The sequence below is a fragment of the Zea mays genome, chromosome 1 (assembly GCF_902167145.1).
Source record: "Zea mays cultivar B73 chromosome 1, Zm-B73-REFERENCE-NAM-5.0, whole genome shotgun sequence".
NCBI lineage: Eukaryota > Viridiplantae > Streptophyta > Magnoliopsida > Poales > Poaceae > Zea > Zea mays.
In genome coordinates this window covers 108916495-108988583 of record NC_050096.1, presented here as the reverse complement: position 1 = coordinate 108988583, position 72089 = coordinate 108916495, and the positions used below count along the sequence as shown (strand labels likewise).

The following is a 72089-nucleotide window of genomic DNA, read 5'->3' as shown; positions in this document are numbered from 1 at the left end:
ACACAGTTCTTTTCATTAGTGCACTTGCACCAGCGGGCTTTGGCCTGTGAAATCGAAGTAAAGAGGCATTAAAATCGGTTGGCCATAAGATGCATATAGTGGGGTGCGATAATTCGGATGATGAATCCATAGATGTATATACCGCCGAACTTGTTTGGCTAGCACAGGCTAAACCTTCTGCATGTTCTTTGAAGTCGGTTCAAAAGAATCGGTAAGAAGAAGTTAAATTTACTTTTAATGTTGCCAAGTGCGATAAAATATTTGACGAGCTATTAAAAAATGGCAACATTAAATTAGTGCATACTATTCCTCCTCCTAATGAATTGAAAAGACGTGCTTACTGCAAATGGCATAATTCTTTTTCCCATGCCACCAATGATTGTAATGTTTTCCGTCGACGGATACAATCGGCCATAAATGAGGGCCAGTTGAGTTTTCAGGAGATGCAAATGGACACACAACCATTTCCTATCAATATGATAGAGTTAGCAAGTAAAAAGGTCTTGGTTTGGCCGGAAGCGACCGATAAATGCAAAGAAAAACATCATCATTGGTGATCCTCGCACGTTGAATATATCACAAGGAGGGAGTGCTCGTAAAGCTCTAGACAGAAAGACTAACAAGTCCAGAGGCGCTAGGGGTAGGCTTAATCGAGCAGTCAAGCACAAGTCTGTGCCTCGAGCATTGTGGATTGTTCGGCACCTGCACGCGGATGGTCTGAGGCTCATGCGAACGGTCCGGCCAACCTAGCCGGATACTCCTCCCATGGATAGAGGCACTAGCTTCCACACAAAGCAAAGAAGGGGATACAAGGGGAAAGCACATGTAACGCACATGGTCGGCTATTCAAAGTCGGCCCTGCTTTTGATCAATTATTCTCCAAGTATGCGAGCAAGAAGGTCGTTCTATGTGATCAGCCAACAAAGAAACCCTGGTCACCCGTTAAAACAAGACGTCCGAGTAAAACGGCCCAAAAGATGACGCAACAAGCATTGCCTAATCATCTTGTCATACCAGGATGCTTTCCACCCACATATTCATCGTCGATATATTGTCCTATTCAAATATGGAATGGTACGATGATGAACCCATGGTGCATGCAACTCCCTTTGTCTATTCAGGCTAGGGGGCACCTTCATTCTATTCCTTTTGATCCATTGATCAAATGGTCCCAACCGAGAAAGATGCAATCTGAAACGACCTTTATGCATTGGGACTCTCTTGAATGATCACCATATTGGATTGAAAAAGCCGGTGACTTGCATTAGGCTTAGTTCATATGCTTTTGGTTCGTCAACCTCTACCAAAAGGCAGGGGGCATATGTTGAGTACAGATAGTGACCGTGCGAACGGTTCGACCCTAAGGCCGGACGGAACGCAGTGGTGGTGCGACGGTCCGTGCGTGCGTAGAATCAGTTAGGTTTTCGATTTTCTTGCATGATTTGTTAGCTAAATCTACGGGATTAACTCGGGAAGCGACTTGTAATGGGTCCAGACCTCTCCCTTTATATAGATGAAGGGCTACGGCCGATTGAACCCCCACAATCGACCAAATCAACTCTATTTATCAGTTTTACCTTTCTGTTCTTCCAATTCCTAGGAGTAGGAGTAATTTAGCCTTAGGATTAGATCTAGTTTAGTCTTCCACAACAACCTCTCTTCGACCATTATGCCAATTAGAGGAGCACCGGGTGGCCTGCCGACCCAGAGAAGCACCTTGAAACTCTCCCCCTCGACGGAAACTCTCCTGGGTCGAGTTCTAGGGTTCTTCACGGAGAAGAAGTATGGCGACTCAACCAGATTTATAAGAGATCAAGTATGCAAACCACCTGCCCACATTGATTTTTCTCACACTTGTGCCCATATAAACCCAGGGTCTGGTGAAATCGTGAAGGATCTCAATCTTTTCCTTCGCAACCAAGATCGTAATGAACTGACATTAGCTGCTTCAAGTGTTACAACATTCCACAGAGTTTTCAGCATAAATCGGAGTATGTAGAGTTATTACAATAAAGGTGGCACGCAGGCCCCAAATAACTCCAAGTAGCATTCACCGAAGTGATAAGTTTAGCAGAAGCATTTATTTAACTAGCACCCACAACACTTGTGCGGTTTGAGAAAATACTGTGCCAACATCAGGTATGTCAACTCACCAAAAGCATGAGACGAGAATGGGGAAGCCCTGCCATGGGCTTAGTCATCTCCCATAGCCGGGTATAAGCAGTGCTTGCAGTACCCGTAGTATATCTGACCATCTGCAACAAATTATTGGGAATAGGACCCTAAGTACTGGAATGTACTCAGCTAGACTGACCCATCCAAAACTAGGAAATAAGAATGTGAAAGACTTCAAGGAGTATGCAAGCTATATCTGGAGTTGGCTTTTTTGCTTTTCAAGAGTAACGAGAGTTATGGAAGTTATTAACAACTTAAGGGGAATTACCAATTTAATTACTCCATTTTAGCAGGTCAGAATTAATACCTACTTCGTTGCAGACTATGTTTGCACCTGATTCTCTAAGTATTTAATATCAGACTTGATGTGTGTCCAATTACAACTCTAGTGGAGGATCAAGTTGAGTGAGAATATTCAAAGTTATCACATCAAGATATCCCATCCCCTTGGCATAATTGGGATCAACATCAATTCATATCCTTAACTCATTAACAACAAATCATATAAAGTGCAGTTCTTACTACGATGAGATAGCTCAAGTCAAGTGCTCACTATCCAGGAGCGATGGCGATTCAAATCGATTCCTAACCAGCTGGTGGGTACTCCTAGCACAAATCGTACCCACAGTACTTCGTGAGATACAATCACCACTGCACTCATTCTAGTAGCAGCCTTGCTGCACATCTTGGATTCCACAGGGGCCACCATACCTAGGGACTGCCCGACTACCAGATGATTAGGGCGTACCATCCACCATGGGTCATCTCGTTGTGTCCCCGTCACTGCTCAACCACACCAGTAGGTGCACCGCAAGGTCGAATCCGGCTAGAATGTTGTTCTGGCTTCACGGTCGGAATGAGTTATCCGGGTAGCTTAGTGTATAGGCATAAATTCAACATGACTCGAGGGACCACAACGATACGGTCCTTAATCAACACAGGCGGGATCACTATGGCCTACAAGGCTCCCATAAGAATCTGCCCAGTCTCATCTTAAATCTTTATTTCCATCATGGATATTACCCAATGACTTCTCCCAATCAAGCATAAGAAATCACCTATATCTCGTAGGTGACAGGAAATCATCCGGCCTCTACCGTCTAAGCAGGCCTAAGCATTTAAGCGTACTTACTTTAAATAGGTGGCAAGGATAGGGTAAACAGTAGATCAAGGGTATATGCAGCAATTGGTTTCAACCAACTCCTATACCTAATGCAACAATATAGCTAGGCAGTGAATAAATTAAAGTGTTGCAAATATAGGAAGTTAGATGCTGGGGCTCGCCTTTCTCGAAGGAACTGGGGCGGTGATTAGGACACTCCTGAGCTTTAGCTTCGGGTTCACCCTCTTCCATGAGAATCCCTGGCAGCTCCTCGACAATACCCACTGGTACTTCCTCCTGCGATCCTGTATGATGTATGGATGTAGTATGAGGATACATGATGCTTTATGCAAAAGATGTATGATGTGTATGTGTGCATGTAATGTATACATATGTCTAAATCGATCTATTTCATACGGGTTTCTACAAGATAGTCTACATCGTCCAAGAACATGTAGTCTATCTTTTCTTGGTTGGTCTTGACTATTAAATAGGAGTCTAAATGACTTGATACAAGTTATGGTATAATTCAATTCAAATTACCTTACACCTATAGGTTTAGACTCACTAAGCCATATTCTTCATTTAGCCCCTTTTTCTTTTAGAGGTTAGTTATTTCTTTGCAAAAGGGATTTGTTTAACTCTAATTACCTCAACAGTAAGTAGCCGCTAACTTATTTCGGACTAACTTATTATTGAACTAGAATCTTTCCTAATTATCTAGACTTTTGGTATATCGTTTAGTTGGACTTATATTGAGGCTACCATTTGATTACTTCAAAATCTCTACTACTTATTAAGGCAGTAAGGGGTAGGCTACCATTCCGTGTTCTGCCATTCCCATTCCCTATTCTACCTTTCCGATTCCCCCTCCCCGCACAGTCCATTCTCACCATTCCATGTTCTGCCTTTCCGATTCGGTCACCATTCCCTGTTTCCTTTCTCATTCTCCCCTCCCCTCCCCACAAAGCTCATTTCCATTCCCACATACATCCCACGCCTAGCTAAAATTAAATTAAAAAAACAGGCCCCAAGGGGATTCAAACCCGCGACCCCTAAAGTAAATGTGCTCGTAGCTACCACTACACCACATGTGTATTTATGTCTATATCTATTATAGTAAAAACATATACTACATCTCTCCCGAAGCCCACCTGCTACCCTTGCACAATGTGTAGTAGTAGATAAGTATCACCGAGATTATTAAATTATATTTTTGGATTGAGGGAGTAGTATTTAAAGAAGAGCCTTGCATGCAATTTCTTTTGTTTGAATAATGTTTTCAACTTAAATTCCTTTTTTTTGCATGTGTGACATTTATTCTCCATAATATTTTTCCATGGATCTGACTTATAAGTCATTTTCATAAACCAATGCCAAAGAAGAATCCATGTTTCTTACTTAGAAACTGAAAGGGAAATGTGACCTTGGGCCATTTCTATAATGTTTTGGTGATTAAGTGTCCAACACATAGTGAGTGAGATATTATGTGCCAAACAAGCAAAAGGTGCAAATCATGTAACAAGGTACGTTTCTAGACTTAGTACATTGTTTTGAGTACTAACATATTTTGTCTAAGTACTAGAAACAGAGAAAAGAAAAGAAGAAAAGGATTGCAAGTGACTTGGCTGTGTACATCCGAAGTCAAGCTCAGTCTGGCACACCGGACTGTCCGGTGGTGTACCGGACAGTGTTCGGTGCGCCAGGCTGAACTCCGGTGAACAGGCCACTCTCAGGAAAGTTTGGCGACGTACGGCTATAATTCACCGGACTGTCCGGTGGTGCACCGGACTATCCGGTGAGCCAACGGCCGCCAGCGCAACGGCCGGCCACGCAATCCGCGAGCGACGCGTGGCCCGCGCCAATGGTCGGCAGGGGGCACCGGACAGTGTCCGGTGCACCAACTGCCACGAATCTGCAACGGTCGTCTGCGCTAGAATAGGAAAGAGATCGGCACCGGACCGTCTACAGTGACTGTCCGGTGGCGCACCAGACTGTCCGGTGCGCCACCCGACAGAAGGCAAGGATAGCCTTCCTTGTTGGCCTCCAACGGCTCCTAGCTGCCTTGGGGCTATAAAAGGGACCCCTAGGCACATGGAGGAGTCACCCAAGCATTCACTAAGCATTCTAAGTCTTCCACACTCCGTCTCCGCGCACTTGATCGATTGTGTTAGTGATTTGAGCTCTGTTCTAGTTGTGAACTCTTTGCGCTTCATTTTGAGCCCAAGTCTTGGCTTGTGTGCGTGTGTGTGTCCTGCGGATTTGTGTGTGTTGCTCCCCAACCTTACTCTTGTGCTTTCATTGTGATCTTTGTTGTAAGGGCGAGAGACTCCAACTTGTGGAGATTCCTCGCAAACGGGAAAAGAGATAAGGAAGAAAAGTCGTGGTATTCAAGTTGATCATTGGATCACTTGAAAGGGGTTGAGTGCAACCCTCATCCATTGGGACGCCACAACGTGGAAGTAGGCAAGTGTTACTTGGCCGAACCACGGGATAAAATCGCGTGTCTCTTGTGTGCCTTCTATTTGTTGACGAGGGTCTTGAGCCTGTTGTAGGTTTGGGTTGGCTCCTCCCCCCTGATCATTGCGAACCTTCCTAGTTCGCCTTCCACCAACTCCATCTTGGTGAGCATGGTGACGTTGTTCCCCTCATGTGAGATCTTGAGGGTGTCCCAAATCTGCTTGGCGTTGTCCAAGCCGCTCACCTTATGGTACTCATCCCTGCACAATGAGGCTAACAACACAGTAGTAGCTTGTGCATTTTTATGAATTTGTTCATTGATGAACATAGGACTATCCGTACTATCAAAGTGCATTCCATTTCTACTATGTCCCATATACTTGGATGGAGAGAGAACAAGTGGCTACGCATTTTGTGACTCCAAAATCCGTAGTCCTCTCCATCAAAGTGAGGGGGTTTACCGAGGGGAATGGAAAGCAAATGAGCATTGGAATTTTGCGGAATACGAGAATAATCAAAGGAAAAGTTTGAATTAACCGTCTTCCTTTTCTCGTAGTCGTTGTTGTCGTCGTCCTTTTGGGAAGAAGAAGACTCGTCGCTGTCGTCGTAGTAGACGATCTTTCTGATACGCCTCTTCTTCTTCCCGTCCTTCTTCTTTTAACTTGAGCCCGAGTCAGTGGGCTTGTCGTCTTTCGGCTCATTGATGAAGGACTCCTTCTCCTTGTCGTTGATCACTATTCCCTTTCCCTTAGGATCCATCCCTTCGGGCGATTAGTCCCTTCTTTGAAGAGAACGACTCTGATACCAATTGAGAGCACCTAGAGGGGGGGGTGAATAGGTGATCCTGTAAAAACTTGAAACTTAATGCCACAAAAACTTGATTAGGAGTTAGCACAATAAAGCCAAGTGGCTAGAGAGGAGTTCTTGCAAAACACAATAACCACAAGGAGATCAACACAGAGAGGCACAGTGGTTTATCCCGTGGTTCGGCCAAGTCCAACACTTGCCTACTCCACGTTGTGGCATCCCAACGGACGAGGGTTGCACTCAACCCCTCTCAAGCGGTCCAAAGACCCACTTGAATACCACAGTGTTTTGCTTTGTTTCACTATATCCCGCTTGCGAGGAATCTCCACAACTTGGAGCCTCTCGCCCTTACAATTTGATTATCACAAAGAAGCACAGAAGTAAGGTTGGGATGAGCAACACACACAAGACACAAAATTAGAGCAACAATACGCACACAAGTCACAACACGAGCTCTCAACACAACTCGAAGAGTTCTCTACTCAAATGAAGCTCTAGTTGCTATCACAAAGAATAGAATGCGCGAATATGACGTCTTGGTGCTTAGGAATGCTCAAGGGATGCTTGGTGTTCTCCTCCATGCGCCTAGGGGTCCCTTTTATAGCCCCAAGGCAGCTAGGAGCCGTTGAGAGCAATCCAGGAAGGCAATTCTTGCCTTCTGTCGACTGGCGCACCGGACAGTCCGGTGCACCACCGGACACTGTCCGGTTCGGATTTCTTTCCTATTCTGGCGCAGCCGACCGTTGGAGACTTGGAGCCGTTGGCGCATCGGACACTGTCCGGTGCACACCGGACAGTCAAGTGCCCACATCCGACCGTTGGCTCGGCCACGCGTCACGCGCGGATTGCGCGGCCGACCGTTGGCACTCCCGACCGTTGGCTCACCGGACAGTCCGGTGCCTCACCGGACAGTCCGGTGAATTATAGTCGTACGCTGTTGACTTGGTTCCCGAGAGCGGCGACTTCGCCGCAGCTGACTCACCGGACACTGTCCGGTGCACCACCGGACAGTCCGGTGATTTATAGCCGTACGCCGCCGTTGAGACCCGAGAGCAGCCTTTTCACCAGAGCCAGCCTGGCGCACCGGACACTGTCCGGTGCACCACCGGATATTCCGGTGCACCCAGACCGAGCAGAGTCTACTGAATTTTGTGCGGCTGTGGATAGAGCTACTGAATTTTGTTTCTTTAAAGCCCAAGACACCAGGGATCTCCCCAGAAACTGACAAGTCTCTGATGTACTCTTTCTATCAATCTTACATCCGGCATAATCAGCGTCAAAATACCCGATTAGATCAAAGGTAGATCCTTGGGGTACCATAGCCCAAACTTATGAGTGTAAACTAAATATCATGATTCTTTTCATGACCCTTAGGTGGATTTCCTTAGGGTCGGCCTGGACCCTTGCACACATGCATACTAAAAGCATAATATTCGGTCGTGAAGCACACAAATATAGTAAAGATCCTATCATCGACCAGTATACCTTTTGGTCTACAGACTTACCTCCAGTGTCGAGGTCGAGATGCCCATTTGTTCCCTAGGGGTCTTGATGGGTTTGGCATTCTTCATTCCAAACTTCTTAAGAATATCTTGAATGTACATTGTTTGGAAATTGAAGGTGCCCCCTTGGAGTTGCTATAACGCCCTGAATTTGGGGGTATAAATTTTTGTCTCCGATATTTACCAAATTCAGGTGTTACTCTCTTTTCTCTTCTCATTCCGCTCCTTCTTCCTATTTTCAAAGCAATATAGAGACTGGTGTCTGTATCGCTTGTAAACAAAACCTAAGTTAATATTGTTGTTGCATCATGCCGAGGCATATTTATTTTGCCTGATGTTGTGCCTAATCGCGCGTTCATCTAGTTTTGCTTTTCGATTCACGATTTATTCTAGATTAGAAGCAGGTGAGAGCGAGCAGTGGCTAGTCAGCTTGGCCCGCCAGCCAGTGCGGTCACCAGGCCCAGGCGCGCATGCCCTAGCGCCCCTCCCTAGGCACGCCCCCAAACCCCTCCCCCTCATTCTTTCTTTTCCATGCAACAACCTCCCTCTCTTCCACCACTCTCTACCTCTCCTTGTCCTAGGTTGGATCCCGGTGAGCGGTTGACGCCGATCATCGAGCCTCGAGGTGAGCTTCCCCTCCCCTCTCTTCTCTCCCTCTTCTCCTTCCCTCTCCCCGAGCGCATCCCTCCGCGGTGGCCTGTGGCGCGGCTCGCCCTGGCCCGCGGCAGCTCCCGGCGCGCGCAGCCCTAACCCCGTGCATGCAGCCCTAGCGTGCGTAATTTTTAAATTCAGTTTAAATTCAGTTTAATTAATGTGTTGCGTCACGCGCTTTGTCGCGCGACGATTCATTTTAAATTCAGATTTATTAGTGTGTTGCTTCGCGCGCTTCCTCACGCGACGATCCGCTCTAATTTTAGTTTAGTTTAAGTGTTGTGTCACGCACTTTGTCGCACGATGATTCATTTTAATTTCAGTTTAATCCATGTGTGTTGTCGAGCACTTCATCGCGCGACGGTTTGTTCTAATTTCAGCTTAATTCGTGTGTGCTGTCACGCGCTTCATCGCACAACAACTCGTCTTAATTTCAGTTTAGATCGCGTACGCTGTCGCACTCTTCATCGCGCGACGATTCTTTTTAATTTCAGGTTGAGTCATGTTGCGTCGTGCGCTTCATTATGCGACGATTCATTTTAATTCCGTTTAAATTATGCATTAGAGTGGTTTATAATAATTAAGTGTGTAGCGTAACTTTATTGTATTCATAGCACGATTGTTAAATTAATATGGTTATGTCTAGACAAGTATTTTAATCCATAGCTGTTTAACGTAATTACCTTTTGACTGTAGCTTCGACCACTGTAGTTTCTCTCTTGCATAGTCATAGATGCGAGCCCTGTGCCACACGTCTGTTTAATTGTACCACACGTCTGTTTAATTGTTGTATTTTATTGTGTGGTGTATTGTTTCTTTTTATATTAAGTTTGTGGAATGTATGTTTGAACTCGTATAGATAACGGTTCGTTGGCAGAGTCCAAAGGAGTTGCAGGTGAAGACCCTGAGCAGCAGTTGATTGGTGAAGGCAAGTGTCCTCTGACCTATTTATGTCCCACTCATTTTATAATTCACTCCCCGCATTTACATAATTTATACCTAAGGATTGACTAGCTTTGTTTATCTTGTCCTTGTTCACCTATTTGGGTTGGATAATTTTGATTTAGCTCTATGCTAGTGCTTCACTTTAATCAACGAATATGATGAGATTATTTATGATACGATGATTACCTTTGATTATGATGATGGTATTGTGACATTCAAGGGGACTCGAGCGGTTTATTGAGTTCCTCTCCATAAGAACTGGTTCATTGGATGACCGCCCAGAAAAACGGTACAGCCATGAGGGTGGAATGGAGCGCCCTTAGCTAATTAATTAGAAGAACTGAGGTGTAGTTTGCTTCGCTGTCGTGCCGTCAATGGGGCTCGGTGTATGCGGCTCGCTCTGCCGAGGGTGGCTTGCCCTTTGGGGAGAAGTGTGGTACATTTAGGAAACCCAACGAGCGGCTACAACCTTAGGAAATTTTTGTAAAGGCTTCATAGTGAATCCCTAATCATTCACCTCGGTAGTGAATAAGGGTCTTGTAAGCCCGGGCTAGAGAGGGAATCACGGCTCATGGGTAAAGTATGCAACCTCTGTAGAGTGTTATGAAACTGATATATCAGTCGTGCTCACGGTTATGAGTGGCATTGGGAGCTCCATTGATTAGAGACACATTGATTAGAGACACATTGATCAAAATACTATGTTTACAGATGATGATGAGGATAATTCTGGTTTCGATGATTGTAACACCCTAGGTGTTTATCTCCCGTTCGACAACGATTATGGACTTAAGCACGGGATATTGATGAGAATAAAAATCTCTATATCTATATCCTAATCATCTTCGCCTATCACGATTTCGCTATCGCATCTTTCTTCGTTTAATTGGACTGTCCAAAATGTTTCACGAAGTTCGGAGTTAAATAACCACCAGAAATGTCGAGTCTTGTGTTGGTTTAGAATTTATCAATTAAGCCAAATTGGAAAGGTCAACCAAGTATATCAGTCTTACCTGAACAATTTTTATGAGCTCTCTAGTGAAAGTCGTTAAGGACAGACTGTTTAAAATGGACCAAAACTGAACTAAATGAAACCAGAACAATTGTTAGCTGATTAAGTTTCCTATTTAAAATTCGAGAAAATAATACGTTAATCGATAGCGCTTTATATTAGCCCGTTTACGCCTTGTTTAAATCCAAATCCCAGAACTCAGATTTATCTATATCTTTTTTAAAAAACAAAAGAGAAGAAAAAACTATTTTTCTTTCACCATTTTATATCCCCTAGTTCCTCCCCACTGTCACTCGAGATAGCAATGGATACCCGCGACCCGATACCCAATGGGTATTTACTCCATTAGGGTATGTATGTGGGCTAAATATTCTACTCGTGGGTCTGTTATTGGGTAAAAATCTTCACCCTATGGGTAAACGGGTATTAGAACGTTCAACCTTCACCCATACCCGTTAACCTGTGGTTATAAAATACCCAATATAAACTTAGCCCAAGCATGAACTTGGACTTTAGTCATCCATCTTTTTTGCTATTTAACAACCTTTTAGGCCATAATGTCATAGAAGGCTTAACGACAATTTAATGACCATGTAATGGAACATGTAATGTGTTATGTAGTACTGCCCTAGTGTTACTACTTTATCCAATTATCTTTGGTGTGTTGAATGGATGGTTAAATGATGCTATAAATGTTGTAATGGTATTTAGATGGATATACTTGACATTTGTATAATATAATATTTGATAGATGTTTAATTTTTGTGGGTACGGGTGACCCGATGAGTGACCTATACCCAGATGGGTATGGGTATGGGGGTAAATCCATACCCACCAGTGTATATGGGTGACCCGATAGGGTTATTTTTTATCGTGGGTATGGGTATGGGGTAGTAATACCCGGTGGGTATTTACCCATTGCCATCTCTCACTCCTCTCATCCAATCTCATCCAATGGTAGCGCTCTCTGGATTTTTTTCCCCAGCCAACGCTTTTGGCCTCTGCATTATCCCTTGGCGCCGTTCTAATCCTAGGAGTTCCATCTCCCGTACATCTCCATCTTCAAGCTGCTATCCACAGCGATTCTCCCAGCGCCTACCGCTTTCCAGGACCCACCACCCCTGCCCCTGTTCAATCCTCTTCTTGGACATTGCCTCCCTCCTGTCCCTTGTTGTTCATCTCTCTCACCTCAGCTCACCTTGCCGGCAGTCAGGCTCATTAGCCGAGACCCTCCACCCAGTGCTCGACCAACGACGTCGTTTCCCCGTCGTCCGAGCTCCACCACACCGATGCGTCCGCCCTGCTCCTCCACATTGAGGTCTGCTCGGAGCAGTAGTGGCAACAGTGCTTCTTCCATTTTCTCGTGTCGAGCTTCCTCCCCATCACACTCAGCCGCGACTCCCTGGTGCATACCATCGCGGTTGGCCTCTCCCTCGCCAATGCTGTTGTCCTGCAGCTCCTCCACCGGTCTGTTGGTGCCTAGGCCACGGTCTGTTGGTGTGCCTCCCTGACCACGCGCTCAGCTTCCCGGACCAACGCCCGCTCAGCCTCGATGCTTGTTGTGCCAAGCGCATGCCGACCGACGGTGCTCCCTCAGCTCGTCCATCTCCATGCTCGATCTCTGCCTTTGTATTATCGATGCTGCGCTGAGTCGTCTCTTCGCCCTGCGTCCTCGACATGTCCACGATGCCACAGTCTGCAAGTCATGGTGGTCGTTGTCGTCTTGCCCATGCCATGGCCGCAACTTCCTGTGTTGCTCCCTAGTCCACGTCATCCAGTCCGGATTTTTTGTGTGGAAGAAGGTGGAACTGCAGATGAAGGAGAAAGCGAAATCTAGTGTGTTGCTCACTAGGCGTTCGACAAAAGGCTCAAACCAGATATTGTTGCCGTTTTGTGAATATTGAGCCTGATTTAGTGATGGTGAGTAATTTTGCAATTCAGGTTAATTAATTGGTGGGCATATGTGATGATGAAATGTCAAAATCGCTTGCAATGATGTGTTCGCATGTGCGATTGAAAAGAAGATAGATTGTTGATAACAAAGTACCCTAGTCGAAATATCGGTCTATTATATTTGATGTGATGCTATTTATGTGGTACGATTGTGTTCACGTGTCTGTAGTAGACTCACTGCATATGTGTGACGACATCGATAGATTTCTTTAGCAGTCGTCATATTTTCTGCTAGTGGCCGATCAAGTGTCCTAGTTGGTTATTTTTTTGGTTTTTTCAAGTATTTAGAATCGAGTAGCATCGATAGATCTATTCTAATTAAAACTTGAGATCTACGTATTAAAAGATGTGTTTAAGTACTTTAGATATTTTAATTTTTAAGGTTTTCAATCTCGTAAAGCTCTATGAGGTTTGATTGTACCCTATCTATTATTTAAGCAAGTGAGGTGTTTTATTTAGCTTCAGGAGATATATTGAGAGTACTAAGGATATGTTTAGTATTTAATCGACTAAGGGCCTGTTTGTTTACCCTCAGATTATATAATCTGGATTAAATAATCCTAAGAGGCAAACAAACAGTCTAGCTTATTTGCCCAGATTATATAATCTAACCCCTTGGATTATGATAATACATAAGCAAGTGAGGAGGTGCTTATTTCAGATTATTTTTTCCCACTTCCCCACTACCCTTTCAAGTTTCCTAGAAATTACCCATCATTGCCATTATAATCTACCGAATCGTTTTTGCGCCTATCGGATCAGAGAAGCCGGCGGCCCAACAGAAACACGCCAGATAATCTGGGTAAACAAACAGGACTACTCAGATTATATAATCCAAATTATATAATCCAGATTATATAATCCTCCAAAAATAATCCAGATTATATAATCCATTGGGGTAAACAAACAGGCCCTAAACCAGGGTCCTGTCGCTGTTCTTGCGATTCTAGGTAAATTTAGCCTTGGTAAACTGAATTATTATTGGTTTTAGTTGGATCAATGAATGGTTGGGCCAGATATCTAAGTTGTGTTCATAATCTAAAAATAGGTGTTTCTTGTGTGCATGATAAAGTTTAAATTAAGATGCAGATTAGGCGAGCAGTGCTTTGGTGATACGTAGGTCCAATATAAGTGAATTGGTTCAAGGTTTGCAAGGTGTTGGAGTTCACATTTGTGACATATTTGCGTCATATGAAATATAGGTTTAAGATTCCATTTATGTGAAGAGTGCTTCGGTGGGTATATATGTCGAGTATATTTAACTAGATTCTATGTGCGTGATAAGTGATGATATTAAGTACTTGTGAAATGCTTCGTTCATGTAGTAATGTGATAGAGTCCAATATTTTTAAATCGATGTCTCGTGTCATGTGTCCAATATACTGCTTCCTTGATGCTTGCGCAAAACCTTGTTGGTTATGAATCTAATTAACTTGTTGCCATCCTTATCCTGATTATTTGGTGTCCAAAGTTGGTAAGTCAATATATTATAATTAGTTGGTAGAATATGCAAGTGAGTCTAGAAAAGAAGTTTAGACAATTAATTAAATTGATTCTATCCATCCTATGAATGTTTTGGTGGTAGGCGTTTTCTGTATTGCTCGTGTCAAATGATATTTGTTTGATGAAGTCAATGCTCTGCTTTAGTGATCATTATATTATAACTAGTGATCATTTAGATGTCTTGAATAAGATGGTGATTGTTGTTTCGAGTGTCTAAACATAAGTAGTATAAATAAGCCGGTTACTGAAACTTGGGAACTTTGTAGTGGATAGTGCACGCAAATACTTTAGATATTTAAATTATTGAGTATGTAGTTTTCTGGAACACTTTCCTATTTGATAATATTTTATCAGCTAGATCAAATAGCATGATGCTTTATTTAGTTGGTGTGCTATGCATAGTAGTATGAGAAAATAGTTTAGAAACTTAGTTGAATTGTTCTATTCTTCTTCTGAGTTTTTAATGTCCAAGCCTATTGAACCTAGGTGTTTTGATCTTCTCGTGATGTGCCCTAGCTTAGTAGAGTTTAGAGTGTGCATATAGTTTAGCATTTTCTTGATGTTTTATTCGGTTAGTGTGTTATGCGGGTTAACCCGAAAAAGGAGCTAGTTAGGTTGCTTCTATTTGCATTCTGAATTTAGGTGTCCAAAAGGGCTAAACCTATGTTTCGTTAGTCTGTTGATGACTACCTAGCTTAGGTGTTTATAGGTCGTGTCTATGGTTATTGTTTTCTTGAGGTTTGAGCTAGCTTGGTTAAACCGGACGAACGTGATTATTGTGCTAGTGAGTCATAGGTATATAGGGTTTACTTATGAATTAAAGTTGTGATGCCTTGTGGTTAAATATTTAATCCTCTTTGGTATAGCAATAATTAGTTGTGTGTTATTCCTGTTTATATTCATTCATGTGCATTGTGCATTTCATTAGGTATGCTAGTTGATCACGTGATGTGGAGGACAAGAACCGGATTGCTCTCAAGGTGATGCTGATGGACGAACCTAAAGATGGAGGATCTAATCGAGTGCTAGGATGGGAGATGCTCGCCAAGCGAGTATCATCTAATAACATTGACTTAGTGTTATCCTAGGCAAGCCCCGGTGCATTTGTCACCTCCTTCTGTTTTAAAAACTTTTATCACTTATATGCTGCATTTAGTGATAGGAGTTGTGTGAATAAACAATTGATGCATCACCATTCCTTGGAATTTGATTATCCTCCTTGCTACCTGTTTTATAAAGAGAACTAATGAGGCTTAGCCCTGCTTAGAAAACTAAAAGTTGTTTCTTTCAAAAAGAATGATGTGTCACATTGGGTATGTGTTCTATGAAAAAGGAACTTGCAATAATGAAGGCATTACTCGTGATGACGAATTCATTATTCAAGTATTGTACCTCTGTTTGGTACATGATTTTGGGAGGTAAATAATAAGATGAGACCAGACGTTGAGCAGGATAGGTCGCCCTTCTGTGTCGTTTAAGGACCGCAACGATTGTTGGCCTACTGATCTAGGACCCTTTAATTGGCCACATGTCTCGTCATGGGTAAGCTTAGCCTCGGCTGGACCAATACCGGAAAGGTCGGCCCATAATGGGAGTGGAGAGATGGCGAGAGTATCGTGTATCCACCTAGCAAGAGGCTGGATGGTGGCGTACTGAGCTCTCGGTTGACGGGGACCTGTTCTGGTCTTGAGAAACCAGGGTGCGAGTTGACATATGCAAGGGTTAAGTGCTATATATGTCGTGTGGTTGGAGATCCCCAACTGGGTATTAATCGATTCGGATCGCCGTTACTTCTCAGATATGAAGACTAGATCACTGTCCTGCATCGTAGATAATAAGTGTAACATAAAAATGATTAGAAGCAAGCAAGATTAGGCCAAGTGTATGATCTAGATTAGGCCAATCTAGATTTAGGAGAAGTACTTAATTGTGAAGTAAAAGTTTGGCATAAGGATCCACTATTAGTAAGCTTTTCTGCAAAACTGAGTCTTTGAAATTTGATTAGCTTTACCTTGATTCCCAACAAACCAGCATACCCTTGAGAGTCTTTTTCCTTACAAAAGTACACTTCGTACTTAGGGTTTTCGAACCCATGTTGTTGCACGTACTAGATTTGTGCTGTTGTTGATGGTGCTAAGTGCCGGTGGGCTCGGCCTTCTTATATAAGTACATCCCTTCTATAGTTTCTTTATTGAGGATTGTTACTTAGGCTAGCATGTATTTTAAAACTTATAAATGTTTTATACATTTTCAAGTGTAATTTGTTTGAATCACTTTCTTTTGTAATCACTCCGATAATTGTATAATGTAAATTTATTGTAACATGTGACCATTTTGCAATAAAGAATTTATTTCCTCTGCAAATGTTGGTGTGTGATTTGTGTTTACTTAATCATGCAATCTTGGTGGTAAGTGGTTTATCCGGGGTCCCTGGGACACTCGAACAGATCCTGTTAAGTTGTTTGGTGCACATGCATAGCCGTTCGAGGTCTTTGAGACAAGGACATGTGCATGTGGACCCAATAACTTGGGAGGTTCTACCACAATGATGATGGTTATGGTTTCTGGTATTCTTTCCGTTTGGAAGGAGTACTTTTGGGCTAACAACTTTGGTTTAATGCTAAAACCTGACTCTCTACTAGTAATAATTACCTGACCAACTAAAAGCAACTGCTTGATCTTAACCCCACATAAAGCTAGTCCACTACAGCCAAATGGGACAATTGCTGAGTATGTTGATGTGTACTCACCCTTGCTTTACACACCAAACCCCCCAGGTTGTCCACATTGCAACTAGTGCTCAGGAGAAGATGAAGTCATGGTGGAGGATTTCTAGGAGTTCTAATACGATGAGTTCTAGGCGTGGGTTAGCGGCAAACCCCTAGACGGCTACCTATGAAGGTCGTGTTTAGCTACGTTTCATTTTCGCACTTTGATATATGTTAATGACTATGTGGATGTCTCAAGCATCATGATGTAATCAACTATTACCTCTTTTATATTATTATTTGAGCACTGTGTGATGATGTCCGGTTATGTAACTGATGTGTACGTGAATTGCTGATCCTGGCACGTACATGGTTCGCATTCAGTTTACCTTCTAAAACTAGGTGTGACAGTTGCTTGATTTGAAATCCAAGGAAATACTTCAAATCGCCCATCATGGACATCTCAATTTTCTGTATCATAATTCTACTAAACTCTTTGTCAATTGTTAGTAGACCCAAAGATAATATCATCAACATAAATTTGGCATATGATCAAGTCTTTGTCAATTGTTTTAGTGAAGAGAGTAGGGTCAGCTTTTCTGACTTTAAAAACATTAGTGATAAGAAAGTCTCTTAGGCATTCATACCATGCTCTTAGGGCTTGTTTGAGCCCATAAGCGCATTTGAGAGCTTATAAACATGTGTAGGATACTCACTATCTTCAAAGTTGGGAGGTTGCTCAACATACGCCTCTTCCTTGATAGGACTATTGAGGAAGGCACTTTTCACATCCATTTGATATAACTTAAAGCCATGGTAAGTATCATAGGCAAGTAATATTCGAATTGACTCGAGCCTAGCTACGGGAGCATAGGTTTCATCGAAATCCAAACCTTCGACTTGTGAATATCCTTTTGCAACAAGTTGGGCTTTGTTCCTAGTCACCACACCATGCTCATCTTTTTTTGTTGCGGAATACACACTTGGTATCTACAATATTTTGGTTAGGACGTGGAACTAAATGCCATACCTCATTCCTTGTGAAGTTGTTGAGCTCCTCTTGCATTGCCACCACCTAGTCTGGATCTCTAAGTGCATCCTCTATCTGTATGGCTCAATAGAAGATATAAAAGAGTAATGTTCACAAAAATGAGCAACTGGAGATCAAGTGGTTACCCTCTTTTGAATGTCACCAAGTATGGAGTTGATAGGGTGATCTCTTTGAATTGCTTGGTGGACTCTTAGGTGAGGTGGTCTTTGATCTTGAATCTCTTGTTCATCCTCCTTTTCTTGATCAACTTCATCCCCCCTTGATCGATGTCTTTTTCTTGAGGTGGCTCATTATCTTGAACTTGAGCTTCTTCTTCTTGATCTAGTTCCTCATCTTGAGTTGGTGGAGATGCTTGTATGGAGGATGATTGTTGATCTTGTGCTTGTGAAGGCTCTTCGGGTTCTTGTGGACACACATCTCCAATGGACATGTTCCTTAGCGCGATGCATAGAGCCTCTTCATCATCTAACTCATCAAGATCAACTTGCTCTACTTGAGAGCCATTAGTCTCATCAAACACAATGTCAGAATAAACTTCAAGTAATCTAGTGGACTTGTTGAAGACTCTATATGCCCTTGTGTTTGAGTCATAACCAAGTAAAAAGCCTTCTACTCCTTTAGGAGCAAATTTTGAATTTCTACCTCTCTTGACAAGAATAAAGCACTTGCTCCCAAAAACTCTAAAATAAGAAACATTGGTCTTTTTACCGGTGAGGAGTTCATATGATGTTTTCTTGAGGATTCGGTGAAGGTAGAGTCGGTTGATGGAGTAGCAAGCGGTGTTAATCGCCTCCGCCAAAAACCGATCTGATGTCTTGTATTCTTCAAGCATGGTCCTTGCCATATCCAAAAGATTTCTATTCTTTCTCTCTACGACACCGTTTCGTTGAGGTGTGTAGGGAGAAGAGAACTCATGCTTGATGCCCTCCTCCTCAAGAAATCATTCAATTTGAGAGTTCTTGAATTACGTCCCATTGTCGCTTCTAATCTTCTTGATTCTCAATCCAAACTCATTTTGAGCCCGTCTCAAGAATTTCTTTAAGGTTTCTTGGGTTTGTGATTTTTCCTGCAAAAAGAACACCCAAGTGAAGTGAGAATAATCATCCACAATTACAAGACAATACTTACTCTCGTCGATGCGTATGTAAGCAATTAGGCCGAATAGATCCAAGTGGAGTAGCTCAAGCGGCCTCTCGGTCGTCATGAAGTTTTTGTGTGGATGATGAGTTCCAACCTGCTTCTCTGCTTGACATGCACTACAAATCCTGTCTTTCTCAAAATGAACATTAGTTAGTCCTAAAATGTGTTCCCCCATTGGAAGCTTGTGAAGATTCTTCATCCCAACATGAGCAAGTCGGCGATGCCAGAGCTAGTCCATGTTAGTCTTAGCAATTAGGCAAGTGTCTAGTTCAGCATTGGTATTAGTGAAATCAACTAAGTATAGCTGACCATCTAAGGCTAGCTCCAACAACGCACTGTAAAGCGTTCTGTACTCTAAATTTAGAGTTCAGAAGCCTCCTCTAGGCGCCCAGCAAGGTCCTCTAAATGACACTCTAAATTATAGAGGACGCCGCACGCACCCTAGATGTGGAGACTTGGAGACGTGCGCTATCCGGGCGAGTCGTCGGGCTCGCGCGGGGGTGAAAAATCCGAGCGCGCTGTACTCCCGTCGCTGGCGACTTCGATTCATCTCGGCGAGGGGGCCTCGCGGTGCGGCTCGTCGGCGGAGCCGGGCAAGCTGGGCTCGAAGCGCCCGTGCTCAAGCGGGTCCGGCGGCGGACCGCTCTCGGTGGTTGGAGGCAAGGAGGTGGCCCGCGAGGAGAGAGAGATCCAAGGGTCCGGTGCAACCGTCGGTGTTCGTCGCCGTCGAACCGCCATCGCGAAGAAGCTCAGAAGATCCACAGCGCCGACGAAGGAAGGTGCGCAGAAACGCAAGCGCATCTCGTCGCCGCCATCTTCATCGTCTTCCACTAGCTCCGGTGCTCCACATCCGAAGAGAAAAAGGTACCCATTGCAGATCCATTGTCGTTTCTATGATTGAAGTAGTTGATTTTGTAGAACTCGTCCAGATCTAGGGTTTATGGTTAGGCCAACACACATTCCATGCTTGTAGGCTTCATTGACCAGTTGGTATAGTTTTGATTATTGCTATTGACAGTGAGATAAATTGAATGTGCTACAAATACTTGTTGTTGTGCGAATCGATGTGTATTCACAAATACTTGGCGACAGGTTTTGACACACTAAATCATCATCACTAGGTTTAGGGTTTGGACACACAGAATGATCACCACTAGGTTTTGTCTTCATTATTGATTTTGACAGTCACAACATTTGAATGCGGTGTGTATTGACAAAAACATATCGACTGCTATTCACAATCCATTTGTATACACTCTCTACCATTATAAATTATGAACTAGGCCACGGTATACATACAATTTTGACCTACAGATATTAACACAACCATATGGTTTATGTAGACCATGGATTCGGAGAACGCAAAGCTCCGAAGAGCACTCGCTCATTTAATCAGACTAGTGGAGGAGCGTTGTGCCGACATCGTCGATGTCGTCCACGGTGCCTTCCAACCAGTTAGCGGACCAGTCTTGAATGAAATGAATCGTGCATTAGTTCAGATCGAGGACCTCGCCAACGACCTTGATCAGCTTGCACTGGAAAAAGACTGGGAGATGGAGCACATGACCCCTACACCAATTGCTGAATCATCACAAACAGAGGATGAGCTTCTGATTGATTATGATTCAGAGTTAAACAATGACGATATCGTCGGCTACGACGACGGCCGTGACTACTCCACCGACGACACCTATCCCTACTAGATTAGGTGTATGTGCTAGGTTTATGTATGTCGTACTAGTCTTTTGTATGTGAACACAACTGATGTGTGCCACAAGAACCTGCTTTAGTTCATATGCTGGTTATGTTTGTCCATACCTATCTTTGGTAATGCTTAATGTTATGAACTTTGCAATATATGTAGTCCTCGCCACTTCTGACTTTGTTGTGCATGAGACTGATAACAGTGTCATGGTTTGTATTCATTTCATATGGTTGCCTGAAATGTACTACACTTATTTAGTTAAATATGTTCTATTTTTGTGCGAGTGCCTTCATTGTACAGCATGGGTACCGACTGGAACCAAGTTATGGCACAATATGGAAGTTACCTATCCGAGGATGATGGCACTCAGTTTCAGAACACTGCATTTGCTCCTTCGCCTGAGATACCAGCCCAGGGATCACCAGCACCACCTCCTGTGAAGAAGGCTCCTCAACGCACAAAGCTAGCAAATTTCACGTCTGAAGAGGATATGAGGGTTTGTCAAGCTTGGTTGGCTGTGAGTTGTGATCCCATTGTGAACACTGGTCAGAAGCGTCAAGGATTTTGGAATCGGATTACAGAGGCATACAACTCTCGCAGAGGATCAATGCCAGAGAGGTCTACAAAATCTCTCATGAGCAGGTGGGACAGTATCAAAACTCAATGTTCTACATTTGCTGGATACATGATGGCTGTGCTTCGACAAAACCCAAGTGGCATGACTGATGCAGATAAGGTAAGTGTATGTTGTATTATGCATATGTTCTTCATCAATGTACTTTAGTACATCCCAGCGGTTGAGTAAATGCATTATATGTTTTGCAGACATCTCTTGCGGCTACTCGGTTTGCTGCTGTTGAAAAGAAGCCCTTCCATTTCTTACATTGTTGGTCCATATTGAAGGATCAACCAAAATGGATGGACCAGCACATGGGTAACCATAATCCTCCACCGAACCCTATTGGTACCCAATCAAATACTATTGACTTAGATGGTGGTGAAGACTCAGCTCCATCAAGTTTTACTTCGAAGAGACCGCTTGGTCGTGATTCAGCCAAGGAAAAGGCAAAGAAGCAAAGATCAGAGAACACATCATCCACTGATTCGGAGTACCTAACACGGATGGGTGAGCTTTCTTTGGAACGGTTATCTGTGTACAAATCAGTAGCTTCAACTGAGGAGAAGAAGTTGGAGTTCATGAAGAAACAGGAGAGGCAGAAACTCATATTGGAGAGGAAGAAGCTTAATCTAGAGAAGATGAAGATGGAACGACAAAAGGTGAAGGAGGAGACGGAACAGGAGGTTCTGATATTGAGCATGGATTTGACAAAATGTAACCCCCTCCTTCGACAGTACTATGAGGCGAAACAACAGGAGATTCTGGCAAGGGTGACTGGAAGCTCGTCGTCAAGCAAGTGAATGTTCATGAAGTCATTGCAGTGGTTGAGGAAGTATTGTTAGTTGTTTTCGAAAACAAGTTTATTTTCAGCACTTGTGCACTTGACATTTTCTTGTTGTGTCATGGTTTCGAGAACAAGTTTATGTTTCTGCACTTGTCATTTTTCTGAGAATGAAGAACAAGTTTATGTTTCTGCACTTGCGCATTGTACTGGTTGTACAATAATGTTGTTGCATAATAATAGTAGACTTGCTTCATGATATTGCAGTAGTTGCATTCCACCATTACACATAATAGCTTGGGACAAACATAACCTAGGACATTACTGCATACTAGCTTCAGACAAACAGAACATACGACATTACACATGACACTACGACATTTTATTGATGGTACTAACATAAACTACATACTTAAGTAGCTCCCGATCCAAGCCGCGCCCAGTGGTGGTGGATTAGATCAACCTGCAACTGATTATATTTAACTGGATCATGTAGTTGGTCGTACCTATTGTTTATGAACTCATTGCGCTCGGACATCGAACCATGAGAAGTGTCGGCCAAAACTCCGATGTTGTCGAAGCTTGTGTTCAAAGACGAAGGACCTTCATCTTCTACGATCATGTTGTGCAAGATGATGCAAGTTTTCATGATATCTCCAATGTGTTGTGGAGACCAACCATATGCAGGACCACGAACTATGGCCCATCGCTTCTGTAGTACTCCAAATGTTCTTTCAATGTCTTTTCTAGCGGACTCTTGAATAGTGGCAAAGTGTTGTGTCCTGACATCATACAGATGACGGATTGTCTTGACAAACGCTGGCCAGTCCGGATAAATACCATCTGCTAGGTAATATCCCATGTTGTACGTGTGTCCATTGACAGAGAAAGTGACTGGTGGACTATCACCGGTAAGATGCGAATCAAACAGGTTAGAACGTTGAAGAACATTGATGTCGTTACAGCTACCGGGCATGCCGAAGTATGCATGCCAAATCCATAGGTCATATGAGGCAACAGCTTCGAGGATCATTGTAGGGTGTTTACCCCGACCAGTAAACATCCCCTTCCATGCAGTTGGGCAGTTACGCCACTCCCAATGCATGCAATCGACACTACCTAGCATACCGGGGAAGCCGCGTGCCTCTCCAACTTGGAGAAGCCTAGCGATATCAGCACGAGTTGGTTTCCTGAGATAGTACCCCCCAAAAGCGGTTTGGATGGCAGTGCAAAAGTGTTTCAAAGCCTCATGTGCCGTAGATTCACCAATGCGTACGTATTCGTCAACGGCATCCGCAGGAACACCATATGCAAGTATACATACGGCAGCAACAACTTTCTGAAGGGCAGATAGACCAAGCTCACCGGCACAGTTTGGACGTTGAACGAAGTAGGGATCCACTTGTTGCACCGCAAGAACGAGCCGCTCGAACACATGACGACGCATGCGAAACCTATATTGGATAAACCTATATTTCAGTACAAGTGTGAAGTACGTACTATGGACGTGAATAGATGTGCGTAACAAAAAACATACCTCCTCCGAAATTGTGCATCCGTGTACACCGGTTGCGCGCAAAAGTAGTCGGCTCGGATTCTTGCATCACCGCTGATATGGTCACGATGGATGCGAACACGCCCGGGAATGGAACCAGCATACCGACGCTCGTTAAGTGCACGACGCCTACGATGTTGGTACGTCGCAACCTCGAGGTCATGGTCTTCATCTTCCATGTCTTGCGCCATGCGAACAAAAATATTGGAATCTATGAACGGGTTCATTGTTGTGGAGCAGTGTATGCGAAGTGTGAGTGATGTGTTGACGTTGTCAGTATTTATAGAAGGGATACGCTTCGGAGAGAAGCCATACTCTTGTCGTGCAGCCGAAGCTAGTCGATGGCTTCTTGAATAAGTTTCGTGGCTTACGGTGGAAGCATGACATTTTATAAACAATTATGCGTACAATTTAAATACCGTGACACGTTTTTGAACAACAATTACACAAATCAAAAAATGGAATGTTATTTTTTGTTACAATTCGAAAGTATGAATGAACCATTTTTTATATTATTATTTGTAAAAATATTGAATACATTATTTTTATCATCCTTACAATTTGATGAAATGGGTACAAATCAAAGAAAACAAAAAAAGAAATGGAAAAAGGAATTCTGTTAACACTGTAGCTTTAGGGGACCGAATTTAGGGGACGTTGCTGGAGACACAGAATATATAGGGGACAGAATCTTTTAGAGTGTTCTGTAAAGTACAGGGAATATTCCTTTAGGGGACGAAATTTAGGGGACGTTGCTGGAGACAGCCTAACACTCTCTTAAAGGCTAGTGAATCATCATTTCTTCTAAAGACGGTAACATCAATATCAGTAAATAAACAATTGTAGCCCATTTTTGCATAATTGAGAAACAGAAAGCAAGTTGTAACCTAGAGATTCTACAAGAAATACATTAGAAATGGAATGTTCAGGAGATATAGCAATTTTACCCAATCCTTTGACCAAACCTTGATTTCTATCCCCGAATGTGATTGTTCTTTGGGGATCATCATTTTCTCATATGAGGGGAACATTCTTTTCTCCTCTGTCATGTGGTTTGTGCACCCGCTGTCGATTATCCAACTTGTTCCGCTGGATGCATAAACCTACAACACAAATTTAGGTCTTATTCTTAGGTACCCAAACGGTCTTGGGTCCTTTCACATTAGAAACAATCACCTTAGTACCCAAACACAAGTCTTTGGACTCTTGTGTTTGCCCCCAACATATTTGGCAACTACTTTGCTGGATTTGGTAGTAAGAACAAACGATGCATCAAAGGTCTTAAATGAAATGCTATGTTCATTTGATGCATCAACAATCTTTTTCTTATGCATCTTAATATGAGTTGTATGCCTAGAACTAGAAGCCTCATTACTGTAAATATAAGCATGATGAGCAATAGAATGAGATTTCTTAGCATGAATTCTTCTAATCTTATGCTCAGGATAGTTTCCAGGATATAAAATGTAACCTTCTTTATCTTAAACCATGGGAGCCTTGCCCTTAACAAAGTTAGAAATCTTTTTCTTATGAGCATTAAGTTTGATGTTGTTTTGGCCCCCAGGTTGGAAGCCAACCCCATCCTTAATGTCAGGGCTTCTCCCATTGTAAAGCATGCTACGAGCAAATTTGAATTTTTCATTTTCAAGCTCATGCTCAGCAATTTTGGCATTCAACTTAGCTATGTGATCATTTTGTTCTTTAATCATAGCAAGGTGATCATTCATAGCACTAACATCAATATCTCTACATCTAGTGCAAATAGTCATGCTCAATGGTAGATGTAGGTACTTTGCCAGCATTCAATTCTTCAATCTTAGCAATTAAACTAATATTTTCAGTTTCAAGACAAGAAATTGAATCATTGCATGTATTTAGCTCTTTAGTCAAGTTTTTGCATTTTTCCATTTCAAGAGCAAAAGCATCTTTTAGCTTAACAAATTTTTTGTTCTCCTTAACAAGCAAGTCTTCTTGGCATTCCAAGATTTCATCCTTCTTGTTAATGGTTTTTATCATTCATTAATTTTCTCCTTTTGTTCTATGGTAAGGTTTGCAAAAAGGGAAGACAAAACATCATTATTTTCACTAGAGCTACTCTCATCATAGAAAGTAGTATATTTGGGGGTATCTCTAGGGTGTACCTTCTTTTTGCTCTCCTTGGCCATGAGATACTTGTGGTCGACGTTGGGGAAGAGAAGACCTTTGTTGATGGCAATGTTGCCGGCGTCCTCGTCGGAGGAGTCGGTGGAGCTCTTGTCAGAGTCTCACTCCTTTCCTATGTGCGCCTCACCACCCTTCTTCTTGTTGTAGTATTTTTTTCTTCTTCATCTTCTTCTTCCCTTTCTTGTCATCGTCCCTATCACTTTCACTTGCATATGGACATTTTGCAATATAATGACCGGACTTACCACATCGGTAGCAAACCCTCTTGGAGCAGGGTTTGTATTCCTTCCCCTTTCTTTGCTTGAGGATTTGCCAGAAGCTCTTAATGATAAGAGCCATCTCCTCGTTGTCAAGCTTGGAGGCATCAATTGGGAGCCTATTGGTTGGTGTAGGCTCCTCCTTCTTTTCTTCCATTACCTTGAATGCAACGGGTTGCACCTCGGGTGTGGAGGTAACACCTTGCTCCAAGTTGACAATGTGTTTGGAGTCTTTGACCATAAGTTCAAAGCTCACAAACTTGCCAATCACCTCCTTGGACATTTGCTTATACCTAGGATTCTCACAAATTAATTGCACTTAAGTGTGGTTACAAAAGACAAGAGATCTTAGAATAACCTTGACCATTTCATGGTCATCCCACTTGGTGCTCCCGAGGTTGCGGACTTGGTTCACCATTTTCTTGAGCCGGTTGTACATGGCTTGCAGCTCTTCTCCTTTGTTGAGGACGAACCGACCGAGTTCTCCCACGATCGTTTCTCGCTTGGTGATCTTTGTCACTTCATCCCTTCATGCACCGTCTTGAGGATGTCCCAAATTTCTTTGGCACTTTTCAACCCTTGCACCTTGTTGTACTCCTCTCTACATAAGGAAGCAAGGAGTATGGAGGTGGCTTGAGAGTTGAAGTGCCTTACTTGTGCGACCTCATCGGAGTCATAGTCCTCATTGCCCACTTGTGGTGCCTGCGCTCCAAACTCAACAATATCTCAAGTGCTTTCTTGGAGTGAGGTTAGATGGTGCCTCATTTTATCACTCCACATACAATAAACTTCACCATCAAAATATTGTGGTTTTCCTAAGGGAACGGAAAGTAAATGAGCATGTTTAGAAATGCAAGATAGAGAAGAGGGATCTTACTATACTTCTTACACTCCTGGCGCTTCGAAGATGTTGACTCGGCGCCGGAGGTTGAGGGCGTGGAAGAGTCGGTCTCATAGTAGACCACCTTCTTCATCTTCTTTTTCTTCTTGTCACCCTTCTTATGTGATTTAATGAAGTCAGCGGATTCATCCTTGTCCTCCTTGAGCTTATGGACGACCTCTTTTGATGGAGTCTTTTCTTCATTCTTCTTTCCCGAAGTTCTAGGCTTTTCCCCGGTGATCAACTCCTTTTTGGTGTGTTCTCCCGACATCACTTCGAGTTGTTAGACTCTAATGAAGTATCAGGCTCTAATACCAATTGGAAGTCGCCTAGAGGGGGTGAATAGGTGAAGCCTATAAATTATAAACTTTGAAAATGAACTTCACTCGGGGTTAGGATTAGAAACAAATGATAATGAATACGGAGTGCGGAAGAGAGTTCTTGCTATGAGTTGCTCAATCAATATGGATAACTTTGGGAGCCAACTCAAAAGATTGTGAGCAAGAGAACTTAGAGAGAGAGGAGAGGAAGAATCAAATCGTAAGGTGAAGATCAACACAAATGGACACAATGATTTGTTTCCCAAGGTTCGGTTCAATGAACCTACTCCCAGTTGAGGAGGCCACGAAGGTTCGGTCTTTTTCAACCCTTTCCCTGTCTCAATCAATCACAGACTGGTTGAGTGCTTCTTCTTTATCTCAAGGATCACTAAGACCCCGCAAGGACCACCACACACTTAGGTGTCTCTTGCTAGCTTTAACCAAGCAACAAGAGCAACAAATGAAACACAAATCACACTCTCTCTCAAGTCACTAATCACTATTGATCACTTGTCTCAATTGTGGCACTTGGAGAGGATTGGAAGCTTTGAATGTGTCTTGGAATGAATTCCTTGCTCTTGTATTGAATGTGTATGAGTGGAGTGCTTAGGTGTTGTGAATGGAGGTGGTTGGGGTTGTATTTATAGCCACCAACCACTTCCTAGCTATTGCTTTCTCCCTGGTGACCGCAGACGGTCCGCGCCCCTGGTACGGACGGTCCGCCCCTATGCATCAATGGTTGAAATCACAACGGTTAGCAGTAACGGCTATATCAATGACTGCAAGTGCATTAAATGCGTCATCATATGTCAGACAAAGCAGTCGCGGATGGTCCGACCGTGCACCCCGGACAGTCCGCGAGGATGCTAAAAATGCATTTTACCAAACCCGTCACCTTCGGGTTTTTCTAGTTTTTCAACGACCGGACGGTCCACGCTTGGTCTCAGACGGTGCTCGCTTCTCCTTCGGACAGTCCGCAGTGTAAACGCCGTTTTTGCAATGTTTCTGTCCGAGGCTCACCCTAGTGTCGCGGACGGTCCACCGCAAGAGCCCGGATGGTCCGCGCATAGGTGATTTTCCAAAAAGATTCTCCTGTCCGGAATAATCTACGGTATTCCGAACACTCGACTAAGAATTGATATAGATCAACTTATGCACCTGAGACACAAACAACTTAGGCAAATTAGTTAGTATATAAGATTTGTGATGATCATCAAGCACCAAAATTGATTATGGAAAATGGTTAAGGCCATTTCCCTTTCATAATTAGTTACGCATTAGTAGATTAGTAGATGGTGATAGTAATTAGTTACGCATTAGTTGCTAGTGTTAGTCAGGTAACATCTTTAATGGTTATTGAGTTATGAATCCGATTTGCAATAGATGGACACCCTAGTGACACTATACCATGGAGGAAGCGTGGAGGAAGATGGTTATGGGAATGTTAGTTTTGATGGAATGAAGAAGGTGACGGTGATGTTCGAAGAAAGGCCCTCTTTTGGCCAGATTTTTGCTAGGGCTTGTGAGGTGATTCGTTGTAATTTAAACGACCCTAGCATATCGATTGAGGGTTTATTGTCCCATGTTGGATCTAGGACAGTATTCCGAAGGTTGATCTCCATTGGCTCTGAAGATGACTGGGTGAAATATGTCAAAATTGTGATGACGATTGTTCCTCCATGTTTGGATGTGGTCGTTAGAAGTTATCCTTTATTCATTGTGAAGCTCCAGTCGGGTTATCTCCACAAATGCCAAATGCATCTCCTTGTGAAGCTCCTTTGCCTGACCATCTGGAAGAAGTGGTTATTGTGGCAAATGCTCAATCGGCCCCGAACGAGGTTGATATTTCTCGTCCGGTTCGTGGAGTTTGTGGGGCCTTGAATCACGTGGTAGCCCCCTAGGAGATCCCTTTGACCTAGGATCATCCTAGTAAGTGTCTTTATCACGGTATTCATATGCATCGTTAATTCATTTCATGAAACTTTAATGTAGTATTCGCTCCTTCGACGCGATGTGGGAGGTACACAACTAGATAATGGTGCTTATCTTCCTATGCCTCTATCATCCAATATGGACCACATATGCAGGGTCTCAAATAGTGTTGATGTTCAGATTAAGGATGGGGAGGAGCCATATGAGGCTGCATGGGGCTTAGATTCCGATGATGACCGTCCGGTTCAAGAATTGACCGAGCAAGAAATAGAACTCATCAGACGTTTGTCTCCGGAACGTGACCCTATAGTACATGAATTTAGTAGTCTAAGTCATTCCAATGGTGCATAAGCAGAAGGACGAGATGATGAACTACTAGAGGCTCCGGATAAAGCTGACATCATTGAGATTAAGGAAGGCTTAATTTTTAAGGACTTGCCTACATTGAGACGATGGATACAGGAATATTATGTGAACCGTAAGAGACCGTTCAAGGTGAGACACTCATATGCACAACGACGTTACATAGTTGTATGAAAGGTGTCAAATTGTAATTAGAGGGTATGTGCCCGCAAGCAGAAGGAAACTGGAAAGTTTAAGATCACAAAAATTATAGGTCCACACACTTGTGCCCAGACAGAGCTGAGCTCTAAGCATAGATAGCTGACATCTACCCTAATTGTGAAAAGGCTATTGGTGAGATTGAAGGGTCAGCCAAACTTGAAGGTGAAGTCAATTATGAGAATGAATTGGGAGTTGTTTGGTTATAGGATCAAGTATGGGAAAGCATGGAGGGCAAAGCAACGAGCATGGAAGATGATATACGGGGATTGGGAGGAGGGTTACGAGAAGTTGTCAGCATTGTTCAATGCAATGAAAGCAAAAAAACTAGGCATGCATTACGAGTACATCCCTAAACACAAATAATGGAGGAATGGCAGAGAGATATTCTTTCATGCTTTCTGGTGTTTCTCGCAGTGCGTAGAGGCCTTCAGGCATTGTTGTCCCATGCTCTCTATTGATGGTACTTTTCTGCTTGGGAAGTATAAGGGTGCATTGTTGGTTGCCATTTCATGTGACGCGGACAATGCATTGGTTCCTTTGGCATTTGCTTTGGTGGAGAGGGAGAACAAAGGTAGTTAGTCTTGGTTCTTGCGAATTGTTCGAATCTATGTCATGGGCCCTGGTCAGGAGGTTGGTGTAATATCTAATAGACATCAGGGTATTTTTAATGTAGTGCAAGAGCATATTCTTCGCTACGCGCCCATGCACCACGGATGGTGCACTCGACACCTAGCAGAAAATCTTCATTGAAATGATTGTACCAAGGATAATTTCCCCCTTTTTGAGGAGGTCTATCAACAGTTGGAGGTTTCGTTCTTCGAGGACAAGTTGAAGGAACTAAAAGATGCAACAAATGCTAAAGGTAAAAATTAGATTGCTGGATTGCTGAGGGAACCCCAGAAGTGGACAAGGGCCTACGTCGAAGGTGTTGGCCTTCCTCTACAGGCAACTCTACGAAGCCTGTCGTCGATCGTCGAGGTCCGCGAGCTTAGGCGGTTGTGTGTACCTACTCCAGTTGTGGATGTGGTCACACATACCTGTCAGTCGGTCGAGAGAGTTGGCTCCTCGTGATTGGTTCGTCGTAGCCGGGTGGCCCACGGCTGCCTACCGCTGGGACTAGGTCCCGGAGCCTTTTGCACGACACCAGTGTGCCTACGTGGAGTACTCCAATGAGCTGGACGCACTTACACCTTCGATAGTGAGTTGTGTACTTGAACGTTAGTTTAACTTGCTTTTTAAGCCATTGGTACCATTATTATAAACTTATATGGGAATTGTAATCTTTTTTTTGGTGACCTGGCAACCAATATCATGATCTAGCTTTCGCCCACATCTAGTTGAGCACCATGTGCATGCTAGACGAGGACATTTACCTAATGGGGTGTCCCCTCATTTGCTTCTATGCCGTTGAGTACCACTTACCCCACAGAGTGGCTCGATAGTTCGGATTGCGACATGAATTTCCGGTGGAGACCTTATCCACTTCAATAGAACTCCACAAGTTAGTGTCTTTGTCCTCTTGTTAGTCTAAATATTATTTCAAATATGCAATAAATTCCTAAAAGAGGTATCTACCATTTGCAGGTTCGTCAGACAGAGGCAGAAGAAGGTCACCGACTTTGAGACCCACCACCGAGATTACATTGATGAATGGGATCAGGAGAGCGACCTAAATTACGACAACGATTAGACGCACGTGAACTAGGTGCCATTTTGGCGCTGTGTTAGCCCTCAGCGCCAAGATCTGTGATGCCTAGCTCGACGCCAAGATCTGTGGCGCCGACCTAGGTGCCATGTCAGCGCCGCATCAGCCCTCGGCACTAGCGGGGCAGGTTGCTCGGTGCCATATTTTGTGGTTAATCCAAGGAGCTAAGGACCATGATCCTTATGACAAAGTTGTAACCCTTCTATTAGTGAACAAGTTTCTTACAGGGGGTTGGACCTAGTGCTATTCAGAAACTGGAGTAAAATGCCCCCAAAGTCGGGCTATCAGGCAAATCAATGAAGTATTCAGACGAGAATAGTAAACTAAAGAAGATCCCATCGCAGCCGGTGTGCCTTGCGCCGTGATCCGTGCACGCCGTGATTCACGTACGGCTAAGGACCACGTATACCCAGTGAGTGAAAAGATCAGCGGAGGGGTGAAAAGATCCCAGGGGGTTGAATTGAGCTCTGCATTGTCGTGCCCACTTGTTGGTGATGTGGTCGAGCGGCCGTCACCCTGGTGGCTATCATTGTCCTTGGTTGCACCACGCCATGATCATTTCACCATGTATCTATGACTATGGCAAGCCAGGATTTAATGTCTCGGAGCCATTACACTGTTGTGCGCCACGGTGAACGAGTGCAAGTATCCCAATGCCGCCATGGACATGCTCATCCAAATTGGCTCAAGTCCTTAGCAATCCCTATAAATTGAGTTGTTCACTCGCTCCGCCTCTCTATTACGCATCCAACCCACCCTCAACCATCCCTTCTCATCCACCATAGCCCGAATTCTTCGGAATTCCCCAAAACTAGTCACCATCGCCGCCGTGAGAAGCCTCGCCGTGGCTAGGCCCTTTCCGGTTAGCTCCCACCTCCCTAGTCCCCATTCTGACTTCCTTTAGTCCTTTAATTGCTCACGGTGTCGGTCGATTGGACGCTAGGGCAGCAGAGCATCAAGAATGTCGTGTCGCCGTCGCAGAGCGCCGCCGAGGACACCCTCCACGTCGACCGACTTTCTCGTGCTTTCTCTATCTGAATTCGCACGCGTGCCGCACCCCTGTGAGTCAGTGACACTTGCCCTACCCCCATTTTAAAAGCTATCGTGTTCTATTGCCTAGAACAGGCTCACCGGAGCTCTGGCTCCGCCATCGTCGTGGGCAGATGTGAATTAAGGTGGAACCAGTCAAATTGACTTAAGGAAAGTGCTCGGGTAGCTTCAGGGATGGATCCTGTGTACTCAGTGGCGGAGCTCTATAAAATTAAAGCCCCGGGCCACTATAAAATTTGAAGGTTACTTTAAAGAGCCCCTAATATAATATACGGCTAAATACCGCTAAAACAAAATATACCACAAACATAGACTAAGATAGTATTTACTTCAATTTAGCATCTAAAAATACAATAAACTTGATAAAAATATAAAAGTACCTAATTAGAGACGATTTGGTCTTTCCCCGCCTCTAATAACTTCATCAACATTAGCACGTGAATTTGAACCTACACATTGCATGTTAAATATTTATATAAAATGAGAGATACAACATAACAATATAACTAATTAATGCAAAAATATATGAGTGAGCACAAAATATACCACTTGAACCTTATGGAGGTAGCTTTTTCTTAGATCTAGACAAGAAATGCATTTCAATAATTGAGTAGATCTTTCAATGAAACGAATTTTTAATTCCACAATAACTTGATCATACACAACAATAAAGATCTCATTTTTGAAATGATGATAGTAAGTCACTAACTGACCTCCATGTCCCCTTGAGCGACCTCGAACAGTAATTGATCATTCATCTTTGGTACAATAATTTTATGTTGATTATAAAAGGTCTTTACCTTCTCAAACAATTCCTCTCATCCATTATGTCAATCTACCATCACAGAAACATTTAACAATCTAGTATCTAGCTCGTTGTTCACTAGTAACAAAAGAAAAAAGAAGCTAAGAAAATGAGAAGATGCTTACAGTTAGTAGGACTGTTGGAGATTCGAAGGCTTGGAGCAGTGGATGGAAATCAAACGTAACGGAGAATTGGAAATTGGAGGGAGCCAGGGAGGTCGACTGCCACTGGCCCACTGCCACTGTCAGATTGGGACTTGCTGGCCGAATGGGCACTGGACGTGGCTGAGCCGTCGAGGGGCGAGCGGCGCCCGACGCTGCCCCTGGCCGGTTGGCTAGCTGGCCCGCCTGGCCGGACCTCGGGACCTGCACGCTGGACCGGACGTGCGGACGACCGGATGGGTCACAGCCTCATGGGCATTCGGCGAAGGCGGACCGCGGAGGCGCCGGGCGCGGACGACGCACGACAGCACGGACGCTGGAGGGTGAACGGCGGACGGGACGGACGGACAACGAACGGACGCCGGAGGGCGGACGACGGACACCGGAGGTCGCAGCCAGAGCCAAGCCTCGGAGGCGGCGCCGTCAGCCGCGCGGATGCACAGCGCATCGGCTGGGAAGCATGCCTTGTGTTAGGCCCATTTAGATTTCTTTTGGGCCAAAACTCTATACATATATAAAATTGTTTCTGGGCTACGACCCGGGCCACGGCCCAGGTGGCCCGGGCCCAATATCCGCCCCTGTGTGTACTTGCTACCGCTTTGGAGAGTCACCGACGACAAGTTCACGTGGTCGAAGTTAGGTGTTCGACCGAAGCACTATCGGGGACCCAAGCTTGTAAAGAAATAGAAATGAGGGCTTAAGTGAAATTGTCAGTGACTTTGTAAAATAGTGCCACAGGCTCTTAACTGGTTAATTGAATGGCCAGGGGCTTTTGCGCAAAGTTGCTAGCGTGGGCGCGGGCGCGAGCGATTTCTCCTATTCGTGCGTCGGCTCGGGCTGGTTTGAGCCTAGTCCTATTCACGTTTTATTCTTTTCTTTTTGCTAATAACTTGCAAAATCCACTACAAACTGCAGAAAAATAGGAAAATATGAGACCAATTTTATTAGACTCCTAAAATCATATAGTATTTAATAAAAATAGTTTTGGGATTTTATTTGCAAATAATAAGTTATCTAGCCTTTAAAAAGTGGTTATGAAAGGACCATTAGAATTTTAGAAGATATATTGAAAATCCCAAAAATCATGAAAACTTGAGGGTAAACTTAATATGTTTATATTAGCCCTTGGATAAAGTTTGAGCTTGTTTGGCCATTGTTTGACCAGGGAACCAGTTATAGTCCAAAGAAATAAACCTTTTAATACATAGTAAGTTTAGGAGTTAGTTTTACAAGTGAAATTGGAAATAGTAAACTTGCTATAACTTGTTAGCCTAAGAAGATTAGTTAAGTTAATCTTAGAAGATTATTTAGCTAGGAAACTCTTATGGCTAATAAACTCCGTGAAGGAAAGTTGTATTCAAAAGAGTGTTTTCTAATTCTTGTTTAGAAACTTGCATGTTCATGGCATAACATAAGCATCCATATATATATTATTGCGTGTAAAACATGAAGAAGATTATATAGTAGAAGAAGAAGTTATCCCTCCGACAAAGAACCCTCCTGTGGAGAACAATTTCTACTTTGACATTTGTGGTGCACAAGCAGCTACTCCTACAACACAAGGCAAGCCCGGTGCATTTACCCTTTTCCTTTAATTTTAAAGCTTTATCACCTTAAATGATGCATTAGGTAATAGGAGTTGTGTGATAAACTATTGATGCATTTCCTTCTTTGAGAAATTGGATATCATTCCGTGTACCTGATTTACTCAACAAGTTTATTGATGCTTAGCCTTGCTTAGGAAACAAAAATGTTTTGTTTTAAAAAGGTGATGCTTCACACTGGAATTGGAATGTTTACAACGGAAAACTTATGATGGTGGATCCATCATGGTCGTGATGGATTCGACATCGAACAAGAGTACCTCTAACAGGTAAAGTTTTGGGTTATAAATTATAAGATGAGATTGGGCGAGTGACTTGCACGAGAAGAGTCTCGGTATAGTGTTCTGTCTGAGTCGTTTAAGGACCGAGCCGATGTAGGCTTGATGATCGAGTACCTTTTAACTGGACACATGGCTTGTCATGGGTAAGCTTTCCCTCGGTCGGACCAATACTAAAACAGCTCGCCCACACTAGGCATGGGAGATGGTGAGAGTAGCGTGTACCCTCCGTGGCAAAAGGCTGTATGGTGGAGTAACTGTGCTCTCGGGTAGTGGGAACCTGTTCTGGTCTTGAGAAACCTGGGTGCAAGTTGACATATGCAAGGGTTAATTGCTACATATGTCGTGTGGCCATAGATCCCCAGCTGGGTATTAATCGATTTGGATCGCCGTTACTTCTCGGATATGAAGACTTGGTCACTGACCTACACTGTAGTGACAAGTAAACTCAGGGTCTGATAAAAGATGGCTAGTGTAGGCCAAGTGCTTGATCTAGATTAGGAAAGATCTAGATTCAGGAAACTACTTAACTTGATAAGTAAAAAGAATTCGTAAGGACCAACTTTAGTAAGCTTTGTGCAAACTGAGTCATTGGTTCTTGCTAAACCTTACCTTGACTAAAGGCCAGCATATCTTTGAGAGTCTTTTCTTTGGTCGGGTAAGACTTGCGAAAGTACACTTCGTACTTAGGGTTTTCGAACCCATGTTGTTGTAGGTGAAGAGCCTACAGAATTTGTTGCTTCTGTTCCCATACCAATTATAATAAGATATCACAATTATAATAAATTCTATTGTGCAATCAAATGACATATTAATTCATTAAGTTAATCATACAAGAGTTCTGAGTCGCTCTTGACCATAAACACAGCTAATATATCAGTTTTACACTCTACAAAGATTGCACATCTTTACCCACAAGCTGTGATACCCATCTGCCACGTGGCCATGATTCACATACACCTCTACCGAGAAAGCGAGACAGAGTAGCACTACGAGGCCTTTCCAAAGTTCCACTAGAGAAGAGAACCCGCTGGCGATATAGGAATCCCTCGTCCGAAAAGCTAAAAAGACAATCCGACCCGAGGACCTCCCTACACCTGTACTCCTCCACCTTGCTTGTCCCGATTAACTCACACTAGTTTTTCTAATTACTTAGCCAAGTGCTACCACAAAGGTGGAATGCACATCATCATTTATCTACGAAGTGCTAATCTACGCCATTGTATATCATAGAATTTTTATAGTCTAGAGGACCCATCATGATCAATTCGCCTGAGGGCCTACCGAGGCTGAGGGAATGCAGCATCCAAAGCCGCCCTAAAGGGAATTAAATCCTCTCTTATTCAAATTTAAATAAAAAAATATTTAATCTCTTTAATCCATCTCAATCCACGTCAAACCCAACAAAGCCTAAGCAGGCTGCTAGTGCTTAGGACGAGGGCAGTCGACAGAGCCAAGGGAGAGCGTGGGCCATGGAGCGCCTTTTGGGCTTGTTCGGTTAGGCCAATCCAGAGAGAGATTGGAAGGGTTTAAATCCCCTCTAGTCATCATTGGAGGGGTTTAAATCTCCTCTTAGTCAAAATGACTAGAAGGGGATTTAAATCCTCCCCTCTGGATTGGTGTAACCGAACACACCCTTAGGGGATCTGACAAAAGTCGGAGTGTGATGGTAATGGTGCTGTTGACTGAGCAGGCAGCTGATTGGTAGTGTTCCCATACGATGATCCAACCTTTTTATCAATGCACGGTACCGTTGACTAAGCAGCCACCTGATCCAATGCCCATACGAGTACAATTACAACGCGATTGAGGAAGCCTCCGTTAGGCTTAGGCACAACACAAGCAGGGAATAGTCACGGGTGCTGCTTCCTCTCCCATTTCCCTTCTCTCCTGCCCGTGCCGGCAGCAGTGCCATCCCGCTCCCTCCTCTCCGCAACCTGCCTAGAGGAGGATGACCTGCTGCCTCGCGGCCCATGCGGCCTCACGCCGTCCAGTTCAGGATCTCCGTTGCTGCTAGCGTCCTCGGCCCAAGCGCTGTCCTCGTCGGCAGCGCGCTCGCGAGGCTGCAGAATCGTTGGAAGGTTGGCCCCCGAGAACGTCCTTGACCCGGCGAGCATGACGGTAGGGCCCGGCCCGGCCGGTGCGGGCGCCTGGGCAGAGCCCCCCTCCTGGCCTCGGCTGCTCGAAGACCTCAGGCTCCCCGCCTCCTGCTGTGCTCTGCCTCCACCATCCCTTTCGCGGTACCTCTCCCTGGAGCGGCTGCAGAACGAGCAAGTAAACGCAGCGTGTGAATAGAGCACGGCCAAAGTAATACATACGGTCTCTAACCATACTACACAGACTACACCTGTTGGGATTGGCAGAGAACTCACGCCTTGATGACCGCCCCAACTCGACTTGCTCCAGTTCGCGTTGAAGCTCTCTCTAAAGATGGAAACAGTCACAAAACAATGATACTTTGAGTCACTGAGGACATGGACATACTATGCACGCACAGGTTCCACAAATCATAGCACAAGCAAGAGAATCTGTGCATAATAATAATAATAACAATAACAACAATAAACACATACGTCATAAATAAGAAAGTGACTCAAACTTCCAATGCTGTTTCACAGGAAAAGACACTTGAAATAGCTTTCTAACTAGCGCTACCACTATGTTTCTTTTAGTAATGGATGTACGGAGGATTTATTGCAAAACGGTATATGTTCCAAAACTAACAGATTATGACAATTTGAAAGAATAAATTGCCTTGTACCTGAGTTTGTTTCTCTTTTTCCAAATCAATGTTGAATTGCAGTTCCCTAGACTTTGCACGCTCAATATCCAGTTGACGCTGCCTTTCTACTTCACGTTCCATCTCGAGAGCTCTTTCCCTACAAAGACATACAAACAAAAGAAATAGGGATAAACAACTCTATTGTCTCTCTTTTTTTTCTCGAATACGCTGTGTATCATTATATTAAGAAGGAGAAACCTGTCGAGCTCTTGCATAAGCTCCGTTTCCCTGGAGCGTGTCTCTTCTAGGTACTTTTCACGGGCATGTCTTAGAAGCAGCTTCTTTTGTCTGCGCGCTGTAATTTCCTCTTTCAGCCTAGACCTTTCCCTGTCAAATTACAACATACCAAATGAATATTAACAGTTCAATATGCTTCTAAAATCTAAAGTAAACTGTTTTGATAACATGGATATCTTGGATCGACATAGCAGTCAATACAACAGCAAACTTGCTACTGTAAGAATTTCGTAAAAAAATGAACAACGGTAAATTTGAAGGACCGTGCAATAGGTAAACTTACAGGGACCGAATATTTTCCCGGATTTGCTGGAGCCGTTTATTAACCTCACTACCATCACGGTCATCTGTAAACAAAATTGCATAAGACATGTAAATAGCAATATGTAGCATTAACGAGAACCCTGCATGTAATTGAGCTTACATGATGGCATGGCAAGCACCATCGTATCATTGGTATGCTCAACAAAGTTAGGAACTGACTTCTCTTTTTCAATAAGCTCCAATTCAATCTCAGCTTCTTCAAGTTCCTTGGTGACAAATTTAATCAAGTGTTAGGACTCTGAATAAGATATCCAAAACATGATGCCAGAAAGGAAAGGCTGTTGCACTGCTCACCTCATGTTCTTGTGCAGATCTGGCTGCGAAGAACTCAAAGTATGCTTCAATAGAACTCAAAGAGGACATCACCTATCAAGATGAGTATAGCAAATTTATATAGATCAGTACTAATTAAAGCATAAAATTAGCACCATATGACTTCAGTAACTTTCTTTTTTTCCTGGAACGATACAGGAGAGCTGCATTGCCATTTCATTAAGCATACAAGAAAAAATATCAATTTGAACAAAGATACAAGCATGTCAGTGTTTCCTTATGCTAGAAAGAATTTTCTTTAAAGAAAGATGAACAAAAAGTTCCAAACACTAACAATTGTGGGGGCACACTTAGTCTAAGTGCAGTTATTACAAAGATTGAAACTGTCAGCAAAATATAAAATGAGTCTTATATGCAGGCACGATCAACAATGAGAATATAAATCAAGTAATGAACTGAAACAGATAACCGTGCAATAAAGTAGAAATAGAAGCGACAATACAGATGGAGAAGACCAAAAATAATAATAATCATTCAAAACACTGACCTGAAGGATTGATTCACGGATGCTCTTGAAATCAGGGCTGACTGGTTGACTATTACATCCAGAAAGAACTTTTGCAACCTAATGGAAGAGATTTGAAGTCGGTACTTGGTAAACATGTTACAGTACATAAGTACCGGAGAGGGGGTGGGAAGGGGCAGTACAGTTGTAGCATCTGATTCACTTTTTAGTTGGCACAGAGCTAGGCAGAGATCTTTCTCCATATATCCAAAACCTCCTAGTACATAACAAGAAAAAAAATAGCTTGAACAAGCAGGACATCGTATAGGTAATACAATGAAATTTATATATGCTGCCTCAGAAATCTGAATATTCAATTATCACAGATTTTACCAGTTGATGTTTGCATGTTTTCCAACTTCTGCCAAACACATTCAGGTATCAAAGCGATATCTTCAGGATTAGAATAAAGACATGCCTTAGAAAACAACAGCAAAGACATTCGTGTAAAATAGCCCTCTTCAATTACACCAGAAAGTTGTCCCAAACCAGTCAGGATACCGTTACTGGATGAAAGGAAGGACTGCAGGTGCTTCCTATCAACAAAAGGCACATATTCAGTAAGCAATGCCATTGCATGATTCCTTAATAGCATAGAAGAGTCATGGAGAGCCAATGCTGCTACTCTGTCCCATGTATGAGTTACCAAAAGGGATGTTACTGTCGAAACAGATATGAGGAAATTTTGGTCATAGTTTGGATATTTCAAATCAGCTTCAGTAGAACTTGTTGAGTTAATAATCCTCCCAAGCTGTTGTACAGCAACAAAACGCTGCTCTGGTTCAGAATGATTCAACATTGTACAGAAAAGATCAATCAAACAGATCTCACTGTTTTTGAAGCCCTCAATTCCACCTGAAACTAATAATGACAACCACTTATCTGTCTGCAGCCTCCAAGATAGCCTAGGTGCATGGGAGCAGAAGTGCTTGACCGCAGAGCATGTAGTATTAAGAACATTACCCCAAGCAAGGACGTTTGGTATCCCCATTATATAATCAAGCATAGCTGATGCCACCTGCCAGAACTGTGTTTCCTGATTTATCAAAATGGTATCTCCTAGACCTTCAAGAGCACTTTGCCAATGCTTTTGTGCAAGCTCACAGGAAATTTTCACAGCGACATCTTGCTCACTGCTACTAGATATTGTGTCTTCTTGCGCTATGGACTTCAAAAATTTTGCAAACAACAAACACTTTGCCATAGACAAAGAGATCCTAGAGGCCAACTGATGGTGCCATTTCCAACTATCCTCAATATATGAAGTAAGGTGCAAAATAAACTTCTCCAGGGTGCCACAAAACTCTATGATACTATTAGGATGCAGATTACGAAGACCCTTATGATTTCCATCGTTCTCACAGTATGTTACGGATTTCATTAGTGTTTGTTCTTCATTATCTTGTGCCTTCTTCTCTAGTAGCATAGTGCCATCAATGCCCAAGGAATCAGAAGATTCTATAGACGAGTTTGTCGCAGAAAGGATGCCGACACCAAGTAGTTCAATATTTTGAATTAGCACAGCTTCAAAACCATCTAGAAGTGTCTGGAAACCTTGAAGATAGTTGCATAATAACGATGGTGGATCGGAACTGATGCAATCAATCCATACTAACAAGGAGCCTAACATTTCAATCCTTCTCTCAAATGAGAAATCAAGAAACATAGATCCCAGAATGAAGATGACCAACGGTGCCTGAATATTATCTTCAGTTGTATCCACCGAATCTTTACCACAGCGAACAATTTCAAACAATTCTTCAAAACAAAGCAACTCAAAATTGCTGCCCTCCTTTATATGGCCCAGTACTTTTGTTTCATTAGTTCCCTTCCTTAAGAAGTAGGAGATGAGTGGCTTGATTAGACATAGCACAGATTTTAGGAAGGCCACATCAGTATAAGAAGCTCTACAGAGAGACACAAGAATGTGCACTATCCTGGGCATTTCAGGAATAACAGCCTCCAAGTGCTCAGTAACAATAGACTCAAGTAGGTAGAAGACAACTGATTTTGCATTAGCAGCAATACTTCCTCTTATATAACTAACTCCGTTTGCAACTACAAGATGCTCCTTAATGTGTTCGAGATAAGGCCATAAGCACAACTCAGAAAACCAACAAAGGACGTCTGGTATTGCACTATTGGGCAGACATTTTAACTGTAGCCCAACAGCCTCCAAGATGCTCTCCCCAAATGCATTAAACAATTTACCCATGCTTGGAAAGAAGAAATGTAGCTCCGGAAGTAAGATTTTAAACTGTTCGGTCATGCTTGGTTGGTCTGACAGAGTAGTTTCCTTTTTAAGAAACAAGTCCGTACAACTAAATTGTTCACCTTTTGCAGACCTGACTTTCGGGATTGCAACTCCATCCATCAAACAAAGTTCATCCATGTAAATTGATAGCAAAGATGTAAGCTGTGAGAAATCAGAAGCAAGAAACAGCTTCTCATTTAAATATTCCTTGGCATAGCAAGACACTGCCATCCATCCGAAAAATCGAGGGAGTGGGCTAGAAAACATGGAGAAATCAGATATCTTTTGTATCCATGTTGATGGAGGGACTAAACTTCTAAAATGGAAACCATCTCTTTTATTTCTGGCAAGTTCTCTAGTACTATCACTGCCTGATGAAGCCAGAACCAGTTTCTGGAGAAGCATCCAACGTCTTCTTAGACCATGTATTTTTATCCTATCCAATTTCTTATTCCCTGCACTAAAAAAACTGTAAAGACATGTAAGCTGATCATTGAGGCTTTCAGCAGACTTCAAAATTATATCAACTACATTCTCTGGTGGACAAAATAGATCAGTTGCTGAGTGCAACAGGAACAACAAGCTCTGGAGAAGAATTTCACTACCCAAGTGTCCTTTCCTTTGGAATTGCTTCATAATAAAGTGGCACAGCATAGCCTGGTTCTTTCGGACCAAAGTTACAGCATCAGCAAACTGAAGAGCTTCAGGTGAGATTTCTACAGATCGCTTGCCATCTTCAGCAATATTTGGATATAGTTCCCCTTCAGGTATCTTTCCATGATATTCAAAGTCAAATCTGGCGGCTTGTAGGAGTAAATCTATAACAGATCTATCACGCTTGTTCTCCAAATTGTAGATTGTTTTTTTGTTGAAATCTTTCAAGTGCAAATTTTTTGATACAGAGGAAGCATTCCCTTGCATCAACTCTGAATGAATACGTTCAATCTTGTCCAGAGGCTCTAAATTAGACTGGAATCCCAATAGAAAAAATGGATTAACATAACATTCTGCGGCTAATAGCAAAGCATCAATTCCAGCATTATGCCCTTCTAATGTTGGTTCTTGTTGCATGCATAGGTTGAGTGCTATGCGATGAAATTCTTGAGCTCTTAACTCACAGTCCTGGTAGTTTTCCAGCTGTTGATAATCAGCCTGTGAATCAAAATAATCAGCTGCAACAACATTATCTAGCAGGAAAGGGTCAGATGATAGTTTCTCTTTACTTCTGCCTTCAGGAATGTCATGGTTCAGACTTGTTTGAGTTATTACATCATGGCCTTTTCCTTTCAAGGTATAAAGACTAGTCAACTCAGATTGGTTTAATTCTTCAGGAGCAAACAGAAAGCTGCACTGTTCAAAATTTTCAGGACGAATAGTTGTTTCAGATGCATCTCGCCCAGCAATATTTTCTGGGTTGCATGGCTGTGGTGCATGATTATCCAAAACAGCCAAAGGCACTTTATCAATCTCATGCACTGAACTTTTGCAGAGGTCTATGTCAGGAGGAAGAGGCATGTGCGGATCCAAGATAGAGAGAATTACACTGCAACCAAAAGCTAGGCATGTAACACCAGCAAGCATGATAGCGCTAAGCTACAGAAATGATCCATCTACTATCACATAGATGCATGCACGCATTAAAGTCAAATGATTCAGAAATTGCATCAGCCTTGAAATGTAAAGTAAATTCATCACTATTGAGTGCAGCATATGCATATAGATTGACGCCCACACCTGGGTGGCCATACCAGACAGGTTGATCCGACCCCAGCCGGTCACAATCAAACATCTGGTGTCGCTACTTGGGTGAGGCATGTTTCCCAGGGCGAGAGTTAAACAAGCCCATGGTATGTCTTTGTCCATGTGACCCACCTAACTGAATTAGTCCATGATGCCCATAACTCTCCTTTATAAACCAGATTACTATTGGGATAAAGCATACAGTCATAAATATTGTCTCCCCATCTAAATTTCTTATGATTACATGGATACCAATTACCAAACCTAGGCAGTCTACATCATAAAGCAACTCAATCCAATGGTGCAGATCGGAATGACCTTTATTAGAAATTAGGAGCTAGGATAGCAAAAAGATTATTCAGGAGAGAAAACATCAATTGCATGTCTTAAGCCATAAAGTGTAAATCACTCATCAAATACTAGAGAAGCCAGCTGCTTGTAGACACACAAAAGGTTCCCAGTCCTGAGTAACAATAACTTCACTCCTATGAATCAAGAATCTTTTCGTGCTTCGACTTAAGGACATAGAGATGAAACTTACAATCTTTTTTACTGCTAACTAAAGATGAGTATACGAAATTATTTTGTGGAAAATCTAATCCTACTGTTTTCACCTGACCAATTAAAACATTTGAAAGATACTCCCTTTGTTCTTTTTTATTTATCGTGTTTTAGTTCAAAAATGAACTAGCAGGCGACAAATATTCGAGAACGGAGGTAGTACATGTTTGTGCACAAATTGGTACCTCAAACTTCCACTTATAGCTCAGATTGGCCTCCCAACAGGACGTGCGTGTGGGTGGCTTATGAAGACATACAGTTCTCCAGTATGTTCAAGAATAGAAATGGCTCCTCGAAATTTAAAAAGGAAAGTTGGTTCCTGTATCTTTGGAAATGGTTCAGTTGAGGCTACAAGCTGAGTTGGTAAGACATGTAAGCACTAAGTGGACATTTCATTTCTGATGCAATGGTTTTCTGCTTATGTTTCCTGTCAACTCAGTCAATGACCTAAATTAAACCATGTCTGAAAGTTCAGAGGGCGATCTGGATCTTCTGAAAGTAAAAGGGAGCACAGTAGGATTTGTATGCAAGTGGCAGACAAATTTACACATTAGTTGGGTCAGTAGTTCTCTGTACGGTAAGTTCTTTTTTCCCTCTTCATAAAATCTCTCTACAGTGGGGGGCTCTCCTGCTGTATCTAATGTTCAAAAAATTCCATCAGTCTATGGCAACATTACACTGTGAGCAGAGTAGTAGTTAATGATGGTTGGTTTGCATAATCATGACAATCAGACTATTGCAATATCAAGCTTCTGTCAAGGTTGCAAATACATATTGCTTACCAACCTTGGGGCAATGGCTCCTCGTCGCCATTCAAGTTCTAAAGAAGGGAGAACAGCAGCTCTCTTTACTGCTGTATGGATAATATTTAAGGCAATATCATATACACTTGATTGCTTTTCCAAATATATAGCAGAGATACCATCAAATATTACTGTGTCTTCCATGGCACTTGTAGATGGATCAATAAAAGGATCTAGCATCTCCAGAACGAAAAGTAACTTATGCATGGCTTCCTGAAAGTAGGAAAGTTAAGAAAGCAGTACAGAAGTCACTAAAAGAACCACTTTGAAAAAATGAAAACATGTACTTTATATTCTGTGAGCACATCATCCATATGCCCAGAAATTGCCAATACAACATACTTCAGTGCTGCACGTGAACGAGCAAGAGATTGGCCAGCTTCCTAACCAACACGATAAACAACAAAGTTAATTGGTTAATTGGTTCGCAATATAAATATGGAGTGGAAATAATCTTAAAAGTTACTTAAAAAGTAAACACATCGTCGATGTTGATTTAGGATATCACAAAGGAAGAAATTGCAGTTTTCGTCAGGTGGTACTATTGCAATAAGATATATTTTGCAAAGTTGTGAATAACTTATCATTTCATCCCAAATACAGGTTAATCCCTTCAACAGAATTAACACAAAAATGGTAAATAAATTAGAGCATAACTTCATTTGGCATAGTAGCAAAAGTTCAAGACCTATAGAAGTATGGTAGGATACAAATACAGCATCTTACAGGCATCAAAAGTTAATTTTAATTTTCCCAGCATTGCTAAGTTAACAGTGAGCACATACCTGGATGATACCTAGTAGATCCTCTAGAAGTTCAACTGCGAGATCTACCTGTTTTGAGAGTATATGAAGAGTTAAGAGATTAAAGTCACAAAAAGGAATGTGTAACAGAAAATCATTCATAACAAATTATAAAAGAGACCTTTGCTGTTATCATTGGTATCCATGATAACAATGCCCCCCGACACAAGTCAAGCAAAACACAAGCCGTTTTTACCTAATAAGTCAAAAAAAGAAAGCATGAATAACTTTCTGTGGGATAGTTCTTTTTTAAGCAGGGTGAATAGCAAACAGGTGGCAACAATATAAATAATTTCCTGAAAAGTGAAGAGAAAAAGATTGCAGCAGAGATATACGAACATGTGATGGAAGGTAGGATGAAAGATAACCAGCACAAGCTCTGAGAAGAGGATGAAAAACTGATGACGATACTGACATTGTAACAATCTGCAGCCATAGTAATCTTCAGGAATGGTATAACAAATCATATCAATCAAACCCATTGAGGTACCTGGGAGAGAGCATTCTGAATGTTTGGATGGTTCCATTGGCTAAAAGAATCATCAATATGTTCAATAGGACCAGAACTGATTGGAGGACGAAGTGCTACAGACACACAAGAGCAACTACTCAGCAAATGCATGCTTGTTTCAAAAACGAGGTTCACTTCATTATCATAATCATCTTTGTGGATCGGCAACTAAGACACCACGAGAACATATCAGACCAAAATAAATCAGCTGCGACATTTTCTTTAGCCAAACTAAAGGAGTAACCATTAGCCACAAAAGACACAAGAGTCATGACAATTAGTTAGCCACATAGGCCTGCCATCAGTTAGTACAAGATACTCCAACCAGTAAAATATGCTATGAATCTATGCAGAGCAATTATTTTTGTTTTTCTCAAATGATGCTGGAGAGCTGCATGTCACTTCATTAAGGATAAGATACAATTATACAAACAAGCGAGACTAGAGCCAAACCCACACACATCTACATATCAGTCCAATTATTTTAACTATGAACTTGCTTTACAATTTGGTCACATGAAAAATAGTATATTTTACAAATTGACTCAGAAAATATTTACATAATGGCATAGCTTTATTATATTTAAAATTTGTACGGCAAAAGAAAAGAATGATCAAAAGTGTGCTTAGACATCATGTATCTCCATGTTCTAACCTTCTCTTATCCAATTAGATGTCATCCTGATACTGTGGAATTGGCTGTCCAGGCTTTAGGCTGTGCCTCCCATAATTTTCCTATTTATCTTGGGCTTCCTCTGAGTACCAAAAGACTTACAACGGGGTGTCTTAAGCCGTGGATTGAGAAAATCGCACATAAGCTCCCAGGATGGAAAGCTGGTCTCTTGAACCTAGCCGGGAGATGTACGCTGGTTAAGTCTGTCCTCTCTGCTATTCCGGTCTATTTACTCATAGCACTCAATGTCCCTAAATGGTGCATCAAAGCTATTGACAAAATAAGGAGGAGCTTTTTATGGAAAGGCAAAAGGGAGACTAGAGGGGGTAACTGTCTTATAAGTTATAACTTGGGATAAAATTGTTATACCCATTGATCTTGGAGGTCTTGGCGTTCCTGACCTCCTCACTATGAGCTGGGCTCTGCAGTTGAGATGGTTGTGGCTAGGGGTGGTAATGGATCACGATCCGAATGATTCTAATCCGATCCTTAAATTTTATTTAGAGCCAATTGTCACCCCTAGTTGTGGCTCCAGAAGACGGAGCCTTCTAAACCTTGGGCTAGCTTAAACCTCAATATTTCCACAAAAGCTAGAGCCCGCTTTCAGGCTACAGTGACTACCACTATTGGCAATGGAGCTACAACTTTGTTCTAGGAGGACAAGTGGATTCATGGAAGCTCTATTGTTGAGCTCGCCCCTTTGATTGCTGCTGTGGTGTCAAAAAGGATAAAAAAAGTACAGAACTGTTCAGCAGGCCCTCCTTTCGCCTGGGCGCACGATATCAAAGGGATCTTTCGTTGGCTGGCATTCTGGAATTTTTACAGCTGTGGGAGATTCTAGAAGATTTCCATCTGCAAGATAGAGCTGATAAGCATGTTTGGAGGTTCACCAGTTCTGGGTTGTTCAAGTCTGCTTACAGAGCTTTCTTCATCGGTGCTGTAGTTTTTGAGCCTTGGAAGAGGATATGGAAGAGCTGGGCGGCCCCTAAATGCAAGTTTTTCATCTGGCTTGGTATTAATAACAAATGCTGGACTGCAGACATGCTGAAAAGAAGAGGGCTTGACTTCCCGGAGTGTTGTGTTCTTTGTGATCAAGAAGAGGAAACCGTGCAACATCTCATCTCCAGCTGTGTTTTTGCAAGGCAATTTTGGCGCTGTGTTCTTTCACCTATTGGTTTTTCGGCTGTAGTCCTCAAGAGAAGTAATACTTGTTTTGTTGAGTGGTGGAGGGGAGCTCTCTCATTAATTCCCAAAGGCAAGAAAAAGGGCTTCAACAGTGTTGCCATCCTGGGAGCGTGGAGCCTCTGGAAACATAGAAATAAATGTGTCTTCGATGGAGCTAGTCCTTGCCTTGCTAATCTGGTTGAGGGATTCAGGGAAGAGCAGCAGAACTGGTCTCTTGCAGGTGCCAAGAACCTGAAGACCCTTTTTGATCCAGGTTTTTTTTCTCGAACGCGCAGGAGAGCTGCGCATCATTATATTAAGAGAGGAAAGGTCCAAAGTGGACCGAAATACAACACCCAGAGGGCAGAAAAGAAAAAAGAAAAAAACAGACCAAGACCAAACCCTCAAGCATCCTCTCCATCACCCCAACAAGGTGAAACCAAAACGGAGGGGGGGGCCTACTAGACCCTATTTAAAGTGACAATAATCCCCAAACTGTCTAAATGCTTCGCTCCCGCCTTGATCCAGGTTGAAAAGAGGGGGGAGTTTCCTCTGAATTGTATTAAGGGTGTTTTCAGGAGGGTTTGAGTGGCCTGGTGTTGTGTGTTAAGGCCCATATACCTATCTATATATACGAGAGTCATCAGGGGAAAGATCCCTTCTATTCTCAATCTCTGGTACGTAACATGGTATCGGAGAGCCAATTAGATCCGTTTTTTAGCGCCTTCCGTTTTTTTGGCCGCCGTCGCGGTCCACCCAGGCAGCCGTCGCGGCTCCTCGTCGGGCGTCGTCATGCCTCCCCCTTGGGCCGCCGTCGTGGCTCGCCTTTCTCCTCGGACGCCGTCGCGGCTTCACATTCGGGCGCGGTGTGCGGCTTCATTGGCGGCCGGACCTTCTCCGCCCGGCGTGTGCGTCTTCACCGGCGGACGAATCTTCTCCGCCAGGACGTCCGTCCCGCCCCGGCGGCCGGACCTTCTCCGTCCAGACCTTCTCTGCCCTTGGTGGTTCCCGGCGCCATCACGTCGTCCACTCGCCCAAGCCCGCAGGTTCTGCTAGCTAAGCCCGGATCTTGGCGGTTCCCGGAGGCCTTCTTCATCCTCGATCAAGACCCTCCGACGGCCCCTATCTACATTAAGTCTGCTCAGTTTGGATATTGTTGGGACTCCTTTACAATCTTGATTGAAACAGCCTTCAGTGCTAGTATACCATGTCGCAACCTACTGCTATCCTATCAACATCACCTTGGATGGTCAAAATTACCGTGAATGGTCCTTTTGTGTAGAAACTACTTTGCGAGGTCATGGTTTTGCCTTTCATTTGCTTGATTATCCACCTGAGCCCACTGTAAATCCAAGTAATGCTTCTGAAATCAAGATTTGGAAATTAATGATGGAAAAGTGATGGCTGCTATTGTTAACAGTGTCAAGCCATCCATGATTATGAGTCTTTCTTCATTCAAGACTGCAAAAGTTGTGATCTTATTTACAGAAGCGTTATGTTCAAGATAGTGATGCTCTTCTTCATACTCTTATGCAGAAAATACATTTAATAGAGCAGCATGATATGTCCATTGATGAGTATTGTTCAGCCTTTGATCGCCTGATGGGTCCTTTGATGTCTATGGTTCCTTCATGCACTTCTGATGAGTGTACTGCACATAAGTTCATTGAAAAATTCTTCACATACAGATTTGTTATGGGTCTCAGGACATATTTTGAGGCTATTCGTACCAGATTGCTTCATGGGTCTGCCAGTCTGACTATGACAAAGGCTTTATCTGATTTGCTTGCTAAGGAAACTCACCTCTCCTCTATGTCTGTCTCTCATATTCATGTGTCCCATAATGTGTTGGCAGCTTCTCACAAGTCTGGTGGGAAAGGTGGTTACTTTGAGCCTTGCAAGCATTGCAACAAAACTACACATCGGTCTGATCAATGTTTTCTTAAGTATCCAGAGAAGTTAGCTGAGTTTCGCTCTCGCCGTACTGCCCAAGGGCGTGGGCCATCTAAGGGTTCAGTGTCAGTTGCTGCAGCCTCTAGTAGTGCTTCTCAGTCCACATGGGTTCTTAATTCTGGTGCCTCATTTCATGTAACTTCAGATCAGTATAAGTTGGATACATGTGCACCAGTCACTAATGGGTCTTCTGTTCAAACAGTTGATGGTACTTCCTGCTCTGTAACTCACAAGGGCTCCCTCTATACCTCCCAGTTTTCTATATCTGATATTTCTTTTATACCTAAGCTCTCCATGAATTTACTTTCCGTCGGCCAGATTACAGACCACAAGTGTTTTGTTGGTTTTGACAGCTCATCTTGTTTTGTTCAGGATCGTCGAAGCAGGACTATGATTGGGACTGGCCATCGTCATAGAGACTCTTCCAGACTCTATACTTTGGACTCTTTGTATCTACCTACTTTCTACACTGCTAGTGTTTCATCCGTTGCGTCCACTTCATCTTTTGCTCTTTGGCATCATCATCTTGGTCACTTATGTGGGTCTAGATTATCTACTCTAGTTCATAAAGGATGTTTAGGTCATACCGACATTGAGTCAAATTTTCATTGTAAGGGTTGTAAGCTTAGCAAACAAATACAACTTCCATATTTATCTAGTGCTTCTTACTCAGCTCGACCTTTTGATCTTATTCATTCTGATGTATGGGGTCCAGCTCCTTTTCCCACAAAAGGAGGTCATAAGTACTATATTATTTTTATAGATGATCATTCTAGATATACTTGGGACTTTTCATGAAACATCGTTCTGAGCTATATTCTATTTATGTCTTTCACACGGAAGATACATACTCAGTTCTCTAGCCCAATTAAAAAAATTCGCTCGGGCTCTGGTGGCGAATACTTGTCTAATAGGTTTCGTCAGTTGTTGACATCCGATGGTACCCTTGCCCAACTCTCCTGTCCTAGAGCTCATGCTCAGAATGGTGTGGCGGAACAAAAGCATCGCCATATTATAGAAACAGCTTGCACCCTTCTTATTGCTTCCTTTGTTCCATCTCACTTATGGGGTGAAGTTGTGTCTACTGTTGTTTATCTAATCAACAGACAACCATCAACTAAATTAGCCAACAAATGCCCGGGCGAGGTACTCTTTGGTACTCCTAGCTATGATCATCTGCGAGTTTTTGGTTGCACCTGTTATGTTCTGCTAGCACCCCGCGAGCGCACCAAATTAACCGCTCAATCTGTCGAATGTGTCTTTTTAGGATATAGTTCTGAGCATAAGGGCTATAGATGTTATGATTCTTCAGCTCGTCGCATGCGTATCTCACGTGATGTGGCATTTGTTGAAAATCGTCCTTTCTTTTATAATTCTTCTACTTCCTCTTCGTATTCTCCTTTAGAGACCATATCTTTTTTGTCTTCTCCTAGTAATGACATTGTTTTATCCCCACACTTGTCTGATCCCATTTTGCCTATATCTCCACCAGAGACATCTTCACCATCAGTTTCGTCAGATCGTCTACCTATTACTCGTGTCTATACTCGTCGTTCCAATGTACCTCCCCTGTCTCGTCACCTTTGGCCAGTCCTGATACTCCTGTTTTTTATGATACTAACAATTCTGATGAGCTGCAGATTGCCCAGGGATATAATTTACGTGACCGTACTACCATAGCAGCTCTAGATCGTTATGGTTATCCACGTGCTGCTGCAGTAATTGTTGAACCAACCACTTATCAAGAAGCTGCTGGTATTCATGAGTGGCAACTTGCTATGATAGAGGAGCTTGCTGCACTTGACAGCACCAGTACTTAGGATATTGTTCCTTTACCGTCACATGTTGTACCTATAACATGCAAATGGGTGTTCAAAGTAAAGACCAAATCAGATGGTTCTGCTGAGCGATACAAGGCTCGTCTTGTTGCTAGAGGTTTCAGCAAAGTCAGGGTCGAGATTATGATGAGACTTTTGCTCCAGTTGCTCACATGACTACAGTTCGTACTATGATTGCAGTAGCCGCTACACGTTCTTGGAAAATTCAACAGATGGATGTCAAGAATGCTTTTCTCCATTGTGATTTAAATGAAGACGTTTATATGAAACCACCTCCCGGTGTTGAGATTCCCTCTGGCTAGTTTGTCACCTTCGGCGTGCCTTATATGGTCTAAGCTCCCCGTGTTTGGTTTGAGCGTTTTGCCTCTTTTATTATGGTTGTTGGTTTCTCACCTAGTAATCATGATCCTGCTCTTTTTGTTCATCAATCCTCACAAGGCCGTACTTTACTTCTACTCTATGTCGATGATATGTTGATTACTGGTGACAATGAGGAACACATTTCCTCTGTGAAGAAGCAACTTGGAAAATTGTTCATAATGACTGATTTGGGCTCTCTAAGCTATTTTCTTGGCATTGAAGTGGTGCACTCCACCAAAGGTTACTACCTCTCACAACACAAATACATTCAAGATCTTCTTGCACGGTCTGGTATTACTGGTACTCGAACAGCTACCACCCCTATGGATCTTCACTTACAACTTCGTCCATCTGATGGCACACCTCTTGCTGACCCTTCTCGTTACTGCCATATTGTGGGGAGTCTAGTCTATCTTACTGTGACGAGACCTGACATAGCTCATGCAGTACATATCTTGAGTCAGTTTGTGAGTACTCCAACTTCGGTGCATCATTATGGACATTGCTTCGAGTCCTACGCTACTTACGAGGAACATCCACTAGGTGTCTTTTTTATGCTCAAAACAGTCCACTTCAGCTTTATGTTTATTCTGATGCAACATGGGCAAGTGATGTGAATGATCGCTGCTTTGTCACGGGCTATTGCATTTTTCTTGGCTCCTCTCCTATTGCCTGGAAATCTAAGAAACAAGTTGATGTTTCTCGCTCCAGTACTGAAGCAGAACTCCGTGCACTTGCCACCACTACTGCAGAAATTGTCTGGCTTCGTTGATTACTGCTGATTTTGGCATCGTGTGTGATGGTCCCACACATCTTCTGTGTGATAATACTGGTGCTATACAGATTGCTAATTGTTAGCAGTCTTGACTGCGCCATGCAGGCAGTCCCTACAGGCTGGCGCCATCTCTGTCCCTATCAGCCACATAAGGACAGCCATCTGCTGATTGGTTCTGATTAGGACAGCTAGAGATATGTAGAGATATGAGGGGATCCTGATTGGTTATGTTTCTATAGCTAGAGACCCTGATTGGTTATGTTTCTATAGCTAGAGATGTGAGGAGATCATGATTGGTTCTGTTTCCATAAACCACACAGATCTCCTCCCTATATATATGTAACCTTTAACCCTCATATCATCAATCAATATTCAGCAGTTCATCTGCTTTCATGGTATCACGAGTCTAGGTTCATTTCTACTCACCTTCCGCTGTCTAGCGCGCTCACCCGACGCTGCTACGGCTGCTGCTCCTGCGCGCCGTCCATGGCTAGCCACCAGCCCCCTTCTCCCAGAGTCGACGACGCTGCTGCGGCAGAGGCTGCTCTGCGCGCGCAGCAGGAGAGGGCTGCTCGTCTTCAAACTCGCGAGCTCGCCCTTGCGCGTGCCCGCGATGCTGAACGCGAGGCGGCTGAGGCCACCAAGGAGCGCGACGCGGCCGCCGCCCGCATCCGCGACGCTCTCGCCCGGGCCGCCCAGGCCCGCGCCGCTGCTGATCCTTTGGACGAGGAGGTCAACGACGACGACGCCTCCACCATTCGTGACGACGCTCCTGACGCTCGCACGCGTGAAGCTCTTCTCCTTCATGAAGCCGCTGCGCTCATCAATCTGCACGCTCAGGCGGTTGCAGTTCAGAACATCAGGGCTATCATTCCCGTCCTCCTCGACGTGTCGTCCACCCTCTACACCCGGTGGCGCGACGCCTTCCTGCTCGCCGTCGGCAAGTACTCCCTGGAAGGCCACGTTCTCACCGACGACTACGCACCCTTCTCTCCAGATTGGGTGCGGATGGATTGCGTCGTCAAGTCTTGGATCGTCGGCACCATCACCACCGAGCTAGCCGACGCCGTTCTCATTCGCGACGTCTCCGCCCGCGCCGCGTGGCTCGCCATAGAATCCCAGTTCCTCGGGAACCGGGAGACTCGAGCTCTCTTCCTCGACGCGGAGTTTCGCAACTTCCGCCAAGGCGATCTCTCCATCACCGACTACTGTCGCAAGTTCAAAGGGATGGCCGATGCCCTCGGTGATCTTGGTGAGCCCGTTCCCGACCGCACTCTCGTCCTCAACGTCATCCGCGGCCTCAACGAACGTTTCAGCAGCATCGGTCTTCATCTTCGACGCGGGCGGCCTCTTCCTACCTTCTTGGAGGTACGAAACGATCTTCTCCTCGAGGAACTTACCTTGGCACATCACTCCTCGACATCGGCCACCGCTCTGCTCGCCTCCGGACCACCTAAGGCGTCGCCGAACAACTCCAAGCCGAAGCAGCAGCCGCACCAGCAGTCACGGGGCAAACGTGCTGGGAAGAAGGGCGGGCGTTCGCAGCCAAACGGCGCAGCTCCCGGTGGCTTCTTCTCCGGCCCCTCTGTTGGTGGACAGTGGCTGTCCCCTGTCCGTGGACAGTGGCCGTCCCCCCACAATCCGTGGTCCGGGTCCATCCACATGTGGCCCGGCCCGCGGGCTCCAGGCGCTCCTTCGACTCCTCGCCACGATGCTCAGCAGCAGCCACCCCCGCTGCCCCAGTCCCTACTCGCCGGTGCCCAGGGGCAGTGGTCTGGGATCCAGCAGCCACTTCCACCATGGCCTGGGAGCCAGCAACCGCCGCCATTGACTACCCAGCAGCAGTGGCAAGCTCCACCGCCTGGCTTCTACAGCTCGGGCGCTCCTCTCCCTTCCTGGGATCAGCAGGCGCTCCTCTCCGACTTCAGCACCATGACACTGCAGCCCCCTCAGCAGCGTGAGTGGTACTTCGACTCGGGCGCCACCACTCACATGTCCTCTGATGCTGGTACTCTCTCCCAGTCCACTCCTACGCAGCTTCCTTGCTCTATTATTGTCGGCAATGGTCATTCCATTCCTGTTATTTCTGCTGGTCATGCTGCTCTTTCCAATTCCCTTCGTCTTAACAATGTTCTTGTTGCACCTAATCTCATTAAGAATCTTATTTCTGTGCGCCAGTTCACTTCTGACAATAATTGCTCAGTTGAATTTGACCCTTTTGGCTGCTCTGTGAAGGATCTTCTCTCTCGGAAAGAGATCGTCCGCTGTGACAGCTCCGGTCCTCTCTACCCGCTGCGGCTTTCAGCATCCACCTTTCATGCTGCTGTTTCACCATCGCTCTGGCATCAACGTCTTGGGCATCCAGGTCGCGAAGTCATGTCCAAACTAGCACACATTTCGGGGATTTCTTGTAATAAGAATGCTACTACTGATACTTTGTGTCATGCATGTCAGTTAGGTCGTCATACTTGTCTTCCTTTTAGTGTGTCATCATCCCGTGCCACTAAAATTTTCCAGTTAATTCACTGTGACCTATGGACTTCTCCTGTGTTGAGTATTTCTGGTTTCAAATATTATCTGGTTATACTTGATGATTACTCACATTACCTATAAACTTTCCCCCTACGCCTTAAGTCTGACACATTTGCCACTCTTACTCATTTCTTCTCCTATGTGCATACTCAGTTTGGCGTCCCCATTCAAGGTGTTCAGTGCGATAACAGTCGTGAGTTTGACAACTCTAGTACCCGCGCTTTCTTCCTCACCAATGGTGTCCATCTCCGGATGTCATGCCCCTATACTTCGCCTCAAAACGGCAAAGCCGAACGCATCATTCGCACCATTAATGACGTTGTTCGCTCCCTTCTTTTTCAGGCCAGCATTCCCCCGTCTTACTGGGCTGAGGCACTCAACACCACTACTCGTCTTCTCAACATTTTGCCAACCAAGACACTTCGTTTTTCCACCCCTCACCAAGCCCTCTTCGGTACAGCTCCAGTCTATAATCATCTTCGTGTCTTTGGTTGCAAATGCTATCCTAACTTGTTAGCCACTTCCCCCCACAAACTTGCTCCTCGTTCTGTTTTGTGTGTCTTCCTTGGTTATTCTGATCATCACAAAGGATATCGATGCCTCGATATTCACTCCAACAAGATCATCATATCTCGGCACGTAGTCTTTGATGAGACTTCTTTTCCCTTTGCCGAACAGTCATCCACACCCACTGCCGAGGATTTCGAGTTTCTCTTAGATTCTCACCCTGCCGTGCCTGCTCCTATTGGATCAGCACGTTTCTGTCTCCTTCCTGCAGGTATAACAGACGCTCCCGCACAGCCACGTGCGGCCCCTGTAGCAGCAGTCAGCAGTCCGTGCTCCAACGACCAACTGCTGCCCCTGCCTACCGCCGCACCTACACCTGATCCTGGCTCCGCCCGGACAAACGACGCTGCACCTGCAGTCGTTGCCGACCGCGCCCCGGATACCCAGCCGGGTCCCGGCCCTCGACGCTTCGACGGATTCGTCTACACTCGTCGTTCTGCGCCAGCTCCGACTGCTGATGCTACTCCTTCACCGCAGGCGCCCGCTGCAACAACGCCCGTTGCTGCACCCGCTGCACCGACGCCTGTTGCTGCTTCTTCGCCTTCAGCAGCCGCATCTCAGCTCCCACCCGGCGCTGTTCCTGTTCCCCCGGTCGTCAACCATCACCGCATGACTACTCGAGCAAAACTGGGGTTTCGACAGCCAGCTCTATTTCACGCAGCACAACTCTCACCTGTGCCACGGACCTATCGAGCTGCTCTTGCTGATCCTCACTGGCGCCAGGCCATGGAAGAGGAGTTCTCGGCTCTCTTAGGGAACAACACTTGGGATCTTGTTCCTCGTCCTCCGGCTGCCAATATTGTCTCCGGCAAGTGGGTTTTCAAGCACAAGTTCCATGCTGATGGTTCTCTTGAGAGGTACAAGGCTCGTTGGGTTCTTCGAGGTTTCTCACAGCGTCCTGGCATTGATTTTGACGAGACCTTCAGTCCGGTTGTGAAGCCTGCTACAGTGCGCACTGTGTTGACTCTTGCACTGTCTCGCAACTGGCCTGTTCATCAGCTCGACGTCAAGAATGCATTTCTTCATGGCACTCTGTCAGAAACAGTATATTGCTCCCAGCCTTGTGGTTTTACAGATTCAGCTCACCCCGACTTCGTCTGCCGGTTGAATCGTTCTTTATATGGTCTCAAACAGGCGCCCCGCGCCTGGTACAGCCGGTTTGCCTCGTTTCTGCTCTCACTTGGTTTTGTGGAGGCTAAATCTGACACATCTCTGTTTGTCTACTGTCGCGGCACTGACTTGGTGTATCTCCTGCTCTATGTTGATGACATTGTGCTCACAGCCTCATCCACAGCCCTCCTACGGCGCATCATTGGAACTCTTCAGCAGGAGTTTTCCATGAAGGATCTCGGCGAGCTTCATCACTTTTTGGGGATGCAGGTTCAGCGCACTCCGAGTGGCCTGTTCCTCTCTCAGCGGCAGTACATGGTTGACATTCTGACTCGCGCTGGCATGGCCGAATGCAAGCCTTGCTCCACTCCTGTCGATGTAAATCCCAAGCTCTCAGGCACAGATGGTACTCCAGTCACTGATCCTACGGATTTTCGCAGTTTGGCAGGGGCTCTCCAGTACCTGACTTTCACTCGACCAGATATTGCTTATGCTGTTCAGCAGGTCTGCCTTCATATGCATGATCCCCGCGAGCCCCACCTCGCTGCTCTGAAACGGATTCTTCGTTATGTTCGTGGCACTCTCCACCTCGGATTGTTACTTCGCCCCTCTGCGCAAACTGAGTTGGTGGTCTACTCTGATGCTGATTGGGCTGGTTGTCCAGATACACGCAGGTCTACCTCGGGCTACGCTGTGTTCCTAGGAGACAGTCTTATCTCCTGGTCTTCCAAGCGACAGAACACTGTCTCCCGCTCCAGTGCCGAGGCTGAATATCGTGCTGTCGCTAACGCTGTTGCCGAAGCTACCTGGTTGCGCCAGCTTCTTCTAGAGCTGCATGCTCCTCTGCAGCGCGCTGCATTGGTTTACTGTGACAACATCAGCACTGTCTACATGTCCTCTAATCCGGTTCAGCATCAGCGCACGAAGCACATTGAGATTGATCTTCACTTTGTCCGCGAGCGGGTTGCTCTTGGTACTATTCGTGTTCTTCACGTCCCTACCACTTCCCAGTACGCCGACATCTTCACCAAAGGCCTGCCATCTTCATTGTTCACTGAGTTCCGGTCCAGTCTGAACGTCCAGGCTTTCGACGCTCCGACTGCGGGGGGGTGTTAGCAGTCTTGACTGCGCCATGCAGGCAGTCCCTACAGGCTGGCGCCATCTCTGTCCCTATCAGCCACATAAGGACAGCCATCTGCTGATTGGTTCTGATTAGGACAGCTAGAGATATGTAGAGATATGAGGGGATCCTGATTGGTTATGTTTCTATAGCTAGAGACCCTGATTGGTTATGTTTCTATAGCTAGAGATGTGAGGAGATCATGATTGGTTCTGTTTCCATAAACCACACAGATCTCCTCCCTATATATATGTAACCTTTAACCCTCATATCATCAATCAATATTCAGCAGTTCATCTGCTTTCACTAATGATCCAGTAAAGCATGATCTTCAAAAGCACATTGGTGTAGATGCCTTCTTTACTCGATCACGTTGTCATCAGAAGACAATTAATCTACAATATGTACCTTCAGATTTGCAACTGGCAGATTTCTTCACTAAAGCTCAAACTAAGGAGCATCATCGACTACATTTACTCAAACTCAATGTCTCTGATCCACCTTGAGTTTGAGGGGGGTGTTAAGGCCCATATTGGCCCATATACCTATCTATATATACGAGAGTCATCAGGGGGAAAATCCATTCTATTCTCAATCTCTGGTACGTAACACTGTGTTGGTGTGTGATTCTATTGCCTGTTCTGAGTGGGCTTTTGCCCCTAACCTATTTTCTTCTTATAAAACAATGATATGCAGCTCTCCTGCGTATTCGGAAAAAACTATGATTAGCGCAAGTGACATGTGAGTGCGCATGCATTAAGGTACAGATCTACCCATAGTGAACATTCTAATCATTCAAATTATTGTATATTTCAATGACGAGTAGTAAAGAAAACATGTATACAGCACAGTCATTACCTGGAAGTAGAGCTTGGACAAGTGGTAAGACAGACCAAATGTCTGAAGTAGTTTCAGCAAGCTTGCGACATAGCATAGGCTATAGTTATAAACCAAGAAAACATTAGTATCTTCAAACAGAATGGTACGTATATGGTGGACGATATGAAGATGGAACGATAAGATAGATAACCTGTGATGCAGCCGCATATAGTACATGAAGAATGCCTTCTTCCACAGCAGCAATATCCAAAATATTCAGTAATGAACCATCAAACTGATTCTCTGACAGGCTAAATTCCTCTCCAAACATACTGGAGTAGTCTGTAGAATGTACTAGGCTGAGAGCATCGCTTTTAGGAATTTCATCAGAGACTTGGTTTGGTAGCATGACATCAGTATACATCGATTTGTCTAAAAATGGCTCAGGCTCCAACAGTTTTTGCAATACCTTCGATGCCTAAGTTAAAATAAACAATTGGATGTCAATCCTCCATAAGGAAAGAGCATATAAGAAAAAAAGAAAAATGTAAGTGTCAAAGAACATACTCGAACACAAACAACTCCAAGGGTTTTGTCTTTATGTGCTTTCCTTAAGAGGAGCATAGTTGTTTCAGATCGAAATGCCAGCAAATATGAAGCAGGCTGAACAGATGGACTCCGTGATCTCCTTGGTTGTGCCTAGAAGAAAGAGTTTAGAACATTACATCGGTGGACAAACTGAACAGAGTGCCTCTATGTTCCCCAAGAGAATAACAGACACCTAAAATATCTGTATTTGATGTCCTAAATGACAACCCCCTCAACTTCTCTAATTGGCTTATGCGGCACTTTTCATTCAAGGAACAAAGGGGCATTTTGCATGGGACATTTTGGGGCTATTCGGTTGCCTTGCTGAATTTCCTCGCCTCACCTCTACTAGCAAGGTTAGCCTTGCCAGCATGGGCAAACCAAATTGGCTCTCTCAAGCCAGCAAGGAAACGACACAAGCAAGCAAGCAAATAAACCAAAAACATTGTATGTTCCAGTTTTTGCCTGGAGGGGTGAGGCAAGCTCGAGCAAGAGATCCAGATACATTTTTTTCAGCCTACATACTTGTATGATGGCCATGCTTTTTCTAAAATAAAAGAAACGAATTGTAGTAGGTTTACTCAGAGAGTGGAACATAAAAGGATGTCCGTACTATGATTTTTGCAGCGCAATAGGTTTTTTACAATGGCAACCTTTCATTGGATTGAAAGGACTGGTGAAAGAAAATTGGTGCTTGCAAGGAACTAAAAGAAACGATTTGTAGTAGGTCCACTCAGAGAGTGGAACATAAAAGGATGTCCGACTCCATACTATGATTTTTGCAGAGTAATAGGTTTGTTACGATGGCAATCTTTCATTGAATTGAAAGGATTGGTGAAATAAAATTGGTGCTTGCATGGAACTATGGAGATAACAGGGCCAAGGTCAAAATCCTTATGTGAATGATAGGTTGATGGCAATATCATTTTGAACCCAAAAAAAAGTTTGAGACAGTCATTTAATGCATTAGGTTTCACACTTCAAGAAAACACCAAGAAAAAGTTACACGCTTAACCATTTAGTCCTCATTTCTAAACATTTACGGCCAAATTTCAAATAGCAAACTAAGCTAGTTAGCTAGAAGTTTCATCAGAAAGCAGGACTGGCCCAGCTGTGAAAACTATTTACTGTTCTGAAAAATGTGACCTTGAATGGGATGGTCAGACAAAAGACACACCAACCATTTGTCATGAATGCTTGGAAGAAATTAACAACGTGATCAGAAAAATAGTATTTTTGGTATTTAAATGCCCCACACAGCCCAATTGAAACTTTTAACGTGTAATGGTGAAGGGTAACACTGTAACAGGAATATCCCCGGTAACATCAACCTAAGCACAGTGACAGATCTTCAGCAGCCATTCTGTAGTAACAAATTTGATTTGAGCTATTCAAGTTGCCTACAGAGTATATTTTTGCATCCCATGCTGCAACTTTTAGCAGTCACCCATTAATCAAGGCAAGCTGTAATGTGGGCTGAATTTACATTAGTATTTTTGAACTTCACAAAGGAGCTCAGCGTATATACTGTCAATCGGCACTAACATTATCCAAAGTTCGCTCAGGAAGGGAAAAAGGACATAATCTGAAGTTACATGCCTCAAAGTTTGAAGAAACTGTTGGAGTAGAAGCTGGACTAGTTCTGAGGGCATCTGAATCAGCAGAACCAAACAAAGATTTGGTAGGATCTCTGCAAATTTAGGACATTTCAGTTACCATTGCCCACATACAGGCAGGCAAGTGCAAACACGTATTCACAACAACTCAAGCGCAATATATGATGGAAGGCAACATAGCATGTATCACAAATCGAACTGATACACGATTACAAGTTGAACAAGGAAGCCACACCTTTCATTTATAAGGTGAAGGATAGGATAAAATGGACCAGCAAGTAGAGCCAAGAACCGCACGCTGCTTTCTGGGGTGTCCACGACACTATTAAGGTCAGCCTGAACTAAACAGACAGCAGCCTGTTAAAAGACAATGCACACGATGCATCTATAAATGGCAATTTAGCTAGGAGCCAGAAAGAGTGATTTCACCTCAATTTGGGGAAGAAATGGAGGTAGCCTGGTGGAGATATCTTTAAGCAACTAGAATGGATAGAGCAGAAATGCATCAGGAACTCATGAAATGGTGAACCCCGAAGCAGAAGGGTCGAATATGAAAGAAGAAACGAAGTAGTAAGAGAAGAGAACCTGGAGGTGCATGTTGTGAGAAAGGGGTTGTTTGGAGGATGTGATTTGCGGGAGTAAATAGCTGAGCAGTGGCTGGAGCTCAGGTTCGAGGCCAGGCACGGGGATGCCAAAGAGTTGGATGAAGAAGATGGCGATGGGGTTGCCGCGCAGGCAGGAAATGCGAAGGTAGCGGCAAGGGGTGTGGTTGGCGGGGTAGACGACGTCGCGCTTGGGGGCCTCGCAGCGGGGGCGCAACTTGACGAATGCATCGGGCTTGTATCGCAGTCCGGCAGTGAGCTCCCACTCGAGGACGGATTTGTTGTAGATGCGGATGTGGGAGAGGAGGCACGGTTCCTGCAAGCAGCTGGGGAGTGACTACTCAATTCGAATTCGATCCCCAACTACAATGGGAGAAGAGGGAGAAGAATAAGCTCTAGAAGCATATGGAAACGGGAACCTGGAGCTCAAGGAGGATCCATTCCTTGGTGTTGGTGGCGGTGGCCCAGTGGGAGCGCAGGTCGGCCTCCAGCACGTTCCCCGCCTTCTGTGACGGCGACTCGCGAGAGGATGCCTTCACCCGGAAACCTAGCGGTACCACGCCATCTCCCCAGTCCGCTGACGTATCCCTCTCCGGCGGCAGCGCCGCCGCTGCCTCCATCAGCTCCGATTGGTCTCCCTCCCGTCCCCGGACTGCACTCCCTCACCTTTTGTCGAGTGAAGACCGAACGACTAGAGTAGAGCAAGACGACTCTCTGTTCGCCCAACAACTGGGCTGGGCCAGGCTTCTCAGGTTTGGAGTTATAGATATTGGACCGAACCTATTTCACTTAAAAGTAGGGTAGAGCGTAGTAAAAGAATAGTAAATAGAAACCTCTCAAATTTGTTTTGAAATGGCTAGATGGTAGTTTAGTCCTTTTTCTATAAAAGAAGCCCAATAAATATTAGTGAAATTCCTCCAACAACTGGGCTGGGCCAGGCTTCCCAGGTTTGGAGTTATCGATATTGGGTCGAACCTATTCCACTTAAAAGTAGAGTAAAGCGTTGTAAAAGAATAGTGAATAGAAATCTCTTAGATTTGTTTTGAAATGGCTAGGTGGTAGTTTAGTCCTTTTTTCTATAAAAGAAGCCCAATAAATATTAGTGAAAGTCGTCTAGACGGGTGAATTAATAGACAAAACATAAAATTTAGCATTTAAAACAAAAACTTTAATCCCCAGTTAGCCACTAGAACGAGAAGAAATATAATCAGAGTAACAGAGAGTAGTTCTTGCACATGTTGCTCTTATGAGTGCAAAATTTACTTTTGGAGCAACACAAAATGATTCGGATGAAGATCAAGCAAGAGAACTAGAGAGAGAAAGAAAAAACAAATCGCAAGCAAAACAACACAAATGGACGCGGTGATTTATTTACCAGAGTTTGGTTTCCAAATGAAACATATGTCTTTGTTGAGGTGTCCCAAGGGACCCGGTCTCTTCCAACCCTCTCAAGTGATTCCACATATCGCGCTTGAGACCTCTCTTTACTCGGATGAGAGACCGGAGTCTCCGCGAGGCTCTCCACAACACTCGGAGGCTCTCGCTAGCTTTACAATCAATGGGAGTCAAAACTCCAAGCTCAAGAGCACAAGAACACAGTGAAAGTTCCCTTTGCCTAGGAAACAGGATCTGGATGCCACCTAGAGGTGTGTGAATAGGCGAATAAAAATAATCACACAAAACTTAGAAATTCTTGCTGTACTCGAAGTCTGATCGTAGCGAAATGAAGATCACGTCGAGTAGGTTGCAGCTCAATCGAAGTCTCTGTCTCAAAGTAGCCTCTTTTTAAAAAATAACTTATATCAAAGATAAGTAAAGAAGTGCAAAGTGTAAAGTAATCAAAACAAGGAGACAGAGAACATCATAGAGCAAAGCACACAGCAGACACAAGGATTTATCTCGTGGTTCAGCCAATCCTCAAATGATTGCCTACATCCACTTTGGAGTTAGCCAAACCTTGGCTTGGAGTATCTCACTCCATCCTTCGCTTGTTCAGATCTGTCTAGGTGACAAAGAGAGCCTTCCACTATGTCGATGGCAAGTTACACAGAGTCGAGGCTGTCATAGATGTCGACAGCTCTCCGACATAGTAACAATATGCTCAAGATCTTGCTCTAACTTGCAACGTCACTCCTCTAGTGTCTCTTGGCTTAGAACTGTGCCAACACACAAACTAGAGAGAATTACACACGAGAGGGAGGTAGAAATGATTTGTAATATGTCTACACTTGGTTGCTGCAGTTGGGAGCCTTGGACACCTGAATATGGGCGCCTAGGGAGTCCTTTTATAGCCCTAAAAGACCTAGGAGTTGTTGCCTCCTTCCTTAGGAAACTGCAAAATTTTCCTGTATGCGGGCACACCGGGCCGTCCACAACAACGGTCGGCTAAAGATCTGATTGGCGCCTTTCCTTAGCTGGGTGGCACCGGACCGTCCAGTGACGTCAGCTAGCGGTTGGGTGTCGGGCGAAGTCTGAAGTAGTCATTGGAGAAGCGGTCCTATGCACACCAGACTATCCGGTAAATTTTATAAATAAAATTCTTGAGCCCAAATAGTTGGGCCGGGTCGCACGGACCCGGTACGGTGCACCACCAGACCGTCCAGTGTGACCCAGACCAGGTCAAGTTAGTCTCTTTTGAGCCTATCTTCTCCAAACTTTTTTGACTTCCTTTGAGGCTTCCCTATGACCTAAACAAGAATAATTAACACCTAATCAAATTGACTAAGTGTAGGAAACACACCTCTTTGTCATAATTTATCCAGGGTTAACAATATGGCTCAACTCAGGCCTAAAAAGCACTTTTCTCTACAAAAGATGTTAGAGAGCAAAACCAAAGTGTCTTATGCATAGTAGAAGGTGTATGCAACTTAGTTAAGCACTCAAACCTTGCATACTTAACCTTCTTCATCATTTTCCCCTTTTTGGCATGTTTGAGGTCGAGGTTGGACTCCAAGTTTCCATGACTTGATCATTATAGCTATCTATGAGCTCCAACACCCTACAATGGTCACATAAACATATCCAAACACAGGAACAACTCAAACTAAAGGTCAAAGTGAACTTAGCTCTTTTGGGTTGCCTTCAGGTTCTGGCTTTGACACTACTCCTTCTTCTAGTGACCTTGTTCACTTCTTGAGCTTGATCTTGAGCCTTATGACTTACACGACATAATCATATGTATTACCTCATTGGTTGTAAGTCATGTTCTTAAGTCGTGATCCTCAATGCACCATAGCTCTTCTCAACTCGATCAACCTTGACTTCACAAGTCTTTTTCTTCACCCTAGCTTTGGGTACCTCGGTCTTCTTGACCTTCACCCGTGCACTCAGTACCTTGAAGTTCTACTTGCTTCCATCCTTGGCTGGACCAGTTGTCTCCAAGTTATGCACACTGAGTCTCACATAGTAATGTTCATCCTTCACTTTGTGATGTCCATTATCCATATACATTTCAGTCTTTAGACGATCACACTTGAACACTTGTGTTGAACCCTGTAAGCTTCACACTAAGCACATGTTCAACACTTAGCAACATGTTAGTCATTTAATTGGTTTGTCATCCAAACCACCAAAACGCACAAGTGAGCTTTCACACAGCAACACACTCTTCTCTATCTCTCACACAAGGCACTACCAAGTGCCACCTTCAAGTGCCACCGGTCCGGTGCATCCACCAGAGTGCTTCATTATGCACTAGTCATAAGTCCTTTTTGGACAAATCTTCTTTGTCTGAGTTTGGCTGGCTGTGAGGGTGTTTCTATGACTTAGACAAACATATCTAAAGACTATCCAACCAGCCTACGCCATGGAACTTTACCATTTTGATTTTACCAACTCATGGTCTCACTTTATCTCAAAATTGCTTTAAATTACTGATTTCAACACTTGAGCTTTCCAGCTACTCTATATTACTCAAATATGTTCCTAGAGGCATTTAGAACTTATCCAAGTGGTTTAACTACCAATATTTCATATCATCAATAATATGCCTCGATCCTAATGAACCTATGACCAATTACTTAGCAAACTAGTTAGTCTATATGGTTGTGATGGTCATCAACCCTCAAAACAATTATAGAAATGTCTTTAAGTCCTATTTCCTTTTCAATCTCCCCTTTTGGTGATTAATGCCAACACAACCAGCAAATATGAAACTTGAAGAGTGTAAATAGTTTGTTAATTCTCAAGTGTTTATAAGATGTGAATTGAAATTTCTCAACACTTGAAAGATGTGAGTTGGCAATAATATTTAAAATTTTGGTCCACATATGCAACCACTTTGTTTTTGATTTTGCAAAACTACTAAGTTTTAAAAAATTTCTCCCCTTTGTCAAAATCTTTTTGTTTTGGCCAATCAAAACTAGTTTTCAATATTTCCCCCATTTGGCAAGTGAGTTCTGAGTTTGAATTATTTTTCTCCATAGTATTTGCCTTGGCCAAAAACTTTTTACCCCCTTTGGCATAAAAGATGTCTCCTCTTATATTTCAAGAGGGTTTTTTCACAAGTTTTGGAAATACAAATTGAAAAATTTTAAAATCTCAAAGTGGTGCAGTCCTTTTGCTTTGGCCGAATATTTCTCCCCTTGGCATCGAACGCCAAAAACTGAGAATAACTTTACGGCCATTTGCAATAATGATATGTCAGTTTAAGAGTATGAATCAAAGCAAGGGGTCTTTGATACCGAGTGAATGTGTAGTAAGTTCTATCCTTGCTTGAAATTGTCATTTCCCTTTCAATATGAGTCTATGCACATATAGACTCGAAAAACTGTTAGTCTCAAAGATTCAAAGTGTAGAGCACGCTCCCCCTAAATATGTGTGTACAAGTGATTAATACTTGTTGAACTAATGCACATGGGATTTTAAGGCTTGGAGGTTTGAGTTCTACAAATTGAACCTTGGTATAAGCAAAATTTGAAATGTGTAATTGTACCAATTGAAAGAGCATGATCAAAGGTATAATAAATAAATGTGCAACATGTCAATTCATGTCACGAGAATCAAGTATATTTAGTTCACTTCTTGGCTCACAAAATCTTTTCTCAACTAAGGACTTTGTGAAGATATCAACTCATTTTTTATGGGTGATCACATGGTCCATTACAATATCTCCCTTTTGTGAGTGACTCTTAGAAACTGATATTGTATGTCTATGTGCTTAGTGTGGCCATGATCAATAGGGTTATCGACCATTCAGATTGCACTCTCATTAGTGTATTTTGTTTGGTTAATGAAGGTGTCATCTTTGAGTTGCTTGATTTGAAATCCCAAGAAGAATTTTAACTCCCCCATCATTGACATCTCGAATGTTTTAACCATAATCCTACTAAAAACTTCACAAGATGATCGGTTAGTAGAACCAAAGATTATGTCATCAACATAAATTTGGCATACAAATAGATCATTATCAATCGTTTTAATGAAAAGAGTAAGGTCAGTTTTCCCAACATTTAAAAAATTGCAATAACAAAGACTCTAAAGCATTCATAACATGCTCTCGGTGCTTGCTTAAGCCCATAGAGCATCTTGTTAAGCTTAAAGACATGGTTAGTATACTTATCATCCTCAAAAACCGGTAGGTTGCTCAACATAGACCTCTTCCTTGATTGGTCCATTGAGGAATGCACTTTTTACATCAATTTGATAAAGCTTGAAACCATGGTAAGTAGCATAGGCCAATAATATGTGAATTGAATCAAGCCTAGCTATGGGTGCAAAGGTTTTATCGAAATCCAAACCTTCGACTTGTGAGTACCCCTTGGCCACAAGTCAGGCTTGATTCTTTGTCACCATACCATGTTCATCTTGCATGTTGTGGAAGACCCACTTGGTTCCTAAAACATTTTGGTTAGAACATGATACTCCCTCATTCCTCTTGAAATTGTTGAGCTCTACCTGCATTGCCACTACCTAGTCTGGATCCTTGAATGCATCCTCAACCTTGAAATGCTCAAGAGAATACACAAAAGAGTAATTTCCACAAAAATTAGCAATTTGATAATGAGTGGTTAGCCCCTTTTGGATATCTCCTAGAATCATGTCGATGGGGTGATCTCTCTGAATTGCTTGGTGGACTAGGGCGATGTGCCTTTATTGTCTAAATCTCTTGATCATCCTCCTTTTCTTGATCTTTGTCTTCCCCTTGATATATGCCCTCACTTTGATGTTCTTGCTCACCATCTTTAGTTGGAGGAGAGGCTTGTGTGGAGGATGGTTGATCTTGCTCTTGATTAGGCTCTTGTGGACACACATCCCCAATGGACATGTTCTTTAGTGAAGTGCAGGGAGTCTCTTCGTTATCTAGTTCATCAAGATCAACTTGCTCTTCTTGAGAGTCGTTAGTCTCACTAAACACAACGTCACAAGAAACTTCAACGTGCATAGTGGATTTGTTGAAAAATCTCTATGCTCTTGTATTTGAATCATAATCGAGTAAAAACCCTTCTACAACTTTAGGATCAAAATTTGAATTTCTACCCTTTTTCACTAGAATGTAACATTTGCTCCCAAAGACTCTAAAGTATGAAACATTGGGTTTGTTACTGGTTAGAAGTTCATATGAGGTCTTCTTGAGTAGTTAGTGGAGATATAATCGGTTGATGGTGTGGCAAGTTGTGTTGACCGATTCCACCCAAAACCGATCTGATGTCTTGTATTCCTCAAGCATAGTCCTTGCCATATCAATTAGGGTTTGATTCTTCCTTTCCACCACACCATTTTGTTATGGTGAGTAAGGAGAGGAGAACTCATGCTTGATCCCTTCATCCTCAAGAAATTCTTCTACTTGAGTGTTTTTGAACTCTGTTCTGTTATCTCTTCTAATCTTCTTGATTCTAAAGTTGAATTCATTTTAAGCTCTTCTCAAGAATCTCTTCAAGGTGCCTTGTGTTTTACTTTTATCCTACAAAAAGAATACTCAAGTTAAGCATGTATAATAATCAACAATAACTAAACCATGCTTAACGTTGTCGTTGCTTATGTAAGCAATGTGGGTGAAGAGATCCATGTGTAGTAACTCCAATGGCCTTGAGTATATCATTTTGTTCTTGTTGTAGTGGCTTGCTCCAACTTGCTTTCCTATTTGGCAAATAATACATGGTCTATCATTCTCAAAGAAAACATAGGTTAGTCGACGAAACTATAACCAACACATATTGATTTTAGCAATTAAGTATGTGTCAAGTTTAGTTTTTTCATTAAAAATCTACTAAAAAAGCTTTCCCTTTAACACCCCCTTAAAATCAACTAAATCATCATTTCTTCTAAATACTGTAGCACCCTCATAAAAAATAGACAATTGTAACCAATTTGATATAACTAAGAAATAGATAGTAAATTGTAATCAAGTGAATCCACCAAGAATACATTAGAAATTTAATGCTCGGTTGTGATGGCAATCTTACACAAAAAGTAATTATATCTTGGAGATCTTTGTTCTTTTCATAAGAGGTGAACATCCTCATCTATGACATACTAATTTTTCAAAGCTAAAAATCACACACTTTTCAAAATTAAACTCGGTTTAATTTGATAATATTTTTGAACCTAAAAAAATATTTCACTAGCTAGTGCCAAAGCATAATATATATATTTTTTATAAAACTAACTTTAAAAATATTTTGTGAAGTTATGATGGGTTACAATAATTATTTGTTCGTCTATTCTTTTAGTCACCCCTCCCGAACATTTTCTCTATCCATTTCTTGCTTTCTCCTACCTCTTTATCAGCATTGTACGGTCAATAAACTATATTGGGCGTGTTTGGTTCGGCTTTTTTCTGAATAGCTTTTCTGAAAAGCTGACTGTGGGGAAAAGCTGGTTGTTGGGAAAAGCTGGTGGTTAGAATTTAGGTGTTTGGTTCGCCAGCTGTGCAGAAAAGCTGTTCGTTAGAATCTAGGTGTTTGGATACACAGATTCTCAGATTGCAGATTCTGTTTGAATAAACTATACACAATGACACCGAAGCAACAAAAGGTCATTACATATAATTAGTGGAGTTCATTACAACATAACTACCGTTACATTTATATATTTAACTACGGCAGTAAAGCATTAGAAATTACATCTCGAAATACACTCATGTTTAACTCATTACATATAATTATCTTGCATTAGCTTTGTTGTACTCCTCCATAATTGAACCGATAAGTATTCAACTGCTTGAACTCATTCAGCATGGTCTCCAGAGGCCTGTCACTGATGAGTTCAATGTTCTGCCAGCCAATGATGCGCCCCATGGCAGCCCCATTTGGTTCTGTCCGAAGCTTTGCATAACGAGGAGTAACGTTGATAATTTTTTCAGCATCCAATGACACCTAAACATCATGGCAATGCAACAGTAATTAGCCACAATTTTAAGGGGGCAAAATAACCTACTGGGGTTGAAGTGATGACTGTTAGGGTGTCCTCCACGTTATCAGGAGCTAGGACAAAAGGATGGAGGGAAGAGTGATCAGGAGTTAGAGACAAAAGGATGTAGGGCACCTTCTACTCAGGATGTCAACCAATTGACTAATCTTGCCCTTAATCAAGGACAAAAAGGTATGGTGTTTTATCTGTTTGTATATTAATCTTACTCAAGAAAAGATAAGTGCATTATCTGTAGTTGTTAGAACTTGGATTACTAAGTGTGATGCAGTTTATATCCAGAATTCTCTTCATTAGTCTGTTATTTCTATCAACGACAACTGAAAGTCTAGTGCAGAGTGGGACCAACAAAATTAAAGTTATTACTGAGAAGGTCCAGTGCAGTATTGCAGACTCTTTTTTGTGCAACTAGTGAGAATACAAACGCTCATATGAAAAACTGGGCTATCCAACTCTATGAGCAGATCAACAAATTATCTGAAGTTCTGAACAATGTAATTTGCCAATAATGTAGAAAATGGTCAAACAGTCGGTTGCCAGTTCTTACTTGGGTACCACATAGGATCTGTCCCGGAACCAATGAAAGTAACGTGAACAACACGTCCATGGTTCGAAGATCTGATTTCATTAACCAAACACATACCGCAACAGCCGATTGCTGGACATCAGCATAAGAGCTACAAGTTCTCAACGACCTGAAATCGGTCCCCCACGGCCCCACTGCATCTGCAGCCCGTTCACGCGCACGGAGAGGTCCGGCTCGCCGGCGGAGGCCGTGGCGCGGACGTACGTCGCGCGCTGCCGCCCGGGGAGCACCCGGCGTCGCTGCAGCTTTGAGGCGGCCGACGGGCTCCTCTGTTTTGGTAAGAATCTGAGGGAGTATCACGGATGAGGAGATCGCGGCGGTGTTCGTCCGTACCTGCGAAGCCGCCGGTGTGGGGAGGAGAGGGAGCGACGGCGGCGCAGTGGGTGCGCGAGAACCCTAGCGACGGAACCGAAGCGTTCGCAAGAAGCCAACTGATGGCCGCTTCTCGGGCACCGTAGGCGGCTCGCTTCTATTCGAAGCGCTGCGAGGAAAAGCCGCCCGAGAAGCTGGCCGTTTGGTTACAGCTTCAGCTTCTGGCGGCCAGAAGCCGTCCAGAAGCCGAACCAAACAGGGACATTGTCTCCTTGCTAAAATCCAATAGCCCTCAGTCATTCTATTTTCTTAGAGTAAGCAACAGGATGTCTATCATGATTGCACTGCAGCAGGCTTTTCCACATGTCTCCATCTGAATCTCGTGCACCTTGTCGTGGTCAACGTCGGCACCTCCGCTACCACGCCACACGTGACTTGACCATCGGACACGACACAACATCGTGATTCTCTCCCACTTGGCTCTACCCACATCGCGACATCGGGAGGATGACTTGCCTCAGATTTTAGCGCCATCACCAGCCTGTTCGCTAAACGAAAGCCAAGCACGCATGTGAATCGTACCTATCGGGACACGTGCTTGCACAAGCTCGCCTCACCATCGTGAACACCATAGCTACTCCTACCATGACTAGAGATGACAATGGGTATCCGCTACCCGAAATCCGGTGGATTTTTGCTCTATTAGGGTATGGGTTTAGGTCAATTTCTCTACTCATGGGTTTATTAATGGGTTCAAATAGAAACCCAACGGGTACGTGGGCATGGATTTGTTCTTCCACTACCCATACCCGCAAACCCATGGATTTTTAAAACCTGCCTTAAAATCAACATTCTTTGTAAATATG

At 43.5% G+C, this 72089-nt stretch overlaps 2 protein-coding genes across 8 annotated transcripts; one reads left to right on the top strand and one right to left on the bottom strand.

Moving 5' to 3' along the window:
• The first annotated feature begins 21015 nt into the window (after positions 1-21015).
• LOC103644846 (glutathione S-transferase T3-like) lies at positions 21016-22136 on the top strand. The gene is made up of 2 exons (XM_008668001.2): positions 21016-21450; positions 21540-22136. Exons 1-2 carry the CDS (start codon positions 21016-21018, stop codon positions 22131-22133), a joined length of 1029 nt encoding a protein of 342 aa, XP_008666223.1. The 3' UTR covers positions 22134-22136.
• Positions 22137-37050: 14914 nt separating this feature from the next.
• On the bottom strand, positions 37051-62720 carry LOC100272722 (uncharacterized). 7 transcript variants are annotated; one of them, XM_020547546.3, is made up of 25 exons: positions 62378-62694; positions 61942-62274; positions 61786-61836; positions 61592-61692; positions 61340-61430; positions 59720-59851; positions 59364-59630; positions 59192-59270; positions 46221-46315; positions 46070-46156; positions 45852-45926; positions 45713-45760; positions 45215-45310; positions 44911-45140; positions 40533-43366; positions 39903-40430; positions 39713-39786; positions 39552-39629; positions 39026-39097; positions 38832-38937; positions 38691-38754; positions 38369-38497; positions 38150-38267; positions 37736-37812; positions 37051-37647 (listed from the first exon to the last, which is right to left on the bottom strand). In XM_020547546.3, exons 1-25 carry the CDS (start codon positions 62576-62578, stop codon positions 37242-37244), a joined length of 6372 nt encoding a protein of 2123 aa, XP_020403135.1. In that variant the 5' UTR covers positions 62579-62694; the 3' UTR covers positions 37051-37241. The 7 variants fall into 7 exon arrangements, with proteins under 7 accessions (XP_020403135.1, XP_020403136.1, XP_020403143.1 ...); XM_020547547.2 differs by having other exon boundaries at positions 37761-37812; positions 39903-43366; positions 62378-62699; XM_020547554.3 differs by lacking the exon at positions 40533-43366 and having other exon boundaries at positions 39903-40105; positions 62378-62699.
• Between the last annotated feature and the right edge of the window lie 9369 nt (positions 62721-72089).

Excerpts from the sequence above, each read along its gene's own strand:
- LOC103644846 (XM_008668001.2), top strand. The coding sequence starts at position 21,016 with ATGGGTACCGACTGGAACCAAGTTATGGCACAATATGGAAGTTACCTA. Across the intron at positions 21,451-21,539 it reads GCATGACTGATGCAGATAAG|ACATCTCTTGCGGCTACTCG; the intron begins GTAAGTGTATGT and ends TATGTTTTGCAG.
- LOC100272722 (NM_001360107.1), bottom strand. The coding sequence starts at position 62,578 with ATGGAGGCAGCGGCGGCGCTGCCGCCGGAGAGGGATACGTCAGCGGAC. Across the intron at positions 59,631-59,719 it reads TTGGAGTTGTTTGTGTTCGA|GCATCGAAGGTATTGCAAAA; the intron begins GTATGTTCTTTG and ends ATTTTAACTTAG. Across the intron at positions 37,648-37,735 it reads TTCTCTGCCAATCCCAACAG|CCGCTCCAGGGAGAGGTACC; the intron begins GTGTAGTCTGTG and ends CTCGTTCTGCAG.